General features: G+C 45.7%; 7 protein-coding genes across 7 annotated transcripts; 4 read left to right on the top strand and 3 right to left on the bottom strand.

Moving 5' to 3' along the window:
- Positions 1 to 16,589: 16,589 nt before the first annotated feature.
- CCR75_001832 (uncharacterized protein) lies at positions 16,590 to 19,328 on the bottom strand. Its single transcript, XM_067959933.1, has 5 exons — positions 19,030 to 19,328; positions 18,869 to 18,977; positions 18,709 to 18,796; positions 18,579 to 18,642; positions 16,590 to 18,521 (listed from the first exon to the last, which is right to left on the bottom strand). Exons 1-5 carry the CDS (start codon positions 19,040 to 19,042, stop codon positions 17,641 to 17,643), a joined length of 1,155 nt encoding a protein of 384 aa, XP_067815749.1. The 5' UTR covers positions 19,043 to 19,328; the 3' UTR covers positions 16,590 to 17,640.
- CCR75_001833 (uncharacterized protein) lies at positions 16,702 to 17,436 on the top strand (the record flags this gene model as incomplete). The annotated part of the gene is made up of 1 exon (XM_067959934.1): positions 16,702 to 17,436. The coding sequence occupies one exon, from the start codon at positions 16,702 to 16,704 to the stop codon at positions 17,434 to 17,436; it is 735 nt and encodes a 244-aa protein (XP_067815748.1).
- A 208-nt stretch (positions 19,329 to 19,536) lies between the features above and the next one.
- Positions 19,537 to 24,005, bottom strand: CCR75_001831 (uncharacterized protein; the record flags this gene model as incomplete). The annotated part of the gene is made up of 2 exons (XM_067959932.1): positions 19,537 to 23,859; positions 23,922 to 24,005. 2 exons carry the CDS (start codon positions 24,003 to 24,005, stop codon positions 19,537 to 19,539), a joined length of 4,407 nt encoding a protein of 1,468 aa, XP_067815746.1.
- Positions 24,006 to 24,230: 225 nt separating this feature from the next.
- CCR75_001830 (uncharacterized protein) lies at positions 24,231 to 26,166 on the top strand (the record flags this gene model as incomplete). Its single annotated transcript, XM_067959931.1, has 2 exons — positions 24,231 to 24,353; positions 24,412 to 26,166. 2 exons carry the CDS (start codon positions 24,231 to 24,233, stop codon positions 25,822 to 25,824), a joined length of 1,536 nt encoding a protein of 511 aa, XP_067815747.1. The 3' UTR covers positions 25,825 to 26,166.
- A 1,325-nt stretch (positions 26,167 to 27,491) lies between these two features.
- On the top strand, positions 27,492 to 28,565 carry CCR75_001829 (uncharacterized protein; the record flags this gene model as incomplete). The annotated part of the gene is made up of 1 exon (XM_067959930.1): positions 27,492 to 28,565. One exon carries the CDS (start codon positions 27,492 to 27,494, stop codon positions 28,563 to 28,565), a length of 1,074 nt encoding a protein of 357 aa, XP_067815466.1.
- A 624-nt stretch (positions 28,566 to 29,189) lies between these two features.
- Positions 29,190 to 34,765, top strand: CCR75_001827 (uncharacterized protein). The gene is made up of 2 exons (XM_067959928.1): positions 29,190 to 29,404; positions 29,466 to 34,765. Exons 1-2 carry the CDS (start codon positions 29,207 to 29,209, stop codon positions 30,006 to 30,008), a joined length of 741 nt encoding a protein of 246 aa, XP_067815472.1. The 5' UTR covers positions 29,190 to 29,206; the 3' UTR covers positions 30,009 to 34,765.
- CCR75_001828 (uncharacterized protein) lies at positions 30,130 to 34,731 on the bottom strand (the record flags this gene model as incomplete). The annotated part of the gene is made up of 1 exon (XM_067959929.1): positions 30,130 to 34,731. The coding sequence occupies one exon, from the start codon at positions 34,729 to 34,731 to the stop codon at positions 30,130 to 30,132; it is 4,602 nt and encodes a 1,533-aa protein (XP_067815465.1).
- Positions 34,766 to 50,587: the final 15,822 nt, after the last annotated feature.

Here is a 50,587-nt window from a genome sequence, read left to right on the forward strand (position 1 = left end):
CTCACCAGCATTCTTTGGATCAAATTCAAATGTCATATTGACGACTCGTTGAAGCTCTTCAGACGGTACAACATTGGTCTTGTCATTCTACGTCGACTAGGACAACTGTCGGTAACGCGTCCATCCAGACGACCGTTCCCTTTTTCTGTTCGACGGCGCATGGTTTTGCCCTTCTGGTCGACTTCCCTTCACGAACCTTGTTCTGTCACTTTCTGCTTGTTGTCCAATGTTCCCTGTACCGGAATGCGGGGTGACCACCACGATTCAATCCCATATAAACTTTGTATCCCTTCGCCTCGCCACATTTCCTTGATTACTATAGCCGCCTTTCCACGTTCACCGATCGACTTGTTATCAGCATCCTTGTGTACTGCACGTGGTGTCTAAAATACCACTAAGTCACTCAATACAGGTGTCCTTTTCACGAGCATATTAATTGGGATACATGTCCCAGGTTTGCGTTGGTAGGGCTCCTATACACACAGTATACTCAGCCGCATCACTTTAAAACTTAAAGGTAAACCGCTAGCAAACAGCATGCTTCAAACCATGTTCATGCTGGCACGGTGCATCTCATCAGCCTGCCCGCCGCTGGCCTTGTTATTTGCCTGGCTTGCTTGACGTTTGATATCTGCTGTCTCGATCTTAAAGGTTTAATTACTCCCCGCGACCGTCTTGGTCACCGTTATTTATTGGGCTTTATCAACTACAGATCCTACTATTGTCGTGTATTTCTGGCAAGAAAGGATGTAGCTGCCCAATTTAAACATTTTATGGCTGCGTTGTGCGATAATTAACTGTCGAAATTACGGTTTACGCACTAATTGAGGTCTGGAATACAAAATTCTGGTCGCTTCTTTGTTGGCATATATTTCCGCCGATGAAATTAATCGGCGAAATTCTCCGGTGATTGCACTTTTTCGTTTGTTATCCCTAACGCAGGCCAAACAACCTGTTCCTTTATCCGTGAGTTTAACACCAAAGGCAGGGTGTCGGACTATTTTGACAATTGCGTTGTAACATAATGACCGAGATGGCTGTGACATTTCATCAAGTGCCACACTGAACATCCAAATCGGATTCATGTTTCTTTTTTGTCAGCACAGCGATGATTCCATCCAAAGATAATGGACTTTGCGAAAATCATCATCGTATACTTGGACGAAAAGTACATTATCTTTGCAGTCGACGTGGACGATAGGGCGGTGGCACGCGCGTAATGATTAGTCTTGTCCTTGAATTAAAGTTGTTTGCTGAATTGACAGCGTTTACCACGTTTAGACCGAGATTCTTTGTGCACGCTCAAAGAAGGTAGACTGTGCAAATTAACAAGAGTTTTCCGCTTGACGTCGACAAATTCCGACCTATAAATACCCAGTCTGGACAACGTCATAATTCTCATAAACGGATCCACATAATAATGACGTTAATCAATAAAAGATTGGCCGCACCTCCACCCACGCGTCAGTAACAGCTGTCAGGCTCATAAATATTCGATCCAGCTCCGATGAGCCGCTTGACCCGCCGTGAATAAAGTCATAAATAAGTCGGAGGTAATTTTGGTAAAATAACTCTGAAGTAACCTTTGCATTGCATGCTCGAGGGTTTAACTTTCTCGACCCCAAGATTCGACCTGTTGACGTGTGCCGTACCCGCAAGGTGTTGTTCGAAAACATCCACCTTAATATCCACGGGCACACAAAGCAACATGCGCGCTGAGAAAAGCCCCCTTGGCAAACAAACTATTTGCCTCATTCGAAAAACCTACTTGCAAGTCCATGGTATATAGTTATTTTCTATCAAATTTCTTTAAGGCTGTTTTTTTATTATCTTTCGTCGGGCACCTTTTCAAGTTGACAACTAAGGTGCGCAAAACGAGGGAGTGGTATAGATAAACTTTCGATCACGTCATGTCCATATATGCATGGTACAGGTGCCTGTCCCATGTTATAATGGACATCTACACGAGCTGAACGAAGCGCTAGACCTTCTAAGCGGTCATCGAGCACTCAAGTAAGTAGCTGGTGAAATATTTGGCGTCCTTTTGGGAGAATGCATACGCTCCAATGTCTGGAAACGGATACCTGTTCGGACTCTCAAAATCGAAACAAACATAATTGACTTTGCGGAGTCCTTTCAGTGTCATCCCGCTTGTCCATATTGGGAGAATTCTATCCCCCCATCCGTTAAGACAGTCCTCGCACATACCCAGCATATTATCTGCTCATCGCTAATATGAGTTGATCGCAGCGGTGTCGACTCGTTGTAGTCAATAATGAGCGACAGATCTGCATCCTCACTGCGATAGTGGGATAAATCATTAAGTCCAGTTAACAGCGCGACAGCAGCGGCAGAAGCTATCGGCGTTGTAACGGTGGCACTAGGCAACGGCGGCGTTTTATCGCTGCGCGTGCGCTCGTGCGTGGTTGTGTGGGTGTCTTTGCAGACGACCTATCCGCTTTGCCCCTCTTAGGTGGCATATCAGGCGCTGTGTGATGTCACAATAAATGTGCACACACTGATTGCTAAAGAATTGGTTGAGTAGATAAAAGCGGCGCGACATGTGCGGCTCGCTGCCCCTCTCTCATCTAGTTGACGATTTTACAGAATGTAAAAATCGTTCTTAAAAAGGACTAGTGCTACCAAGTATAGGCAGGCGCTACTATAGCAGACACGGTCTACTTAAGCACACGCCTTCAAGCACAGCGAGGGAGCGGTTTGCTTGTCTTCTCTCACGTGCAGTGAGGTGCTTGGTGGGCCCCTTAGCGACCTCACGCAACGAACTGAGTATCTTAGGACAAGTGTCGTCACGGAAGCGGTAATCAGCTTCAAGTGCTCACTTGTTAACTAGGAAGTAGTTTTAAGACTAATATTAAATAGAATAAAATACAAAGCCTTTTTAACGAATCTATAGGTGCCATTTCTTCAGATGTGCACCTCAGCGAGGACGACAATGTTGCATTCGCGTGGTAAGGCCCCACGATGGCTTACTCGGAGCTTATAGCGAATGGCTAGGCGTATCCTACAATGCGATCTTCAAAACAAAGATTCGCGCCATGTATTTGCCGCCGAACAACGAACTGTTACTTCAGGCGCGCTTCTCTGGAGAGCGACAGGCAAAGCGATCCCTGCAAGAATTTGTGAAGGAGATGCGCTCGCTGGCGGCGTCCAGTAGTGTGGTCCGATACCTGAATACATAAAGGTGCCCACATTCATGAATGGACTGCGGCACGGCCTATCGCGACAGGATAGCTGACGTCGACGATGAAAGAGGCAATCCAATTTGTCTTAGCTGAGGAGCAACCCTTCATCAGTGCCTCAGCAACAGCTTGGAATAAGCCGTTGGCCGATAGACTGGATGCCACTCCTATGGAGTTGGTCAACGCACACGTTGTCTCCACAAGTGCGGCAAGCGCGGCCATGTGATGGCTCGCTGCTATCGCTGCTATGCCAGATTCACATAACGGGATGGTTAATTACTTCATGTGGAATATTTTGACCTGTGGTTCACATAGTCACCCACCCTTGTGTATGCGATGAACAAAGGTTTCACATTGGAAGGGATGACGACTAGCGTCATCCGTAATCCGAGGTATAAAATTTATTACCCTCGCCAATGTAGGCGGGCGGAAATCATTTCAACAGTCCTGTTGAGAGCCTCGCTCCGAGTCTGCTCTCGCCTAAGCTCATCCTGAGTCTTTGTGACGGACTCCGCCCCAGCTTGGCTGTGTGCATCGGATGCGGCCCTTCGCTGTCCGAGCACAAATGCCTCAAACTGCTTTAACTTAGCAACATGTTGCTCAGGAGGACTGCCCAAGAGCCTGGTCAGAGCTTGCTTGCCAAGTCCCTTCGCCAACTGCTCTGCCTCCTCCCGATGATATTCGGAGAGGTGTGGTAAATGAGCATGATCGAGATTGAGGCCCTGCTGGTGCTAAAACGCCCAGCAAAAGGACTCCTTACCAGAAGGATGATGGCAAGAATCAGCGTGCAAGACGTGTGAGTTCTGCATCGTACACTGAGGATACGGGAAATGCAGGAGCGCAGTAGGGGCGGGATGCTCTACTCTGACGCTACTCCTGATTCTGATTTATCCAACAAATGAGCAGCATTTTCCCTGAGGTGTCGAACTTTAGGACCTTAATCTTGCTAGTCTATAGCGCTCGATTACGAGGCTATGACGAAGTGATGACCCACCTCGCGAATTCGGGTGCATTATAGAATCTTGTGAAACTACCAGCTCTAAGAAAGAGGCCGGCGACGCACGAGTCACTTTGTCAGGATGGCAAGCGAGAAGTGGCGACCGTCGTTTAGTGAACGGCGCGTTCGTTAAGTCTGAGGGAGTTCAAGTCGAATTCGCCTTCAGTTCTAGTGAATTCTCCTGTTGAGGAAATTTAGAGTGCTAGGTATGGAGAGTCCGTATGACCTCATCCTAGGCATGTCATATTTGGCAAAGTACCAATCATGGATAGATGGCGTACACGCACAATTCCGAGCTCTACGCTGGACACCGGAAAGGATGTGCTCCTGCGAGAGGCTTATGCAATTGATGTCGTGTCTTTCTCAGTTGAGGTTGCGTTGAGATGTCAAACGTCACCAGTTTCTACCCAGAACATAGAGCTGGTGTAGTTGAAAGTGTGCCGACAAGAAGTCAGGTGACACAAAGTCCTGTCCAGCTCGGAGAGGCTGGAGTAGTGAATAGGACGACGACAAGTAGTCATGCGTTCGAATGATCTGCACAGAGCCGAGAGCCTCATGCGGCTGGAAGGGGTAAACTTTAATATATTTATTCAGTATTGTTATATGTTTCATCCCAAAGTAGCCAAAATGGCTGGGGTATTAGGGACGCAGCTTTCCCAATTATGGTACCCAAGCGTTAGCCGAGAGAGCAACGGTACCCATTTCCAGGTTAAAGGTCGTGGTGACTCGAAAACGAGTACCCGACAGATAAGGACGATCAAAGGTACTTCAAAATGAGTGACGTTTGGATCATTCCCGATCAAAGAGGACGGGCCTTCGAGCGAAACGTTCGGGGCCGTCGAAGACAAGATGGCGGAGGCATCCTCAGTTGAGGTGCTCCAGCATGTCTTGAGATCTACCGAGGAGATAGTATGTCTCCCGGATATGTCGTTGGATCTGTTTCTATCCGAACTTAAGGAAGGAAGATCCAAGAGGTAAGTCGCACCAGTTCCAGACGAGAACTTGGTGAACTAATGTTCGTCGTCACAATGGATGAGAGCGTCCTAGAAACGGAAAAAAGAAGCGAGTCGCTGCTCAAGGCTGGGGTGCCATGAAAGACAGCCCGTTATATTAACATTTTGTGGAAACCCGTGATATATTTCCAGAAGAAGTGAGCACGTAGGCTCGGTGCTGACGCATTACGTGAGCCACCATTAGGTTAAATGTCGCCGGTGCGTTTTTAAACCTTGGCCATCACAAGCCACTTCTAAAGCATAGCGCTTGAGGTGCTTACTGCCGCTTTGGCTACATCGGACTCTCTCATGAGTACCTGATAGTAGCCACCTTTTGAATTCAAACGCGGAAAAGTAAGTTGACTTTCCCATGGAGTTCAACAAGACATCTTCCGCGGAATTGGCGTTGCGCCGGTATGGTGGCGGTGTTCAGCTTTTTGTAAAGCGTGAACCACGCGTCATCCACCTGTGGCTTTTACGCACACAGTAAGTCGGGCTGCAGTAAGGCGACTAGCTCCCACGCACATGTCACGCCTTGTCTCGCTTGTCAAAGAACTCATCGATACAATTGACTTGTTCTTCCGGCAACGGCCATCGGTAACACAATACTTGGTGCCAGGTTCCAAACCAATCTCGTGCCCGATGCCCCTATCGGCCGGTAGGCGGCTCGACCATTACTTTGACGATGCATTCGTGCAAAGTATGGCCGAGAACGAACTGAGCGATATAGAGTCGCACAAGCGTCATTTGAACGCTCTGTTAAAGACTCTGGGTGACTCTTAATTGTACGTCAACTTGCAAAAGTGCGTCATAGGGGTCCCCGCAATCGGCAGCGTGCTCATGCAGAAGAATGACGACGGCGTTGACTTGTCATCTCTTATGAGTTCTGGCTTTTAAAAGCCGTGGAACTGAATACCATGTGCATGACAGGAGCTACTTTTAATTAAGTATGCTCTTATTTAGTTTTGAGTGCACCGAAAAGTTTGTAATTTATACGGATCACGCATCATTCCGGACCGAAATTAACTCACCGCCGCATAGAATGGCGATTTGGCTTACATTCTTCTCTGAATATTATTGCAATGTTTAATAGAAGTCGGGTAAGTCAAATGTCTTGGCTGGCGCGTTACCGCGCAGACCAGACTTCGAGTCAAGACACCAGGAAAGTGTGTAGTGCTAAAGCACAATTTCGGCCGTCAACGTTGGCAGCTAGAAGACATTCCACGTGACGAGCTCATTGGCCTCTGAATTAAGAAAGAGAGCTACAGTCAGGACGGCCATTGTCGCCTGCTGCTGGATCACTTTGGTAGACGAATAGTAACCCTTCCGTCGCACCTGAAAGCTAGATCAAATCGCTTTAGCTACAGCGATGGCCTGTTATGGAATCAGCTGTCACCTTGGAATCCTTTGAGAATCTATGTCCTTCATGACACAGATCCCAGGTTGAGGATACTTCACAATCTCCGAGATGCACCATTGATTGGACATCTGGGCCGTCTAAAGACATTCTTACGAGTGTCAGAGGTAATTTGGTGGCCACATCTATATCGATGGATGGCCAACTATATTCGCTCCTGCGCACATGAATCCTGCACCGTCCAGTAGTGCGTAACTGAAGCCGCTAACAATTCCAACCAACTGTTGGAAGTCAGTAAGTCTGAACTTCATGTTTCGCATGCCGTCTGACCACAAGGATCGGACCGGGATCGTCGCCTTTGTAGACAGAGTGAGCAAAATGGTGCGTTTAGCATCATGTAGCATGTAGCAACACGATCTCAGGCAAGGAGGCAGCTCTCATGTTCCTGGATCATGTGTATCGACTAGTCGGGATTCCGGTGCCATAGTTTTGGATCAGCATCTGCGTTTTACGTCGGTATTTTGGCGTCATGTTTTGGGCTGCTGGGTAGCAGACTCCATGGCAACAGCCGATCATTCCCAGACCGATAGCAAAACAGAATGTGCCTATCGAGTCGTGGCGGATGTATTGCGGACAGTTGCGACACCCAAGGAATGGAGCAAGCAATTGCTTTTCGTGGAGTTTGCTATTAATAACAGTGTCCATGCTAGTACATTGAGACAACATTTAACATTAACTGAATGCGCCACCTCGGACGCCAGTCTTGTTTGTGCGCAGCCCGAGGGGGGGGCTCACTACTCTCGGCGCGAATGGGAAAGAGGGACACAATTAAAATACTTGCCGTGGTGACCCTTCCAGTTTAGCAGTGGTCATGATGTCAGTGCCAAGCCACGGCAAGAAATGCCTGTGCTTCTTGACGATAATGACGTTTCGTTTTTGACAACTACGTCCTCTGACCGACCTCTCGATGGCGTCATAGGTGAGTTTGATGCTAAAAGCGTGAATGAGGCTCAACATCTTAAGATTGAGCGATTCGCCATGACACGATAAGTCCGTCACGAGATGGCAAGCGCACAGGACAAGCAAATTCAATATGCGGACCAATATGGTCGCAGAAACAACGAATGCTTCAGAGAGGGCGACAAGTATTATTAAGTATTGCTACCCAACCTAAAAATGCAGTTTCTAAATTACTTGTGGTACTGCGAAACTACTGCCGCGTTTCATCGGGCCATTTACGGTGGTTGAGGAGGTTGTAGACCTAAATTATAGGCTCACCCTCCGCCGTATCTAAAGACGCACCTCGTCTTTTGCGTGTGTCGTCTGAAACGGTATGTTGATCCTCAAGAGATCATATGTCTCCATCCGTCTAAGGAGACCGAAGGTGACGCCGATAGTGAGTCGAGCATCGTTTTGGGGCTGATGGGGAAGATGAAAAACTTCCAGCCGAAAAACTCCTTCCACTTTGATGTGGACTCAGAGAGCAAGGGTATTGCGCGCTTGACGCCGGTCTCTCAACACCAGCTTATAGAAAGTTCCAGCTGAATTTTCAGCTTTCGTAACCCTGGCTATCCTTTGAGCAAAATTCGTGGAGATCCGAAGTCAGTCGCGAGACTCGACCTTCGAGATACTCGATCCGTCGTTCAGCAGAGTTTCGCGGCTGAATGGAAGCCGCGAGAAGGTGGCCGTAATCGCAACTCTTATTGGACGCCGTCTGCATTGGTGGATGCTGCTGGAAACCAATACTTCCTTGTTGGAAGATTGCTTGCCCACCGATCCATGCAGCAGAAGCTTCAAATTCTCGTCCAGTGAAGAGGATACCCCGAGCGATATCTGAAAAGGAGCACCAGCTGTCACTCCGCTAGATACAAATGGACTAGCCGGAGCGGCGTGATGAAAAGAAACAGGGGGTACAGTACCGTCCATGATTTATCTCACTCGCAAGCGAGCAAAGTTAATTCGCTGCGACCATTGTTTGCCACATCGGGATGTGGCTGGTAATGGCGCAGGCATTCCGCTTCGTATTGGTCGGTTGATTTATTCGAACGCAACACGACGGGAATCGGGGAAACACGGCCAAGAGATTATCCGTTAGCCTTCCATGAACTGTAGATGTCATATAGTTTACGTGCGTCTATAGTAGCGCACTCTAGGAGCGACGCACTAGTTCCATCCGAACGAGGCTATTCGGATGGAGGTGGCATAGGTAGTATACCTCCAGTCACGTAGCCGCGTTCAATACGGCTGAATTGTGACACCGGCTGGACACTATCACGTGCCATTGGTTGAACTTCATGCTCAGTGTCTTCTGCGTCAGATCAACATTGTGGTGATGGTCCGAAATGACAGATGCTGGGTTTATACCCAACTGACAAGCAACTGCACCTATATGGGCAGTACTCTCATGAATGGTTGCTGTGCAAGCTAGCGCACACGACGAGACAATTGCCTCGTTGACGTAAGGCAAGTTTGCCTTTGCAACGTTGGGCATCTCCGTATTAAGAGCTTTAGGTAAATTTTAGATGAACATGTAGCGCTATCACCCTTCCCTATTAGCTCGCTGACTTCATCACCTTTTTGTGGTGATGGCAGCGATATAGTCGACAATAAATGACGTATCTACATCCCCACTTTGTAAGTGAGATGGAGGTTTGTGCCCAGGTGACAGCGCAACAGTAGTAGTTGCTTTCGGCGTTGCAACCGTGACACTGGGCGATGGCGGTGTATTATAGCGGCGCGTACGCTTTGTTTTTGGTTGTGTGGGTGTATTTACAGGTGACCCACCGCTTTGCCCCTTCTATGTGGCATGAAGAGCTGCGTGATGTAACCATAGCTAATGCACACACTAGTTGCTGAAAGAGCGTATGAGAGAACTGTAGCGGCGCATCGTAGGCGGCTCGCTGTCCCTCGTTCTTCTCCTTGAAAATGTTGAGAAAAAATGAAAAATCGTTCTTAAAAAGGAGATGGTGTAACGGGCTAACTGCCTTATGTAGCACCACCAGTAGCATGCTTACCGAAGTGACCTTTACGATCTCTTCGCTCCTAGTGATGCATATGCTGACATCACCAAAGTTATCGTCGTCCATGGAGTCATCACATTATGACTCCGCAACAAAAAGGTCTGACGAAGTGTCAAACAACTTCAACATCATGCCACGTTAAAATTCGCCGGTTTAACGGATGTGACCCCAATTGATCCGGAGGCATTAACAGTTGCCACCGAGTAGGGCGATGACGTCGACTCGGCCCATTTACCTACAATGGGAGTAGCAGGTGACTTGTCACTGCCACCTGCAATGGGAGTAACAGGTGACACCTCTAATTGGAGTAGGAGGTGACTTTTCTCCACTGTAGACGCATTAGCGTCTAAAGTTCGCGTAAGGCACCTATACTGAATGGGATTGTAGGATTTTGAGCCGACATGTGCAAGTTATGATCTAATTTGAATGCAATGGATGGTGGTGCACCTGAACGACCTCGTCCTTAAGCACTCTCCCTATGTAAGAAGGCATCCAAACAAATGAATTTATTGTGATATAGGTGAACCTTTTCACACTGCATATCCGTGCGACCTCGACAAGACAACAGTATCACACGCTCTGGAAGCATCTTTTAACAGGCTGGTCTCGCGGTGTTTCTAGAGAGAAGACAAAGACATTCTCCTAAAGAATTTTACTTGCCAAATGTTTGCGCTTCTGCTAACGGACAACAGATTTGCGTTTGAACGGGTGTTGATATTCGAGAATCGATGCGATTTCTCAAACATGTACGAGAAACAATAAATCCGATTAGGTCTGTCATGCAGCCGCAGACTGCGGTGCAGTCTGCAGCTGCCCATGTTTGACCACGTAGATTTAATGGAGAAGAGTCCGAGGCTGCTGCGTAGAGTTTCAGACTATTTGAAGCAGATAAAGGTCTAGCTGGAACATTCGCACCGCTAAAAGCTGCATTGAGCCGTGCAGCTGCCAGCTTTGCTCCCTCACAGGCGACGTGGATGAGTTTCGACACCATGCGCAATCAAAAGTTGGAATTAAATAAAATAACACGTGCTACTATACAGAGAGAGAGATAATAGTACTCTCTTTCACTTTACATCGGTTCTCTTATAGAAAATAGTGTTACATTAACATTATTTCCTACAAGAGAATTATAAAGATAATTTCTTACGAGAAGAAATAAATAAAGAAGTTCAACATATTTTAGGCCACTGCTATATGTACAACCCCCACTTTGCTATTTGTTCACCCTCTCGCCTTCAAGCCAATCAGAACGCATCACAATATAAATGCACCCCGTGTCCCTAAGCCAATCCGAACGCATCAAAATATAAATATTTCATAGCTAACCAAAGCCTGGATATTTCAATCTCAATGCGTTTTAAAAACTTCAATTGGATCGATGACATGGCATTTTCCTGGACCGTGGCGTCAAATCGAGGGTTTGCTTAAAAACATAGAAATGGTGTTGTCGCCCTTGTTTGAAATATAATTGGAATTGGTTATCGATCGAAGCAAGTTACAATTCTTACTACTTATCAAGCTCGGAAAATACATAAAAACGGCTTCTGCAACTTCATGTCCCCAGTGCAGCTATCATGTGCAAAGCACTTACTGTCGAACGCTCTCAAGGTCAGCTGAATGCCTTTATACTGCTATTGATGGTGCGCAGTAAGCCTGTGAGGAAGACTTCCAAGACGTACGTCTTGCTTCGACAGCTTTCTCTTGCGCTCGTGTTGAACTCTAAGTTGTGGGATGCCGTGCAATACTAGAGCGTCGCGGGAGCCCAAGCCCTTTGTCTCCAATTTGCCTGTCAGTCGGAAACCGCGATGATGGAAAGGGCACGAAGCTCGCGCTGGTGCCAGTTGAACGAGTGCGTGCAGCCGCATCTGCAGTAAAGAAGCGTCAGGCCAAAGAAAGTAACATTTTCTATATCTCAAACTACCAGCAGCTGAAAGATGTGGTGGCAGGGCTTCAAAATTAGATGAAAACTGCATTTTTTTAATAGCGTCGTTCTCAAGCTCATTTGACCTGGTCATCCCAACATTTATGAGCTTAGGCGTACCACGCAAGCTATCGTAGAGTGTCAGTGGTAGATTCTGATGTCTCGATTGTGTCGTTTTCTTTTTTCGACGCACATTTTTTTCTTCTGCTTTGTGCAACTAAGAAAAATTTGTACAGCAAACGACTACAGGCTGTCATTAGCAATGGGACACGGAAGTGCATTTTGGGGCGGTCTTGATGCAAATATGACATGTTTCTCCTCTCCGCTCTTAGCCAATTGACTGCCTTTAATGTGATGCTCACGAACTTGATACTTGAAGGTCGGGAGCGCAAGTAGTGAAAGGTGCCCCGTTACGCGCCCCGTCGACGAGCTCGAGCGGTTCTTGTAATTACTAAGACCTTTTCGAGGCCGACGGTCGGTTGATTCCGCAGCACGTTTATATTAAATTAACAACTGAAAAGGGCTGAAAACAAGAGTCGCAAACAAGTAGCTGCCTTTCTCTATGTAACGTCAAAATGGGGCTATTTTCGTACATTTTCGCCCTGCTTCGTAAGACTTGGTCCATAGCTGTAGAACGCATCAAATTACACCGTTTTCATCAGTAGCGGTTGGTGTTACATCGTTCTCATCAGTAGCGATTGGTGTTGCAACTGAGGCACTACGCGAAAAATACGCGACGAAGCTCTCATTGAAGAGGAAAATAGTATCTCGGCATAGCTGACCGGATGTACTAATCAACGAAAAAAATCGAGTCAGCAGGAAAACTTTTGTATGCTCGAGAAGCAGTGGTCCACTTCGTGCAAAACTTTTTTGGGCTTGAACATGTGGATTCATTATCTCCTGGGATCTTTTCCTTGCCGAATTAAAGGAAGGAAAGATCCACGAAAAAGTCACACCAATTCCAGAAGAGGACTTGGTGGACTGTTGCTCGTCGTCTACGATGGACGAGAGCGTCCTAGAATGGGACAAAAAAGAACGATCCGCTGACCAAATACCGCAACCTTTGCCCTCCCGCCACCCCAGACAGTCATATTTAGAAAGTGATTGCTCAGTCTAAAGGCGACACCAAGCGCGTGTCCTCGATGTGAAGACTCGGATTAAAAGATATACTACCTAATCCTGGGAGTCACTTAAGACGGATCAACATCCTCACTGTTAAAGTGGAATGGATCGAAACCCGTGCGCATCGCCTGTGAGGAAAGCAAGGCAGTGGTCAACGATTATCTTTTATTAATTTTGACTTAATTGTTCCAATATTACTAAATTTGGTAATATTCACGCAATAAGACATTCTTTCTAATGATTGATTGATTAACGTTTAAACAACTCCGCCAATTGTTACAAGACACGATTAAGCGTCGCGCAAGGAGGCGCATTGCACAGTTAGTAGTAGTATTTTAAAGCCAGTAGATAGAAGGTCATATGAAAGAACTTAATATATTAATACAATTTTACTTTTTTCTGTATTCTAAAGCATTAGAATTTACCTTTAGTAGCTAGCTAAGAGCTCCTAGCTACTTAGAACCTTCCTCTGCACGTCGAGTTCGTAAAGTAATCGAGGATCCCCACCTTCACTGTAATCAGTGCAGGTTGACTAGTACGGTTATCAGTACAGTCCTCCCCTAAGAAATGTTCCTTCGAAAACTTATAACCCCGCTAACATAGGATTTGACGTCAACCGTGCCCATATTACAGCGAATGTATAACGACGCCATAGTATATTGACATAACTAATAACCTCTAATAAATTTTAGGAAAGTGGTCCACTGGGACTATAAGCTATTAGATGGAGGACTGTACTTTCAAAGGGCGCCCCGTTACAGTGGGAGTTTAATTATTTGATTTTTTTTGCCTCAAGGATTTGCTTGCTAACCAGGAGTTTCGTAACTAAAATCTGTATCTTCTTTATTCTATTGCGTACCTCTAGTCGTTGCGCTTTGCATCGGCTTTTAACTTATGCAAGTGTGTGTATATTTACAACCACGTGCGATGGACCTCTCGGCTCCACCTTAACCGAGTATTCCACAATGACTTTAAAAACCGCGGTCCAAACTCAGCCCACACTTTTTATTGCAAAGCATAAGAAGAATGCTTCGAATCGCCATTTGGGTACACGTGCTGTCGCTTTCGACAGTGGCGGTGTCACTTCTGAACCGTAATTTTCAAGCTTTGACTTAAAATTTTATTTTTTAGAGAATATAAAACATACCAGAATAATTAATAAATAAAAAAGATACCACCTATGTATAATATACGTACGAGTATACACAAGCTTGGGATCATGAAAAGATATACTACTCTTGATCTCAGCCATGAGGCAGAGAAGGTATCATGAAGAGATATGGATTGAAGGCGTTCTTATTCATAGAAATTTGTCATAAGCATACGACGGAATTTTAGCATGCTTCAATCTAGTCACGTAATCAATAAACTTTCGAGTTAGATTAAGACTCTGTAAGACTGTTCCATTTACGTTTTTTGCTGTTCAGACGATATTTGACACATTTCCTGTTCTGATTATTGGATGATATTTAATGCTGCAACATGTATAATTCTGGCATGTTGCAAAACTTTGATGTCCCACCCCTGCAACCTCTTGCTGGCCACACATCGACGATTGTGGTTTGCTGCATATTTATACCAGCGATGGATAGCGACGACGTGCAACAGCAAGCTAGCAGCTTCTATGTTACGCTAATAAAAGCGAACTTGTTCAAGCAGTTATGAATACAATCGAAATGCAACCGTCCGTTTCGTGTTGTGTCAAGCGATAAACGGCGCTACAAGGTAGTGTGCACGAACATGGCTGTCTCTTCGTTGTGCAGTTTGCCTTTTCGCATATATTCAGCCCTCCGAAAAAGTTTGCAATGCACACCTGTCAAGTATCCGGATCGTCCAAGGCGTCGTGTAAATATGAGACTGCGAAAATTGCTTTAAACCCTGCAATCAGAGATATGGCCATTTCCTCTGGCAGGAAAGTGACACCCGTGGTGATCCGATTGAAGTTAAGGAACGAAGTGATTATCCCACCTATATAAATTGCTTTTGCGCTCTCAAGAGGTTGAAACTTGAGTTATTCGGAAGCGACATTGATCAATACAGCCTCATTCCATCCTACTTAAATGAGCTGAAGATTCGAGGTCACGAATTCAAGCTTGATGTCGTAAATAACAAATTTAAGCGGCTATGTGTCATTTTTGGGAAGGTCTTCAACCATTTAAGCCATACAGTGAGCGTGGGAAAGCCGTGGACGGGACCTCTATAAAGACGTGAGTCGGTGGAATTCTCCTTGTAGCGTGCTTTCGAAACGGAAACAACGAGATCCAAATAATCGGAGTTGGGATCGGTGGAGAACGAAGATAACTGGACCTGGTTTTTGAATTTCTTACTCTTCCACCTACAGCCAGCCCCAGCATTCGTCATATAGGATAGGACAAAAGACTTATAAAAGCTATGCAGGCGTCATTACACGTCCCACACTTTTGCTTCCGCCATTTGATGATGAGTTTTAACAAGATATACGAGTCCAAGGCCTTAAAAAAATTGCCGTGAATATTGGCTCTTTCAAGGACAACAGTGGAGTACGAGAAGGTGGTAGCAAATATCGCAAGTGTGAACAGCAGTGCGTCGGCGTGGCTTCAGGAGGTTGGTCGTGAAAATGGTCAACGGCTTACTCTTCATGCCCAAGATAGAACACTTTGACGTCAAATAACGTGGAATATGTAAAGAGCGTGCTGAAAGGAATTCGGAGTCTTCCAGTCGTCGACTCCTTGATGGAAATCAAACGCTACGTGGCATGCAAGTGGTCTGATAACGTCAAGAAAGTGAGAGAGTGGGGAGTACTAGCTCCATGTGCATCGCGCACGGTGGATATAACATTGGCCGTTGCGAAATGTGGTGAAGTTGATGAATGCTCGATCTTTTGCTTCATCGTCACAATTCGTACAGGATCGGGGAATATCCCGGTGAAGTTTGGAGTTCAATTTTGTGATAAAATTGTACGATGCTCGTGTGGTCACTTCAAAAGATTTTGATCGCCTTGCATTCATGCCCTACTAGCTCTGAGGCACTCCAAACAATTGCCCGACTTGGTCACGTATTTCCACAAATCCTGGAAATCATCAACGTATGCAACCGCCTATCTGAAAGATCCGAAGACAATAAATTGCCGATTCTGCTTAAAGTTGTCCTTACAAGAGGTGTGCGCAACGCTCCATCTATTCTAAAAAAGAGGGCGCCTAAAGAAGAAGCGGATGCCATTACAACAAGGAGCTGAAGGAATTGAAAAGCGCCAAACTTGAAGTGCGGAATGTGCCACCAATTTGGTCATAATCGTAGGACTTGCCCGGGCAAGGACGCACGATTGTATGCTTCGTTTTCTCTAGTACATAGTGCGTGATAATTAGAGGTTATTCATCCAAAACTGGTTTTCCTCTCCACAAAAACAGAATACATGTATCAAAATTAATGCGAATAATTTAAGACAAGTTTTTAATTTTCTTCGTTCTATAGTAAAGCTAAATAGCAACGCCTTCAATCATATTTCTTCATAGTCCCAAGCTTGTGTATACTATTACGTATACTATACATGCGTGTATTTTTTTATTTATTTATTATTTTGGTATTTTTTTATTTTTTATTATTTGGTATATTTTTTAATCATTAATTATTTTGGTATAGTTTTTTTATTCCCTAATTTTTAACATGTACCCGAATACATTTCGTACAATCCATGTGCACAACGGGTATGTTTCAAAAATGCTTGTATTAACTAACTTTTATTTATAAGTAACTTTTTTTGATTCAAATAATCTTATCTTCAATTTGTCAACTAATTAGCAAAATGTCTAGTTCGATTGGTTGCCGTTTAAAATATTATTCTTATTTAATTGAAGAAAGTGATGATTGGTTGAATGATTTCATGTTCTACGTCTGTTTTGTATTTGATTGGTCTAGAGTCTTTAAATATCAAGAGTTTTAAAGCTTCTCTATCTGTCGTAAGAAAAAATAAAATCCTCGGATGTATTTTATAGAAAAATATGCTTGATTGAAATTTATTAAAGTTGGGTGAAAAGAGAGTTGTCGAAATAATCAAAGAAATAAATTGTGTAACAATCAGCATTAATGTTCTTCGAAAACAATTTCATTGCAACCATGAAAAAGGCCTCCAACCTGCATGCGGCCAACGCCATCAGTGTAGTAGGTAACTCTATGGCGATTCCGCCACGTATGAGCGCTTCCAATGCCGTAAGTTTAGCAGGAATGAGCCAGCTGAACCAGAGGAATCTGAGCCACGTCCGCAGCGCAGCCTACAAACCCACATTACCCATGGTTGGAAGCAGTGTGGTCCTTCCTAACGCCAGCACTGCGACAATTGTTTCCAACACAGCGGGGGAAGGTGCTTTGCAATTATCCGGCCGCTGGTCGCTTGACCGAGAGGACTCCGACTCAACTAATGATTACCTGGAGGCTATGGGACTGCCGCTCATCGCTCGACAAGCTGCAGACAAGCTGGATCTCATGGTTATTATCAGCCAGACGCCGGGAGACTTTATGATTACACGTCGCACGCGCATATTTACTGAGACCAAGCAACTCAAGTTTGGTCAGGAAGTCAATGTGAAGAACAATCTCATTACAGTCACAGGCAACGCGTCGCAAATTGAAACTGTCACGCAGCTCGCAAGTTTCCGTGGCATACTCACAGATATCCGCACACTTGACCCGCGCGGCCGAATGCATGTGGAGCTCACACTCACGTTACCAGACAAGCCGGTGGTGATTATCAACCGCTATTTCAAGAAGACAAGCGACTCTACATCTCTTGAAAACCTACCTGCATTCGACATGAGCCTTGAAACCTCAGGCGATGTAAAACGCAAGCGTTAATTAGTGTTATTGTATTATTCGATTTGAAAAAAAACTCTTGATTGGACTGGTAAAGGCGGAGCTTCGCTGCCGTGGATAGGTGTGTGCACGGTTTTTAAGGTACTGATTCGAATGTAAGGCAGCAGTTTATTACTTGAAACTTTACAATGACCACATTAGTGTTCTATAATTGGAACTTTTAAGGCAAATGGCTGTTGTGACGTACTACTTGGTAAATTCACAAAAAAGCTCGCGCTGTTTGTCAAATGCATCAAAGCGCTTTGCTGCGTACTGGAGAAAGTCAAAGTCGATCTTGGAGTGAACAGTCTGAACAAGGGCCCAGTAGCCCCATAATAGGTGCGATGCGAGCGCATAGCGGCTGACAACTCCATTTAACGCACGCAAGAATGCGTTTAACTCATTGTTGGCCTCCAGTTGAGCCAGCAATTCGGGTGCCGCTGTGCTCATATACCCCTTAAAAAACGCCATTTGTTTTTCAACGCTCGGATACAAGGCCAAATCCAACTCAAAGCCACAATTCTCACAAAAATGATTGGCAAAGTCAAAGCCGCGAAAATTGTAGCCTCCGTATTCATAGTCGATGATTTGCACGCGGTTCCACTCTTTGTTGTGCAAGATGTTTCCGCTCAGCAAGTCGTTGTGGGAGAATACAACATCTGATGCAAATGCTAAAGCCTGTTTCGTAGTCTCGTCCGTGTTGAGATTGTATATAAGATCCCTGCCATTGCAATTCAGGGCCGAAGGTAGCACGGACATGAGCCACTGCATCTTCTGATGTAATCTTGCAAGGTCTATCTTCTCAAGCGTCTTGTTCTGGAATTTATCTTTTAGGTCACTTTGAATCGCCAGCTTTTCAAAGCAATTCATTTTGGTCCACAATACAGGCGCACGATCTCCTGGGATCTCCATAATGTGCATCGTACCCAGCTCACGGGCAATCATCCTTAAATAATTAATGGGTTCGGTCTGGCCCATATCTTCCGGCTTAAGCGGTCTTGCGTCCAGCCATCCTTCAATGCGTCCATTTGTAAAGCAGCCGTAATATATGGGAGCAAATTTGCGTTCGGACAGCAAAGCAAATACCTCTGCAACACAAAAATTATTGCTTCGATACCAAAATTTGAAAAGATCAAGAAACGCACTGTTCTCAATGTTACGGTCAATAAACATTTCAGTATTGTCACCGTACACTCGCACAAGGACCGACTGCAGGAGGCGTTTGTCAGCACAAATAAATAGTGCTTAGAATCCCACGGAACAATCTCTCTGCACCTTGTTATCCCAAATAAGGCGATATAGACGATTTGTGATGCCGCCGCCAATAATTTCAACCGAGATATCGGCATCCTTTGCATTCTTCCTGTTGAGGCAGACACGAGCCAGCAGTATAAAGTAAGCTCAATTCTCTTCAAATATATGGATACTATCTTACCATTTCGAGCAGATCTGCTTAACGACGCACTTTGCGTCGTCAAATTCTTCGGCACTTTCAGCACCGACCACGTAATCGAGGCACACGTTAGCGTTATTCAAGTACGCGACTACAAATATGCAGTGAGTTGGCGGGCTTCTTCGAGAGGATTATTGCCTTACCTGGTCCTGGCATGGTTTTTCGATCGTATTAAAAATATTTTAAGGGTGCCTATGCCTGTAGCTGAGGAAATTTGAGAACTGCTTGTGGAGATAATTGAGTAGCTGGGTAATGTGAGCGCAGAGGTAGGGGGGAGACGAGCTCAGATCTACGCATAAATGAAACGTCGCTTCTGTAAAGAATTCCAAAATTTGAAGATTCTTATAAATTTGGACACTTTGACGAGCATTTTTTGAGTCCGTGATTGGTAAAATACTTTGTAAAACACAAATGAATAGCAGCTTAGATTGTAAAATTTCATATATTCTCGTGACATCTATTTGCAATGAATGCTTTTGATCGCTTACATGGTGAGCGAGAGTTTGGGGCTTTACTGACCCTGCGTCTTCGAGGACGGTGTATGGTAGCTGCAAGAATTAGTGAGAAAAAGGAAATAAATTTCTTGTAGCGGCAAGATAAACGCTGATACATATATTTGGTTAGGTACAATATAAATGTTTTGATAAAGATTAAGCTTCTAAGGACAAAGAATTGGTAGATAACTTGCGCCTCATTAGCAATTCTTCGTACTTGACGTTGACCTTCAGGCCCTGATCTTTAGAAAACTTCAAGGATAGTAGCGTTTCCACAGCGTTCAAAGCCAAAGACTGCGCACGGCAAAGTTGCGTGCGATTTTTACGAATACCACAACCTGAAGCAAACAAATCGCTTTTTATGTCGGTGCTTGCCGCATTTTCTTCATTAGCACGATCGTAAGTGTATAAAACTTTTGTTTTCGGCTGCTGGCTAGAATTTTTTGAAGAAGTCGAGTGAAGCAGCTCTACTTCGCGTAACGAAGGTTGTGGCAAGTGGTGCTGGGAATATTTTAAAGGCTTGTACTTCAAGCCATTTGCATTGCCTGCATTTTTCGTGATCTGACGCACGACTAGTTGCGCTGCATACGACAACTTTAAATTATGTAGCGAGTCATAGACATTAGCAATTCGTGCTGGATCCAGATCGCAAGTCATTCTCGTCAGTGGCAACTGACTGTAAAATGTATTAACTGCAGCTTCAATTGCATCGGGTGACGAAAATGTCAAGGCAAGACGCTTTGCGCTGTGAGCAAGCTTAGGGTCCATTAGCACACGAAAGACATGAACGAGATTGGATAGTGTCAACGCATCCACTTCCAACGGTTCAACACCTGCTCCGGAAAGAACTATCGCTTGGCCCCACATCCGCTGAATTAAGTTTCGCGGGACCACACAAGCAACTTTTGCAGCTGCCAAGCACATTGATGTGATTGAAGGATCTCCCCAGTGCACAGTGGCATGTACGTGCGGAAGTATTCGTTTAATAGGAAAATTCTGATCAATTTCAAAGACAGCGTCGTTACCACTGACGAAAAGTGCGGCATTTTTGTTACTGTTTTCGTAACCTTGAAACACAACTTGAACGTTGGCCTTTCGAGCAGCCAACTCAAGAGTTGATACTAGATTTTGTACGCGATGTGTATTCCAGTCACCACACTGAAACCCAAAGTAAATGAGCGGTTTCCTAGTAGAGCTCGAAACGAATGAAAGAAGCTCTTGTTCGATAGCATCTATGTCAGGGTCTTGAATTTCGCTCTCTTGTAATTCAACGAAGCCGACAATTGATATTTCACTACCCCAATCGTGAGGCTTTGGAAGAATTGCAGAATTCCATAGATATGTATGTGGGATGCGCCACTCTGCAAGCAAATTGTTCGCAATACTTCTACCAATTAAATTCAGAGAGGAACGAAATTCATCTAGAATATCATGCAAGCTATTCCACAGCATCGTATCCATCACATCATACGAAGCCGCATTTGTAGGTACATATCGATGCGGTCGGTATAGCTTCATATTCGGACTGATTTGATGGGGAAACGCCTGTGTTCGCGAATGTGGATTGCAACTGAAGCAGTGCAATGGTATACCTAGACGCTCAGCCACGATGGTCTGCCCAAACAGACAAGGGTGCGCAATGATAGCGTCTGCACGAAAAGGACTCTTTGCTTCCAAAAGATCGTCATCAACACATGCCGGCCATAGCGAAAACACGAGGTCGCGTAAATCATCCATTGGAATAGGCGATTCGCGCCAGTGATTTAACGCGCTGTGAGCATAATTTATCAAATGGGATTTGTGCTGCGGCTGTTGTTGATTTTGTTGATGTAAGTACTGCATGAAGCTTTCTGTTGTTTTAGCATTGCCTCCAAGTGGGTAAAACTCTAAGCCAGCACCGAGGATACGCTCCCGGAAACCGCCGCTAGTCGCGATTCGCACACGGTGCCCATCCGCTTTGAGTCGCAGCCCAATTGCAACATATTGCTGGACACTTTCTTCCCACGTGCCGGTTGTCAGCATGACAATATTCATCCTTGGCCGCACTTTACGAGCCAGGCGATCATTTATTTTACCTTTCTTTTTAAAGCAAATCTCGTCCTTTACTTTACGAGCATTGTCGTTTAGTAGTAGGTCAGCAACCTTTTCAGCGCTAGCAGAAGGAATGTTGAAAGTGACACTTTCATTATTTGCAGCTTTTTTGGAAGAGGCAACGAAATGTGCAGCTTCTTCAGTGTTTTCCATGCATACCGCGTTCGATGGAGCGTCTTTTGAAAGTTTATGCTCATCGTCATCTTGAACGGTTTGTTTATCCATGAGTGCCGTAAATCTTTCGATTAGCTTGCTTTTTTCCTCAAGCGTCAACTGAATAGTAACCTGTGTAGACGGTAAAGCATTACCGTCACTATATCCATCTACTTTCGCATTAATGACATTAAGAATCTTTGCTTTGTCCGTAATTGTTGCGCTCTTTTTCATTTCTTCGCCTTCACGAATGTTATTGTTGACTCCACTTGCAAGATTGTCAGCAAACATTACCGTACCTTTAAAAGGACTAATAAGTAATCCGCTTAATCCTTTCGCCAGACCAATAATAGCGCCCTTCGCTCCTTCTTCACTATATCCTTCCGCAGGCTTAACAACCACGTCTTTTAGACCCGATGCAAAGACATGAGCAAATGCGCCTACTCCAGCACATGCGCCTTCAAGAATATTTTTAGGTCCACTAGCCGAATAATTAATGTACTTACACTCCACAATATCATCAAGGGAGTTTTCAGGACGAGACACAACCACAGACCCACACTCATCGCACAGCCTAATTTTGTCTTTCTGACTCCACACTATTGCAGCTCTTCCACAGTCAAGATTACAACGCATTCGATGCAGAGGTAAATGGCGATAAAAGCTTTTTAAAGCTTCACTAACGCCATCTTCCCGTTTTAAAAGTTCGCGCATTGCGGACGCACGTTTTCGAAGCTGCGGGCTTTCCAATGCCTCAAAAGCAACCTGGAGTTTTTCAGTTGTTAATTGTGATATTGGGCAAGGCTCGATACCGACCTTAGCCTCAAAGACAACGCGCCCCCAAAACGGCTGGTCTCCAAAAAAAGGCACGACGAATGTCGGTTTTCCAGCAAGCAGCCCAGCTGCTGTGGTGCCTGCTCCACCGTGATGCACTACTGCCGACACTCTTTCCATGAGCCATTCATGTGGACAGCTTCCAAGAACGAAAATATTATTCGGAATCATGACATTTTCTGCCATATGACTCCAACCTGACTGAATTAATACACGAACACGCGCCACCTCTGCGGCTTCAATAATCATTTTAGTAACATCCTTTGGATTTTGAAGTATCATCGATCCAAAGCCTACAAAAATTGGCTTAGGACCGTCATTTAAAAAAGCCTCAAGTTTTGGCGAAGGTGTGTATGAGGAGGTCAGACCATTTAGCTGAATTGTCCCAACAACATCATAAATATCGCTCCAATCCTCTGGTTTAGGAACAAGGCGAGGACTCCACAAAAACGCATGAGGTATTTCGAGGTCTAGTAGGATATTGCGCCCGCCGTCTCGTTCGCGAATCTTGCTTAGCTGCAGCGTATCGCTACGAAATGCGTTGACCATTTTTTGTGTGCCCTGCCACATTAGGAGATCGACCATTTTGTAGGACAGATAATTCACGGTCTTGGCTTTGCCAGTGTATAGAATGTTCGAAAGCGGATGTGGGAACGCCACTGTTGGCACCCACGGCTGCGGAAACATGATATGAAGCGGTACGCCAAGGCGTTCGGCTACATGAATATGACCGTACGTGACAGGATTTGAAATGATGGCTTGTGCTCGAAACTTTTTGCCGACAACGCCAGGTCCTCCGCCATTTGGGTCTGGCTCGGACACAGCTGGCCATGTTGAGAATAGGATCTCCTCGATCATTTGTATGTTTCGAGGTACGTCTTTCTGAAGTGTTTCCAGGTTTAAAGGGATCAAATGGCCCCCTGTTTTGACCATGTAAGCTGACAGCTCTTTAGGGTCCCCTGCCAGCGGATAGAACTCGATGCCATGACTCGTGACGAAGTCTCGGTAGACTGCATGAGTTGCCAGTCGCACACGATGACCGTCGGAGATTAGTTTCTTTGCGATTGCAATAAACGGTTGCACATCCCCGTGAGTGCCCACAACCATGATGCAGACGGACAAGGGGGGCACGTGAAATTTGCCATGTTCTGTGCTCTGTTTTGTGCTCTGTTCTGTGCGATTTAAGTGGTCATCACAACGCTTTAACTCATCAGATGGATCTTTGATACCATTCTCTGAATGCCTTTCATCAAAGTTCATGCGGATATGGCCCTTGTGGTCAAAGGCTGCTACAGCTTGCACCACGTCCGCGAGAGACGTGAGCTGGCTTCTGTCGGGTGACACACACTGACGCTCATTTTGAATCTTTTGCAAGGTGTCAGCGAGCGCTTTCTTCCATAACTGTAGATTCAACAGCACGTTGATTAGCATATATAACACTTAAGTCACCGCGATGATCTTACCTTGTGCTTCTGCTTGTGCTCAGGAGTCACGTTGTGTTGCTTTTGTTCTTGATCACATTTCTGAGGTTGCATCTCCTCAGCCATTATGTATTACCTCGGTAATTCGTTCACTACTCACTAACTATTATTTGCGCGATGACACTAAGGTTAAGTAGCGATTTGCTTGACCTCTTTACAGCGCGGTTAGAAGATGCACAGTTTTGACAATCCGGAATAATCCTTTGGAGTACAGATGATCTGCGACGTGTGTCAGATAACAATTTCCCTCGCTTCAGTGTCAATGCGCGAATTTAACATCGTTTCTCGATTATGCTTAGGCTCGTGTCCGCCGCTGGAGCTCTAATAGCCTCCATTCAATTCATCAAGGCACAAACTCAGCTTCACGAGAACTTATCAAGTCCCGAGACTGAAGATTCCGTTCCTGTTCTCACTGTACGTACATTGCAAAATGATTTGGTTTCTCGAATTTAGGTAATGAACTTTTTGATAGGACGCACTGGTGGCAAGCACATGGATGGACCATATGATGCCCTCAAAAGCGCTTAACATCTCAGACATCACTCTGCTCTTCACTAGAAACCCAGACTGGGGTGTTATCGGCTCTGCACTAGAAGACGCTATCGTGGTCACGTTTCAGTGCTTTAAGTGCTGGGGCATCTTCCTTTTGTTAGTGGCAGTGCCCATAATGCAAGCGCTGATGTTGGTAGGCGAAGCAGCGCTGCCACACGTGCTTACAGCCACTAAGATGGCTGCAAACTATGTGAGCGAGATGGACCCGTTGCATCAGGCATTTATGGCTAGTTCAGTGCTTTTCATAGTCATCTGTATTCGCCAAGGATACGTGCACAAAGCGAGAGTGCAGTACGTTCGCACGAGAAGATTGCTTGAGCTAAGATACCGAGCATTTGTTGCCAGTTTAAGCGCTAAATGGCGCGTCGTTGCCATTCTGTTGCCTCACATTCTATTCTTTGCACTAAGCTACGAGTTTCTGTATTGGCTACCAAAAATTTCGATGGATATACTAGGCAGTGAAGCACTCTTTGGATTATTTTCTGTGGGGTACCCTTTGGTACGCTCGATTGGAGTTATAAGACGCAAGCGACTATGCCCTCAACGAATCGAGGCGACACCAGGAAAGACAAGTAAACTGATGAAAAAGTTTGAGAAAATTACTATTCCAAACTACGAATGGAGGGCGTACGAAGCGTGTCTTAAGTATTGGGTTACATGGTCGGTAGCCGTTTGTGTGGTCGGCATGATGAAGCTCTGCTTGCCGGCCTTTATAGCGAATTTTTTTGTCGTGCCACTTCACTTTTGCAACGTATTTCTCATTTGGATGCACTCTCCATTTACTCGAGGTGACATTGCTCTATACACGCTGCTTAGTCCACTTATCAGCCCATACGCCAATCGACTTCATGAATGTGAAGCCACTGTCAACGCAAAGGCCGAAGAGAAGACGAATTTCCTTATCCGCATGCTAGTTTCGTTTCGTGTGGTGCCAGAGCAATATGTGTACTTAGCAAAAGACTTGTGGTCACAGGGCCCGGCGCTTTTCGGACTGGTTTTTATGTTTACGCCAGGCTTTGTTGCGTCCCGAGGCTGTTCCTTTATGGGCTTTGGTTTTCCCGCTTATGTCACGATTGGTGTGCTAGCCGAAAAACGAACTCGACGCTACGAATGGTGGCTTGCGTATTTCAGCGTAGCCGTGACAGTTGACTACCTACTGACCGCAATCGGTCGAGAGATCGGGTGGCTACCACTATTTTATCACATGAAGCTTTTGATAATGATGTGGCTCCAATTCCCGTATTTTCAGGGCGCGGAACGGATTTTTAACGCGTGCTTCAAGAGTGTCTTTATAGATCAGAACGCAAAAACTAATGAAAAGAAAGGGATATGAATTTATTATTGGCTACTTTCTGACTAGATAAAGCGTTGCAATACATTCCAAGTGGCAGGCTGTGAGGGCATCAATAATGAATTATATAGCCTCATGCACGCGTGTCAGGACGAATGCCACCCACTTTGCTCTTACTATCGTGTCTCAGCGACAATGTCCTTGCGATACAAATTGCACAAAATTAGTTATAGGTTGTGGGTATTTCTGCATACGATGTCATGAGCGATGGCTTAGCCTTCTCACGACCGTCATGAATGGGCTAATGATATTATGTAAGCGCTCAGCAGCCTCTTCATCAAAGGTTTGGTCTACCACATCTTGGCGCTTGCCCTTAGCTTAGCAAAGCCACCAAATAAGTATATCTTAGAGCAAGGATTAGTATTATCGAGCCATTTGTGCCTAAGGAAAAAAGCCTTTTCGGATATTTCCTGAACAAGAACCGTACAGAATGGGCAGAACACGCATGAATGAACATGTTGGGGCTAACCCTGCTGTCATACATGGAGCAGCGTACTTGTGCCTGATATCAATCGTGTTATGAGATGCAGGAATCTTTAGAAGCGCATTGACCATCAAATAAATTCTTCTTAGCAGTATTTATTTATTGTGTCGCTTCAAACGATACATTAGGCCAAAGCTGAAAGGCAATTGTTTCCGCGTCTAACTCTACAAGGCAGGCAGCTAATATTTTCATCTATGTGGGCTTCTCTGCTACCATGATAAGACAACGCTTCACAATTTCATTAATTTTATAAAAATGTTACTATTTATCGATATTTTATCGGCGAAGGATTACTGCGTGCGTGATCGACAGTTCGAGCAAATTCTGTTTGTAATTATTGTGTGAATGCTATCAAATTTAATATAATGTATAATTTCAACACACTGAAAACGGCAAAGCTCTTGTCTCGATTTGGTGATAAGAATCGCTGCAGATCATCAATGACGCCGATGTCTAGATTGCAGTAATTTCAGAGAAGGAAAAGGATCGAAGACGAAGATTGGCGTTGACGATTATCGGCCAGTAGCGTGTTGATCAATTACTTGATGGGCATGCGATTGCCTTGCAGACAATTCCCAATCCCACGTTACTACTCCAAAACAAAATTTTCTTGGACAAATTGACATTGGGGCATGATCAGGTCTTGCTTCCCCAAATTTTCTAATCTTGCATTTAGAGGCTTACGAACGTTTAATTGACGACTCAGCTTTCGCAATTCGTGAGAATGCCATTTCGGACTACCTAGAGTCACTTAGCTAGTATATTTTTCCGATCGAAAATTGGTAAAATTCTCTATTAAACTGAGAGAATAGATTTAGTGACGCAAATTTGTTCCGATGAAAATTCAGATGGGACCTTGCGTTCACGACTGTTTAACGGAAAGAATTCAATACTGAAGTCTATTTAATGGCGAAATCTTAAGAGTCTATGCGAAGCAACATTTAATGCAAAGACTCTTCTTGATGGTAGTTTGCAATGTCAGAACGCTTAAGCTTTAGGAGAATTAAATAATGCCGATAGTGACAGCTTGTATGCCAACTTGAAATTGTAAGTTTAGTAATTATGTCAATGCATCGAAGGAAACATCAGCTATGTGAAAATCATTCAATCAAAAATTCGTTGTCTAACGGGATGATCCGACACCGAAACTTTTCGCATTTTACAAATGGAAGTCAAATGGACACTGGCACTGATGGTGGTGGCTGCAATTTTTCTGTGTTCCGGGAATTTGTGCATTATCGCATCTAAGGTTGGCGGTCTTGTACCATACAGCAGCATCACAGTTACATTCTTAATCGAGGTGCTCAAGCTCGCATCTATGCTTGGAGCCATTGTTGTGACGAAGACATCTATTCCCGGTCCTCTTCAATTAAAAAAGAGCTATTTCTACGCAGTGCCTGCACTGTTGAATGCAGTGGAAGGCAATCTCACATACATTGTACTGCGCTATGTGGACGCAGCAACGGTCTCAGTGCTCTGGAATCTTAAGATTCTTTTAACCGCCATATTATTCCGCTATGTGCTGAAGCAACCGCTGTCGGAGTTGCACGTATTAGCAATCATTTTGCTGATTTTAGGAGTTTTGACCAGCCAATCTGACCGCTTTCGACAGATTGGCAGTAACGCGTCCGACGACTCACAGAGTTTAGTTTTTGGTTTGTCAATTGCTCTGATTGGCCTGACGTTGTCGTCATGTGCGAGCGTGTTTGCTGAGTGGGCACTGAAGCGGCAAGCGGATTGTCCATTCTTGTGGCAAAGTGTGCAAATGTATGGCTTCGGTGTGCTGTTTAATGCACTGGGACTAATGCTGGTGGATGGAAATCGGTTGTTGTCCGGGGGTTTCTTTTACGGCTACAGCTGCTGGACAGTGGTCATTGTCGTTGTGAATTCTATTGGCGGTATCTTTATGGCTTGCATTCTTAAATATTTGGATAATATTGCCTGCGTGTACTCACACTCGATGGCGATGATGTTTACTACGCTACTGTCCATCATTTTCTTTTCCTTTTCACCATCACTAGAATTTGCGTGTGGGCTTGGTATTTTAGTCATCTCGATGTATCTGTACCATCATCCACTTGCTCAAGTTGTAAGAGAAAAAGAAGCGTCTGTCAGCGATACTAGCAGTGAAGAGGCTGAGAGCCCATCGGTAGCTGTTTCATCATTACAGCTTCAAAATCTTAGAGAATATAAGGAGGTACCAAGCCATACGAGAGTACACGTCAAAGATATATCGTGAAATTAGGCTCTACATGAGCAGCAGCGATGAAGCGTTAGCACCTAGACAACATTAAGCTTAAGGAGTCTTGTAAAGCACAAACGTTCTTTTGCTCACTTATTGAAGCAGAATGTGAAACAATTTTTTTTTTTCTTGCGTCGTTCTCAAACATTATAGCATGCCCGTTGATTTTTGCGTTCGACGAATTGTTAGAGCCCGAGTATTTTCTACTGAGATGTCTTGCAGTTTACTATTGAATGAGCTCTACGCTGCGTCTTAGAAGGCCTCTGAAGCTAGCCACGAGCTTGTAAAAGTCTTCGACAAGCAGCCAAAATTTAACAATCTCATATTTGCTGTTTAGTCGAGTAGCAAGCGCCGCGTTGCATCCCATGTCTTCTCCTTATATGCAAGTTGGAAGCGAAAGACAGGAAAGTTCGGTACCATCAGCGATAACCGCTTGCATCGTCGACCCTATATTTAAAAGTTGTTCCCACAATTAGCGCCAGCATGTCTTTTTCTTCATCATGTTTAGTTAGACTACAACGTGCATTATTAACCCTTCCTTAATTATCACTTCCGGCGCCGTTTCACAAAAGATGGCTACATGATGCAGTGGCTACCGAAAATGAAGAACTACGTGGGTATATCATTTATTCGACTTAATGAGTAGCCTGTATGTGCGTTCGTGTTCGGCTCTCACTTGCCACTGCGCTCCTTTGCGTGCCATAAAAAGCCTCAGGGGCAAGTCAAATGCCAGCGCTCGTTGGGTACGTCGGCAGTGGAGCGATCCTGCGGTGAAGCAGGCTAAAAGGGAAGGGCTACGCTCGCGTGCAGCCCTTAAACTGCGCGAGCTTAACGACGTACGTCTCCAGTAGTAATTACATGCGGCAACGATTTGTTTATTATATCTATACACGGCAGCGCTTCAAGCTTCTTCATCGTGGCGATGTGGTGCTAGACTTAGGTGCCGCTCCTGGCGGCTGGACTCAAGTGGCGGTAGAGGCGACAGCTTTCAAGCTTAACAACACAGAAGGCCCACCGCGAGTTGTGGCCGTGGATTTAAAGTCGTTTGACCCCGTAAAGGGAGCGGTCATCGTGATAGGAGATTTTCGGCAGTCAAGTATCCGTGAAAAATTAAGCGAAGCCTTAAAGGGCCGCAAGGCTGACGTCGTACTTAGTGACATGGCTCCGTCCTTCTCAGGCACGTTCCTTGCGGACAGTCAGCATCAATTGCGACTATGCTATAACGCTTTAAAGATGGCTGAACTTTACCTCCGACCGGGTGGCAACTTTGCGACCAAAATCCTGCGATGCGACGGTTCTGAAGAGTTTCGAGCCGAGTTAAAGGCGGCATTTCATGTTGTCAAAGCCATGAAGCCACCATCGTCGCGACCAGAGTCAACGGAAATGTTTCTTGTAGCAAAAGGATATACTGGCCCATTAAAGGAGCAGAAAGGATTGTAAAAGTGAAACAAATGGATGTAGTCTTTAAATCTCTGGCTCGAGCACCGCCAAAGCAAATATGCACAAGATGTTTGAAACTAATGTCAGACACGACAAACTAAATCACCGCCAACTGAGACGATTAGTTAAGGTCCTGGCCTAGTCGAAGCGCTAGGAGCGTATCGTTGTACTGGGCAAAAGCGTCTTGGATGTCGTCCTGGAGCTGCATGGCTAGCGGGATGAGCTCAACGTTCACTTTGCCACCGATTTGCGCCGACGCGGCTACGCGTGGTTGCAAGACCTTGACAGCGTGGATCATTTCCTGCAACTCAGTGTCCTGGCGGACGTCACCAGCAGCGTAAATAATCTTTTGCAGCAATTGGTGCACGAGCTGCTCCACCTCTTGCAAGTCAGCATCGTTCAAAGGCTCCGCGTCGGCAGCATTAGCCAACGCTTCGCGCTCTTCCTCTTCCCAGCGCTTGCGGGCCTCAGCATATGCCTCACGCTCGCAAATGTCTTGCGTACGGAGCGTGAGGTTTAAAAAACGGTCCAAGTGAATATTCAGCAGTGCATCCGGCATCTGCGTCAACACTTGAGTCATGTAGCGGTTCATTTCCTTTTCACGCTTAATGATAAACTTTTCCTCTTGATTCTTGCCCATCATTGACGAAAAGGGGTGGCGCTTGGGAAAACGAGGAAACCATGGAGCACGCTTGCCACGTCGTCCAGAAGCTGCGGCTTTTAGCTCCTGATGAAGCGCATTAAAGTCATTGTATCGACCACCTACAAGCCAAGCGGTTTTCGATTGCTCCAGAATATCACGGCCCCACGTTACACGAAGCACATACTCGGTATACTCATCGCCCCAATTCTGGTCCTGTTGCTTGCGGTGGCCCAGCATTGTACACGTCAAAATACCTCCTTTGTACGGAATTGGAGGACCGGTAGGAAAATCTTGAATCTTTTCCACCGGGTTAATGAGATTCTCATCATCAGCTGACATTACTGGACCAGCAGGAGCCTCTCCACCTTCACCAAACAGGTCGCGACCAGCCTGAGCAAGCTGCTCTTGGCGCAGAGCATCCCCCGCGACAGCTTCGCCCTCAATCTTTGCATTGTCGCCAGCCACCCAACTCATGTCAGCGTTCTGTAGTGACTCCTGACCCACCATTGCACCAGCAACACCCATCGAGCCAATCGCGCCAATCTGGCCAGCCTGACCAGCCGATGCTTGCAGTGGCTGCACCGATCCCAGCATGGCAGGTCCACTTCCAGCAGCACCAAGGATACCAGGCGCACCGAGTGCAGGAGCCGTACCCAGTGTACCAGCTAGAGCTGCCTTGCGCTGGGCATCATCGTAGGCATTTAGCTTTCGCAAAGCAGCAGCCTCGGCATCGTGTGCTAGAGACGCATCTTGAGCAGCAGCAGCGGCATCCTGAGCAGCCAAGGCGGCAGCTAAAGAGGCAGCCTGCGCACGCTCCACAGCCGCTTGGCGCTTGGCCTCTTCGCGGCCGACAGACCGACGGTAGGCATGCTGAATCGCGGTTGCTGCGGCAGCACGTCGCAGCTCCAGCTGGCGTTGACGTTCTCGCTCATCTTCTTCCTCTTGAATGCGGCGTTGGCGCTCTTCTTCCTCCCGCTGAATTCGCAATTTCTCCTGCTCGGCAGCAAGTCGTCGGGCCTCTTCTACAGCTAAACGGGCTTTGCGAATATGGTGCAGGCGTTGCACAAAGTGACGTTGCGCTTGAATGGTGTAATACGCCGTCAGCCAACGTTTCTTGGCCGAATTTTTTTTCTCTGCTTGAATGCGAGCAGCTTCCTCCATTAGCCGCTTTCGCATCTTTTCGTCTTCTACCTGCGCACGACGCTTTTCTGCCAGTTTGCGGCCAAACTTACCACGGACAATTGACTGAATCTTCACTGCTGCCACATTCTGCTCGGCATTTTTTGCCGACATGCGCTCCCGAGTTTGCTCTAAGAGCTTTTTAAACGCGTTTGAAGCAAGGACACCTCCAATAGCCATCTTCCAGTGCTTTTGAGCCAAAAATTTCCGGCGCATTCTATGGCGGTGCGCATTACGCTGTCGGACAAAGTGCTTGCGAACGGCGTACATACGCATCACCGCCTGCATCTTAACGACAGCGGCCTTGCGTCGTCTAGTGTCTTCCAGTAACCATAAGAACGCGCGCTGTGCAAGCACTTTTGCCAAAGCGTAACGCCAACGACGACGTGCAAGCCACTTGCGGAGACGTGCGACAATCCACGGTCCCATTTTCTTCATGTCAACCTTTAGCAGCGCGTCCAGCAGAGCAATCTTGCCCGTTTTGAAAAACACCTTGGTCCGTCCAAGTCGATAGGCATCATTTTCAACACGGAACGACCACAGCACAGCCTCCGTAAACGTACGGTCATTGTATGCATTAAACATTGGTGTGACTGACGGTGGCAGGACAGGTTTGTAGATACGGCAGATCTCCTCGTAAGCCACACGAGTTGGAAGCCCCACTTTAAGCAGCTCACATGTCGCGAGCATGCCCGAGCAACGTAATTGATCCACGACATACCCGTGGTCAAAAACTCCTGGAGACATTGTCGGGTTGGGCTTGATACACCGAATAAAGTTACAGCGTGTTGCGTTAAGCGTATCCGTAAGTTCCCGCATTTGGTCGCAAAATTTCGCCGAGACACTCTGTTTATGCTGGTTCATAGCCCCCCGGTCTAAATTAGCCGAAAAGAGTTCCTTAATGAGCGAAGATTTACTAGAGGTGACAAAATCTTCGAGATCCTTTGGAATCGTATCGTTATTCTTGTCAATAAAGTTGCCAATAGTATACGGCACACGCGTTGCAAAGTGTTTAACAATAAATTCGTACTTCTTGTCCTTCTCATGAGGCGGTAAAAAATGCGAATGGGCCGCGTGTGTCTTGTGAAGTGTGGCATTCCATTTAGCGTCTGTCGGATTAGGCATCCTGGCTTCCTGGTCCAATAGCGGCAGAATACCGTTTGGCTTTTGAGAAATCAAGTCGATGCATTCGCGATTGTCAGGCCAAATAATCTTGCCAACTTCAATTCCTTCTGCAGCAAACAATTCCTGCTCTGCAATAAATACTTGCTGATTAAATGTAGCTTGCAGGGCTTCGTTGGCGTAATTGATCAGCAATTGTTCAAAGTCATTCTCCTCAAATGACTCAAATCCAAAGATATCCAGTACACCAATAAATGGTAGTGAGTTGTCGCCGTGGCCAAGCGAGCTATTAATTTTCACCAAGATCCACTTGAATAAGTGATTGTAGATGGACTTAGCAATAGCATCACGCACGTAGCTTCCTTCTTTTGCAGTCCGCTTGATTGTAAAGTTTTCCGTCCGCGTTGAGATCTCGCGCGTTGTGATAACATGTAATAAGTTCGCGCTGTCCACGCCGAGTAGCTCCCCGCACGAAGCCACGTACTTTTTCGCCTCTAAAGTCACTTCTCCAGCGTCGCCTTCGGCTGTTTCACGGTTAATCAGCCGAATATTGCCTAAATGTAACAAACCCGATAGCACCGTCCACACTTGTTTCTGGAGCGCAGCGTCGATATTCACAGACCCAAGTGCGCTTGCGACTTCATCAAACAAAATCTCATCGTCCACATTCGGATCTGATACACAGCCACTTTGGTTCAAGTAAGCAAAATTATTCACCGATTCCAATTTCAACTCTTTAGCCAAGGCTTGGTTGGCTCCTGATAGCAAAAAGTAAAAAATATGGAAATTGCGTTCGCCTGGAATTTGCGCCACGACTCGGAATTTTTCGAGCAAGTACGTCTCGACAAATGCACCCGTAAGTGTATTGTCACCAGATTTGAATTGCAGCTTCATGAATTTACCAAAGCGTGAGGAATTGTGATTACGCAGCGTCTTGGCATTTCCAAATGCTTCAAGAATGGGGTTTGTGTCCCACAGTCGCTTGTCCAATTCCAGCGCAATATCCTGCTGAGCACTTTTGCCTTTGCTGGCTGCAATAGCCAAGTGTTCCCGTGACGTCAAGTATCGTAGCACAATCTTTGACGTCTCGGTTTTCCCAGCTCCTGATTCTCCAGAGATGACAATTGATTGGCATTGAGCGGGAGTGCGCAACGCCATTTGCTGGAAAGCTACCTCAGCGATGGCGTACGGGTGGGGTGGGCGATCTCCCATTTGCGTCTTGATGTAGTCCGTCACTTTCGGCTCTACTGTGCGCACCAGCGGGTTCACGGCAATCAGTACATTGGCCATGAGTGTATACGGTCGTAGATTGTCCATCTTAGAGCGCACGCAGAGATTCTCAAGAATGCCGGCCTCGTGGATGTAGTACAGACCCGTCATGTCGTCCACTACGCGAGGATTTACTTTGTACAGGTCACCAATGTCACGCATGTCGAGTTTTTCTTGGCCAAACTTGCCATTTAGTGTCAGAATCATACCCTTCTCCGGGTCTTCCGAAGGCTCGTAGCGCACAATCTCCACGACGCGCCACACGCGCTCTCGGTCCGGGACCCAGATGTGCGCACCCAACTCCACCGGTGTGTGCTGTAGCGAGGCTACAACTTCTGTGGTGTTGCGACGACGAGCCGATATCTGTGCGCGCTTCTTGTTTTCTAAGACCAGCCGCTGCGCAATGCTTAGATGCGCTTCGTCCACGGGCGCGGCAGTGTACCGCTGGAAGCGGTCATACGACGGCAGTGCACTAGACGGCGCCATCTCGACACGCGGCTTTCCCGACATGAATCTTGGCAAGCTTCTTGGTACTGATGCTCGAGGCGGTCGTTTTCGTTCTGTCTTGAAGCTTCTGTCTCTTTGCGAACGACGTAGTTACTCTCGCCGCGTGCAAGTAACAACGCGACGAAATTGTAGGGAGTCTTTGATTGTGGCTAGCGACAAGACGTTTGTGAGATACGACAGTGACGGGTTAGAGCGAACGATTGGCCGAAAAGAACAAGAAAAGAGCGGCGTGTCCGCCGGAAAGGAAGACATGATCTTAATACAAAGTGCTTTTGATTTTTAAGATGGTGGTTTCAATGTGGCAAAGTGCGAGGGGTGCATAAGCCTAAAGAGGAAAATTGAATAAGAAAAGTGAAAGTCCGACAGTCATTAGTTTCGATACATAAGCTGCTTTTTAGTTCACGACATCGGCATTGAACCTGCGATCACAAGCATCAATTCATGCAAAATTTATCTCTTAGTCGTTGCTGATGTGTTCATCAGGCCTTAATCGGCTTCACTCGCATGCTAGGACCTCACAGGCTCTTTAGCTGAGCCTTCACTGATATCTCACTCACTTGTGTATCTCTGCCATATCAGGCTAGCAACTTTTTCAGATTCGTCAGTGACATATCATGATTATTAGATCAGCTGTTGAATGTGCCTTAATTACAAGGGCTTATATTTCACTTAAAATATACGAGAATATCCAAAACTTTAACGCAACCGCATCTATTTGTCTAATTGATGAATTGTCCGTCATTACTCCAATGAGTATTTTGGTCTCCACCTTGTCTGTACCCAAGGGTGAAAAAAAAAACATTTTTTGCGAACTTCTCGGGTGTTTGGTTTAACATAAGAGAACCGATTTTCGGACAAGTTTTTTGTTTTGTTTTATTAATCACTTTTGTTGGGGTCGCCTCCTTCATCCGAGGAATAGTACTCCGCGGTCTGCATATCGCGAAAGGCGCTCATGTTGCTGTTAATGTAGACGAGCTTTTTAACCGATGCCCGCTAAGTGGGTTACGAAGCTTTGAATGGATGAACGCCACTGTGGACAAGTAGCGTTCCGATGCAGCGCTAGATGTTGCCATCGAGAACAGCTTGAGTGCTACAGGCTGCAGATTTGGCCATTGGACACCATCCGACAGCCAGTATTGCAGTGGTGTCTTCGCCTTCGCCAGCATTGAGTATCGGAATAGGTTCGTAGCCTTCTCATGCCGCGCCGAGAAAAGGAAGTCATGAAAAAGGACGTCCGTCTAGTGTCGTCAACGGGCGTAGTGTCATCAATGGGAGTCTTGCAAAGCTTGTCTTCGAGTTCACGGAAATTGGGTGGCGGCAAACCATCACCCAGAAGGCGAGGGTCGAGGAGATAGGACAGACCGTGCGCTACAGTATACATTAATTGGAAGCGGGAATCCGCGAGCTTTGTCAATTACTGAAGTCCCAGCTGGGTGATGGCTACTCGCTCATAAACAGCAGCGAACATGCCCCGGAGGGCATTAAATGCTCCCGTCGAGATTTTGGCCCCTTTTCACGCTGCTTATTGCGCGAAGGAACCTTCAATTTTTCGTGGAGAAGCTTTTAAAGCGACGTCGTAATACCAGTATCTGGTAAAGTGGCTGGGGTACCCCTCTCTGAGAACTGTTGGGAGTTTGAGATACCTCAAGATTTCCCGCACGCCGTCGACGTTTTTGAGCGCCAAGCTCAGGGTCAACTCGCGTCAAACGAAGCTTCCCGCCACTAGAAGTGGGATTAGGTGGATCTATACCCTCGGTGCGGCTTCGATCCATGGTTGCACGGTCAACCGAAGCACTGAAATATCGGCTAGACCTTTCTTCGTTGTGTGGCATAAATGCCGAACGTAACTGGCCTTTGGCCTTTTAAGCTTGGCGAAATCAAAGCGAAGCTTCCTGTTTAAACGAACATCAGCCAGATCCACAGACTCTGATATTCCAAATATTGCGGAGGCGGCGGGCCCGTTGGACCCAGTTGTCAGATGAGACTTCGTTTTCACTTCTTGTTTCGTTTGGAAACAAAACGATTCGGAATTTCCCTCATTAAAATCATCGAAGCCCCACAGGCTTGATCACATAGACGCGTCAGATACTGACCTCGCGTCATTACCTTTGGCGTAAGGTATCGCCCACGAAGAGCGTCGCGAGCAGCGAATTTCTCCGGCGTTCTCGCCGAATCACCTGAGGCCCAGGTGGCCAAACTGTAACCCTCGATCTGTTTGAGACGCTCTTCCGCACTAAGCGGAGTGAATCTATATTCACTATGAGCTTTAGCTTTCGCTATCTCGGCATCTCGACGACGATCTTGTTCCTGTGTGATGAGGATTGCCAGATCTTGCTCTTCATCGAGCGGATTCGTAATGATGTTGGACTCAGGATCCTGTGTCCTGCTCAATGCAGTTAAGATATCGTCGGACACGTTCTGGGAATGGATTTGGGGCCCGCCGACGTTCATCCGGATGCGAAGGCGTGTAAGAACGACGCTCTTTCTCCTCATCCTCTGATGGAAAGTGACTTTCAAAGTCCACCATTCCTTCATCGTCGAGGAAGGTGCAAATAGTCTGTGACTCACGCTTATTTGTCATGGGACAAAGGAATGCAAATCACAACCAAACAGTTAGCTGTTTATGTTCCAACCTCAACGAGGAAATGAATTGAATGTTGTCACTCGGTGTCAACAGTCTGATGGGGTGTGTGTAATAGGGCAGACATCGGTTGGAGAACCGTTGTTGTGGTACATTGACCTTATGGGTAAAATACCCTTCTACCCTATTCTAAAATAGGTAATTACTTAGATCCCAATTATTATGGGTAACAAATGTGGTCGCCGCCAGTTATAAATCTGGCAGCCAAAATATATTTTTATTTAGCTAAAGTAAGGTTTTTAGGTTTAAATAATTAAATAAACTGCAGCTTCCCTTTTGATCTTAAAGCGTGAAGTGCATTCCTAAGGCTTGCGCATTGATCTGTAAGAGAAAGAAGCCTTTCTAAGGTAAATACTACTGGGCACTAGTTGCCACTTGATTCTACAAGCCCCTAAATCCCTTTCATTAAGCTTCAATAGCTTGTACGACTTCCTGAGCTTTTAACCCATTACTTCTATAGAAGTAAGAGACTCTCTTAGTCTAAAGTCTTCCTATGACTTTAAAAGTGAGGTAGCTCCGCTGCAAACGGGGTGTCACGTTACATAAATATTATTTCCTGTAAGAGGATTGATAAATATTTTTTTCTATGAGCGGAGATAATTAAAGAAGTACAAAATTATTCCCTTATTAATTTTGACTTTATAGTTCAAAATTTACCAAATTTGGTAATATTGACGCAATAAGACATTAGTTCTATTGATTGGTTGATTTGAGTGTAAAATCAACCCCGCGTATCTTTACAAGACACGATTAGCATCGCACAAGGAGGCGCATCGCATAATTAGCTATTAATATATTAAAGCCAGTAGATAGACGATCCTCAATGATAGAATTTGATATATTAATACTTTTCTCGATTTCAAAGCCTTAAGAATTACCCTTAGTAGCTAAGACTTCTTCTACTCAGAATCTTCTCTGCACGTCGTGGGCGCGCGGTAGTCGAGGTACCCCGCCTTCACTGTAATCAGTGTGGGTTGGCTAGCACTGTTGTCAGTACTTCAAAGGGCGCTCCAATACACCTGGCAGCCCTTCGTAGTCCGTCCAATGGCCTACGCATGGCCATCCAACATGGATATGGTGAATGAAGAAGAAGGGAGCTTTAAGACCCTCACGAAGGCTATCACGTATCGCGGGAAAGGTTCACTCATATAAATGACCTTGAACGGAGAGCCGGTCAACGTACGAGTTCGGCCGTAGACGGGCCAGCCGTTAGCGCCATGTTGTTCGCTCTACAAAGAGACGAGCATCACGCGGCTATAGCCGGGTCATACAGTGTGAGTTTCACGAAGCCCAAGAAAAAGTAGTCTTGCTTCATCAGCAAGGCATTCCTCAATACTAAAGCTCTACGACCCATTGGTTTTTGGTTGCGTGAGGTCTTAAAGACCCGGCTCAGGCAAACATTTGAGCCTGCACGTGCGCAATACAGGGCTCGAGTCGACATTCTGGATTTGAAGCAGGCACGCGTGATATTCACGCTTATACCCAACATACACGTTACCTGGTCAGTAACATCGTGAGTCATTCAACTGATAAACAAACACAGGTAACTGTGATTATTAAAGGTCTTGCAGACGGTCCTGTCAAGGCTAACCTGTTTCCGGCTTGAACTAGAGAGCTAGACTTCAGCCTGAAACAGGCTTTCCTCCGGGTTTCCGGGGAATCATAAGCTCTAGAGGGGGGAGGGTCCAGAACCCATGGATCCCTCGTGTGCAGAGCAAGAAGCCTCACTCTCTAAACTACAACGATTGCAAAAAGGCAATAGTTGTCAGAAAATGGGTCACTGCACCTATAAGTGCATTGATTCACACCCAGTGCCTAAGAACACTGAAAGAAATGACTGACTACCCGCTAGAAACAGCGGAGGAGGCGGATCCGACGCTCTGCGAAATCGCAACAGCGAGGCGGATCTTAAGAAAAACGGTCGGGGCCAGTAGGTGCGAAGCGCCCTACTATTCCAGCAACGTCAAAACAATTTGCGGGGTTTTTGACGAATGTTGCTCCTCGCACACAATCATTGTGTGTAACTAAGCCAGGTGATGAGATTAACCTCATCGCCTAGAAATTTTAGTGGCAAATAAAGTGCCACTTAGGCACAAGTTAATTGTGGGCCGTCAAATAATATCATTCGACGCCAGATCACAGACTCAAATGTATTGAGCGACATTCCTCTAACGAGGATGACAGTACGCCTAGCAGCAGGCGCATCTGTAACATTAAAAAAACCGTGTAGATACACGTGAAAGGGTAAACAGAGCGATGATGATTTTATCGTTCTGGATTGTGATGACAATTTTGATGTCATCCTTGGACTTGTCCTACGAGTGAGTGCGATGATCTCACTTGTGGTTCACTTGTTTGCACGACTGCAGAAGACCTCAGTGTGAATACGCATCACCTGTGGAGTTAGATCTCGACGGCTGTGCACAAGCACAACAGCGTCGAAGGTCCACCATTGTGACGTGGACATAGTTATTGACGGCTGAGCACAAGCACAGGAAGCGTTGACGTTTGACCACTCGAATAAGTTAAGTGGTACGAAACAAGAATGCTTGCTTGGAAAGCAACAACCAAGAAATATCAAATGTCTATAAGAGACAGTGCGAAAGTCTCAGATCGACTGGAGAGTCGATTGTAGAGTATCTCGCTGTGGTTGCGCAGCCTCAGCTAGAGACAGTTGGGAATGATACTTCCTGACTAAAACTTGAGGGAATAAGTCACCAAGAATATGCGCTAATAAGTCCCCAGAAACCTGTAGTCAAAGGTTCCCAGGTACCTTTAAAAATAAGTTCCAAAGAGGAAACTGAGACAATAAACGTTCTGGTAAATATTGGATCAAGTGTAGGCGCTTATACACTTGACCTGATAGCGCCACTGAAGTTAACTTCGAAGATGACTCAATTGCCAACCTTCGAACCGAAACGTTCTTGCGAAATCTGCGTAGTGGCAAAGTCAAGCAGATCTGCTGCTTGTCTGAGATGACAACTATGTGGCCGATATTCGGTCCGCAATAGTATTTCCTGAGAACGAACGGGTTCTCAGTAGCTCATCGATGGATCCATGGACGAAAGTGTCCTGGATGAGAAGATTCAGATTGAACGTTTTACATCCCAATCCTGGGAGTCTAGCCGAACGCTTAGCAGCGGGCCATGTGAGGGAACCAATTCCCTCACATAGCTCTCCGACCCTAAGCGTGCGTAAAGCAACAGGAGGATGACGGAATGTGCATGCATTCAACAAATTAAACGCTGCAACAAGACAGGCTCAATCGCCGATACCACGAAAAGACGTATTTTTTTTTTTGCTGGCGGAATGTCAAAGAGTACTATCTTTACGTCAATGGATCTGACGATTGGATTCTATCATATCCTTATGCATGTACAGGATATCCCCTTCACAGCAGTAAGCACCCCAAGCGGAAGCTCTATGGAAGCGGCTAGTTGTGCCACAGGGGGCTTAGTAATGCCCCTGCGACATTCAACAGATGTGTAACTAATCTGTAGAAATCAGTGCGGGATTTCAAAACGAGTTATTTTGATGACGGCTTCGTTAATAACAGAGCCATAAACGGAAAGTCCGACAAATTAAGAACATCGTATACACGTCCGAAACGTTCGTACACTCATGCGTAAGCACAAGTTGTATGCAAATATGAAGAATTATATATTCGCCGCAAGCGAAATACCACTTCCGTATCGTGGGTAAGCACGGTGTACGCCCGGATCCAGAAAAAATCAAGACGATCACCGATTGGTCTGTGCCAGTCGATGTAAAGGAACTTAGAAAGCTCTTCGGTTTAGCGGCGTACCTGCACAAGTACTCACGCAATTATGCCGAAATGACAGTGCATCTTTCTTCTTTGTTGAAAAAATGAAAAGTGATCATGGAACGCTGATTGTCAGTGTTCCTTCGAGGATATCAAGCCAAGCTTGATGCAATCGCCAATCCTGGTGTCTGTGACGCTAGCGATTTTGCAATCGGCTGTGCGTAATGCAATATGACACAGACGCGCATAGCGCGTCGTCTGCTATCAATCGCGTCAGCTTCAACTAGCTGAACGCAATTACCGAGTGCATGACAAGAAACTAATTGCCATGAAATACGCACTGGCAAATTTTAATGTCTCTTTCTTAAAAGATAGACTGTTCATTGTCTATAAGGACCATGCCTCTTTACGCACGGTCGTAAACAGTCCACACCTCTCGCGAAGAATGGCGAGACGGTTGTCTTGTTCGCGTGTATAATTTTTCTGAGGAGTATAAACCAGGCGACTTGACGTCGTCGCTGATGCCCTTTCGCGCTGACCCAATTTAAAGCCGACTGCGCAAATTAACGGTGAGCACAAGGCCACTGTGGTTTTTAAGCCGGCTGCGCAAATCAACGGTGATCACAAGAAGTGTTCCGTCGTCAACATTACTTGACGACTTTAGAAGAGCTTATCAAGAAGACAAGGCTCTTAAAGGGTTGATGAACTACCTTAGAATTCCATTCCAATCCTTAAAGGGATCGTCAAAATTGTGTCGATCCTCAACAGATTGGTACACAACACGCAATGTATTACTGTATTACACAGAAATCCTGACCCATAGTGATTTGCGTTTATGCATCGTGTATGAGTATCAATAAGAAGGCATCGTGAACGTGAGGAGACTTATCTCACAATAAGTCGCGGCATCTACTGGCCACGCCGGTATGAGTTTTTCCGCAAGTACATACATGCTTGCGAATTTTGTCAGCGGATGAAGTCCAGTGCTTCATCCCGTGCGTCACAACCTCTGGCTGTTCCAGCAGAGTGTTGGCAGTACGTATCTATGGACTTCGTCTTCGAATTTCCCGACGGTGACCAAGAATAATGGTATTCTTGTTTTTCTGATTGTATCAGCATTATGATACATGCAGTCCCGGAACCGGTAACAGCAAAAAGCTGTGCTCGTGTCGTTGTTGACACAATATTTCGACTCCATGTGTTACCCCTGAACTTGTCTGCGATCAATACCCAGATTCACGCCGGAGTTTTGGCAATCTTTGTTCAAATAACTTGGAACACAGTTAAAAAAAGCAATTTCTGACCATCCTGAAAATATAGATAGACATAGCGTGCAAATTGTATTCTCGAAGAGATACTTCGAGGATACGTTCACTCTTTTAAAAGTTAGATCGAGCTCTTGCCGATGGTAGAATTTGCCATCAACAGTTTAGTGCACGTTTCTACAAAGCATACACCATTTTGTGAATGGCTTAATCCATCACAGATGCTCACCATGTCCACAGTGACTTTTATTCAAGGAGGCGAGGAACTCGCTCGAGCAAAGAACAATCTAGCTCTTGCTCATCATGCATTGACACTCAGATCAATGCGAACGATATTAATGTTGATTCAATTAACGTTGAAGTGGAGAAACTCAGTAATACCCATAAGACTATTACTGACGTTATTAAGATGCTGGAACTATCAGAACCAAAAACGATAATATCATTGAGAACAATACTGCTCTCATTAAAGATGAGGATACAATTTCCGCAATACGCACATATGGCAAGAAAGACAAAAACGAAACCGAGTCACCAAGAATCCCTACTTGTTAGAGAAACAGTGGTCCATTTCGTACAGGATTCCATTGCTGATACGGTGGACCGATAGAAACTGAACTCTGACATAAAGGAAGTGCAAAAAATATTTCATTTATTTTAATGATCTAGTCCTACTCTGTACGGTAAACCTACCAGAACATGTAGTGACGAATGTGGGCAGTTATAATACTGCTTAGTGTATCGGCCCGTTTCGTGTGCTGAATCGCCAAGGCAGTGCGTACAAGATCGAGCAACTCGAAGGATTCGTAAGCATCCTACGTTTTATATCGGGCGTCTCCGCCCGTACCATCAGTACGAGGCTTCTTCAGATTTGGAAGTTAACTGGCACGGTCTAAGGCCACCGCCAAAGCCTGATAAAAATCCCGAGACAAAGCATGATAGTCAAGGAACAAAGTTACACTACATCCTCTAAAGATAAGATCTCTTGACGAGCTTTCACCAGTCTGTTTAAGTGACTGATAGGTCCGTCATTTGCAAGTTAATCATCCGCAACTTGCACACTATTTTCAGCTGCTCGCGAGAAACATCGTCGACTACCGTCGCTGACTCGCGACGACGGGATCGCTCGTGATCAAGGTCCTCCCCAAAAAATGGGGGATGTGATTCAAGTCATGGTGACGACTTTGGTTCGGCGAACGAGGTGAGCCAGATTTTATACTTTGTTTCCACATCCATCGACAGATTCGATTGGTGGAATAAGTTTTCTGGTTGTAAGCTTTTTAAACCACCGCGGGGTGAAAGGGGCTCGACCGAGTTACCTCATTCGATGACGAGAGCATCCACGCTCACATAATAGCTGGGAACCTCGTTATAAAAAAACCGATGGACGTTTCAGGTCTCATTTGACAGTGCCACGAGACCCATCCTATTTCACAGAGGGTCTATAAAAACAAGTGCCTCGTGCGCTCGTAAATAAAGTTGAGGTATTCAATTCCTTTGCGTATCTCACAAAAAGATGCGTGTCCTCCCAACGAGGATCTGTAAGAGAGTGCCTCCTTAGGGGCATGAGTTCTCCCATGAAAAACAAGGTAAACCGCCTCTCAAGACAAATGGTGTAGCTTGTAGCCTGCACCGACTACGAACTGTTTTTCGAACCGGTCATGGGAAGCATTAAGTTTGTGAATCCAGAACTCGCAGCCTACGCTTTGCACATTCGGTACAAATGCTTCCCAAGCTTGGAACAAAGGAAGGACATCCTTTGTCCGCTTACAAGTGTACCATCGGTGCGGGAAAAAGGATTCGATGAACAATTCCGTCTCATCCTCACCAGTGAAGCCTGGATAAGTGAGTAACGGAACTTTGTACGGATCAGTTGTCATACAAGACCCAAGCGTTCAGTCGCCCGAAGAGGGGAAGCAGGGCTTTTTTTTCAAGAGCAAACCGCAAAACATTGCGTTTTCCGTCTCCCGTTGACTCATGGTAACGTTAGCGCGAACATTACTCTCGGACATCCGTCCCTGGTGATGCATACTAGCACCACGAATAGTATGCTTACCGAAGTGAACTTATAGATCCCTGCGCTCCTGGTGATGCATACTAACATCACCAGAGTTACCATCGTCCATAATGTCATCACATGATGACTTCCCACAAAAGGATCCGGCGAGTCAAACAAATTCGTCATCACCTCTTTGGTTGTCATTTAGAAACCGTAGGTTCAACGGCCGTGGCCCCACGGGATTGGAAGCCTTCACAGTAGCTACTGTCACCTACAATGGAAGTAGCAGGTGACTTGGACCAGTCACCTCCAGTTGGAATAGGAGGTGACGCAGTCCTTAAAGTAGACGAACTATCATCTACCGAAACATTTGTATCGCTAGCAGCTGCATTAAGCCGCGTTTCCTACAAGAGGAATAATAAATATTATTTCCTATGAGAATAAATATAGAAATACGAAATGCGTATCCTTAAAAGATTTTGACCAAATAGCTCCAATATTACAGTATTGACGCCATAAGACATTGTGTCTATTGATTGGTTGATTTACGTTCACAAGACACGATTAGACGTTGCACGTCGCACAAAGAGGCGCATTGTATAATGAATTAGTAATTAATCAAAGCCAGTTGATAGAAGATCGTAAGAAAGTACTTAATATATCAATACGGTTTTACTTTTTTTCGATTGTAAAGCCCTAAAATTTACCGTTAGTAGCTTCCTTGCACGTCGCGCACGTGAAGTTGTCGAGGCACCCCACCAGCGTAGTTTGACTAGTACTGTTATCAGTACTAGCAAAAGGTGCCCGTTACATCCACGCTTAACGATATTTATTAAAAACGGATGCTGATCGAAAAATTACCTACTAATTTGCTCCATTACAAGTACAAATTAAGTCTTTATTATATGATTGAGAATGCCCGAAAAGCTAGCAGGCTTCCCGTTAAACACTTTTCATACAAGAGCAATCACTAGTTCTATGTTATTAAACATATCAAAAGAGGAAAATTTAGCATGTCTATGCTACATCTCGTCCTGCTTAACAATTACACGCTAAATGCAACGGGAACCTTTTGCTAGCACTGACAACAGTACTACTCAACCTACACTGATTGCAGTGAAGGTGGGGCGCCTCGATTACTCACGTACACAACGTGCAGAGGAAGGTTATAAGTAGTTAAGAAGTATTAGCTCCTAAGGGTTAATTTTAAGGCTTCAGAATAGGGAAAAAATAAAACTGTATCAATGCTTTAAGCTCTATAATTACGATCTTCTATCTACTGGCTTTAATGTATTACTTATTTGTTATACAATGCGCCTCTTTGTGAAACGTGCGACGCCGAACGATTGGCGGGGTTGATTTAAACGTAAAGTAACCAATTAATAAAACTAATGTCTTATTGCGTCATATACAACTTTGGTAGTATAGGAATTACTAAGTCAAAATTAATTAGAGATAATAAGTTTGTACTTACTTATTTACTCTTATTGGAATCATTTATATCATTTCTCTTACATGTAATTAAATTTATCATTCCTCTTATACGAAAAATTATTTATATAATGGGACACCCCATGACACCACCCCGCCTCTTAAACAACAGTCACTATCGTGAATGATGAAGAGTGACAGAGAGCATCTATGTATAAATAAGCATTTGCTAGACTTCATTTTCATTCCGACTGTTTATTGCGCATGGTTTCGAAAAACGTGCGCTTAGCCTGTGAAGCCGCAAAGCTGGCAGCTGCACGGCTCAGTGCAGCTGCTAGTGATGCAAGGGTTATAGTAGACGCTATTGCGTCTACTATGGGAGTTCGTCACCTCCTACTTTAATTGGAGGTGACTGGTATGAGTCAGCGTCATCGACGACTCGGTGTCAACGCTCCGTCAAACCTACGGGTTCTAACGAACAATCAAAGGGGTGATGACGAAGTCGTTTGACTCCTCGTCAGACCCTTTTAATGCGGAGTTAAGTGATCGTGAAGGTCACTGAGGAGGGACGGAAATTCCTAAGGATCACTCCGAGAGTGGTATTAGCGTGAACGTTAACATGAACCAACGTGAGAGGGACTGCAATGCTATGCGGTTCACTCTCGAAAAGAAGCCCTGGTTGCCCTCTTCGGGCATCTGAACTCTTTGGTCTATTCTGGCAACCTATCGCTACAAAATTCCTTAATTCGACTCATCCAGGATTCACAAGCCTGGTGAGGACGAGACGGACTTCTTAATCGGAGCCTTTTTCCGGCTTCAATGGTACACATGTTATCGATCAAAGGATGTCACGCCTTTGTTTCGAGCTTGGAAAGCATTTGTTCCGAATGTGCAAAGCCTGGGCCACGAGGCCTGGCTTGACAAACTGGATGCTCACCGTGAACAGTACGTAAAACGGACCGTAGTTGGTGCACGCAACAAGCTGCACCGTTTGTCCAGATAGGTAAGGTTTACTTTGCCGCTTGTTGGGTGACCGATGTCGCTGCTGATTTAAGGGTGAAATCGATGCCCGCAACAAAACATACTCCTCTAAAGACCCTCATTGGAGGACGTGCATCTTTCGCGATATGCGCAAAGGGATTTAGAGCCTCCAACTTATTTGCGAGCGCGGGAAGCGCGGGCTTTTGATGGACCCTCTGTGGAAGAGGATAGTTCTCGTCGTACTGTCAAACGAGTCCCGGAACGTCCATTATCAAATGGGAGCGAGTTTCAGCTGTCATGCGAGGGTAGATACCCTCGGCCATCGAACGAGGCGTAACTCGTTTAAACCCCCTTCATCCCACGGTAGTACAGAAGCATTCACTAGGAAACACTTCTCACCACTCGAACCAGTCAAAGGATGTGGAGGAGGAGAAGAAAAATATCGGATTAACCTGTGCTGAAACGATCGACAAACCCATCAACAAACCCGAGAATGCCGTTATTCTTAAGATCATCTTCGGGAATTCCGAAGACGAAGTCCATAGATACGAGCTACCAACACTGCCGGAATATGCAGAGGTTGTAACCTAACACGGGTGGAGCACTGGGCTTCACCCGTTGAAAAACTTCGTAAGCACGTATTTACTTGCGGACAAATTAATACTGTCAGTATAGGTCGCGGCTTTTCGTGAGATAAGTTTTCTCAGCCCACTTGTTGGTGGAGCTCATGCGACCGACCGCTCTCTACTCAAGGTTATGAGCCTTTCACGCGTTGCGTGGTAGCCTTCTTGAGGGCTTGAAGACCCTCTCCTTCTTCACATAGCATGTCTGTGCTGGATGGAACGTGCGTCGGCTGTTGAAAGTACTACGATGTGCTACCAGGTATAAAAGGGCACCATCTGCTAGTACTGACAACAGCACTAATCAACCTACACTTATTACAGTGCTCGATTTCTTCACTTACACGACGTGCAAAGGAATTTTTTAATTAGCTTAGAAGTTTTAGCTGCCAACGGTTATTTCTAAGGCTTTAGAATAGGTGAAATGTAAAACTGTATTAATACATTAAGGCTTTTTATAACGATCTATTACCAACATGCTTTAAAAAATATATAACGAACCTTGCAATGCTCTTCCTTGCACAACGCCTAATCGTATCTTGTAGCGATTGGCGGGGTTGATCAAAACTTAAATCAACCCAAGGATAGAACTATTGACGTATTGCATCAATATGGCCAGATTTGGTAGTATAGGAACTATCAAGTCAAAATTAATAAAGGTAATACTTTTGTACTTCTTTATTATTAACTTTTTTAGTAAGTAATATTTATGTGAATGGTACCTCAGTTACACTAAAAAGTACTCGTGAGCTTCATCTGGTACAGACCAGACTGGCAACACGTTTCTTTTTAGTTTTTAGTCCTTTTAAAATGTCAGAATGCGTTGAAAATCCTCAATACCCTGTATTTATATCCGTTGCGCAGTCCGTGGTGTGGTTATTTGCAGTCGCGCACGCACTCGATATGATTCGTATCATGACCGACTTAAGCGATGATGCAGTGTGTTTGTCTAGGCCATGGGTGAGGATCCGGTCGTTAGGTGGAGCTCCCAGTCGTGGATGAAGCACTCGAGTCGGTCAAGAAGACAGGCCGGAGGCAGAGCATGTTATGAGGATGCTTCACGGATGTTGTGCAGCCGCAGAAGCTCAAGGCAGCGGTCCAAACACTGCCTATCTCTCACCAATCATCACACGAACAGTAAGTCTGCGATAAATCAATGAACAAGTGCTCCGAGTTTCGTCACGGAATGAACGAGCTCGAGATTTCGGAGCGTCCGGATTGGTTCGTGAACAACAACATATATCGTCGTCGATGCGGCGCAACGTTGTTAAGGCCTTGTCGGTCTCTGCGTCATTTTATGGTCAGCGGTCCATCTAGGAGTTTTGCTTACCTTCGCTGTCGCGGTCGAAGAAGGAGAATTTCCAGCTCTATATAGCCGGCCATGCACCGCTACGCCACAGGGTCGTCTTTTTAGCGTATTAGGATGTTCAACTTCAAGAAGCCATTCGCGTGCTGCGCCCGGACGAGAGCATTATCTTGAATCGCAAGAAGCTTGCAAGTGAATTGTTAAACAAGTGCTACGACCGGCTGAAGGTAAACGTCGACATTCGCATGAAAGGGGCTCAATTATGTCTGGTTACAGATGGCTGGTCGAACATCAAGAACGACCCTTTTACCAAGTACATCGCCACGTCTAATGAAGTACCGCAATGGGAACACCTTGCTAAGCTCTTGTCAGGCATTCTTATTGGCGGAAGTATTGTCAGTCACCGCCCCACAGAAAATTGACAGCGCATAGTGATCGAATACGCGCGTGATGTCCTGAGCGATCCAATCGGCGCTGTGATCTTGCTGTCCGGTAGACACTGACTCGAGGAAAAAGCAGACTGTTGGGTCTGTTGTTCTCACGACTGCATCTTTTTCTGTGAAAGATTTGTTCTCCGCGTCGAAAACTAGAAAGGCCAACGACAATAAGGCGATTTTCCGATGGGAAATTCACTTGGGGACATGCTCATCTTTGCTTTCGCGTGCAAGGATCTGTTAAAGTTTTCCACAATCATCATGTCGTTAAGGCACGCCTGTAGGAGGCACAGAAAGCTGAGCTCTTATGCCCCCTCGTTCGACCCGCGCGCACTCGTTGGGGGGCATTCAAGCCATCTGTGCGTCGATGCTTGAATCATAGCGCCTGATCCAGAGCATCGTTAGCGCTCGTAAGTTTGTCGTCGGGACGACTGCGCAGAAGTCTGAGCGACATAAGATTAAGGACCTTGTCACCGGCAATGACTTCGTCCTGAAGCTAAAGAAGGCCATTGCCATTCTTGAGCATATCGACGCGCTAATCTTCAAGTACCAGTCTGTAAGTGTCCCAAGTTCAGGCCGAAGCCATTGCCATTCTTGAGCCTATCGACGCACTAATTGTCAAGTACCAGTCTGAAAGTGTCCCAATTTCAGTAGTTCTGCTGGATTTTAGATGTTTTAAGGCACGAGGTGCAACTTCTTCGTGAGAGCCTTGCTCAGGTTGAGAGCTCTTTTGAGGCGGTTCAGAACCGTCTTCCGCTGCCGGAGCGTCAGCAGCCTCGTTTAGAGGGCCAGCTGGACACCCTGGTGAGGATGCAGCAATCTACGGCACGACTGCCTGTCTCGGCGCAAGCGCCTTTAAGTCCACGTGGAAAGGGTCCCGATATGGTTTAAACAAGCCAACGTAAGACACGGGTGTGTACGTAGCTTGCTAGGAAAGTTTAGCGTGTAAGCTAGATCCTTATTGGCCACGACCGTAAATGGTCCAATAAAGCGCGGGCGCAATTTGGTCTTATAGCCCGCTGAAACCAAGTTAGTAGGTAGATCTTTAGCGTAATGCTCGGTCTCCGACCACATTACAATTAATACAGCTTCTGCCTTTGGCAGCTGCTTGTTCTTTTTGTTGTCTTGGCTATCAGCCATCGTATCCCTTACATGTCTGAAGACGCTAAATTGCGTCGCGAGAAACTCGCTTACTTCCGAACGGTAATAGGGCTAATATCAGCAGGCTTGTCGGCTAATTCACCCCCACCAAGCCCTAAGCCACGCAGTGGAACCGTTAACGGAACGCGTGGATGGGTGAAACCGTTGACGTAGAACAGAGTATAGCCTATAGAGGCATGGACAGCGTTATTTAACGCAAATTCCACCACTGGTAGCATTGAGCTCCAGCGCTTTGGTGTTTGAGCACACACACTGCGC

This window comes from Bremia lactucae, linkage group LG8, assembly GCF_004359215.1.
Source record: "Bremia lactucae strain SF5 linkage group LG8, whole genome shotgun sequence".
NCBI lineage: Eukaryota > Oomycota > Peronosporomycetes > Peronosporales > Peronosporaceae > Bremia > Bremia lactucae.

Coding starts and splice junctions, on each gene's coding strand:
- CCR75_001832 (XM_067959933.1), bottom strand. Junction 18,797..18,868: donor AAGCAGATCTGCTCGAAATG/GTAAGATAGTAT, acceptor CTGCCTCAACAG/GAAGAATGCAAAGGATGCCG. Junction 18,643..18,708: donor GCCTTATTTGGGATAACAAG/GTGCAGAGAGAT, acceptor CGCCTCCTGCAG/TCGGTCCTTGTGCGAGTGTA.
- CCR75_001827 (XM_067959928.1), top strand. CDS start 29,207: ATGAGTAGCCTGTATGTGCGTTCGTGTTCGGCTCTCACTTGCCACTGC. Junction 29,405..29,465: donor AACTGCGCGAGCTTAACGAC/GTACGTCTCCAG, acceptor TATACACGGCAG/CGCTTCAAGCTTCTTCATCG.